At 36.1% G+C, this 71,809-nt stretch overlaps 5 protein-coding genes, 2 long non-coding RNA genes and 2 pseudogenes across 7 annotated transcripts; 5 read left to right on the forward strand and 4 right to left on the reverse strand.

The window, feature by feature from the left end:
• Positions 1 to 20,141: 20,141 nt before the first annotated feature.
• LOC132038397 (uncharacterized) lies at positions 20,142 to 20,894 on the reverse strand. Its single transcript, XM_059429072.1, has one exon. It carries the CDS (start codon positions 20,892 to 20,894, stop codon positions 20,142 to 20,144), a length of 753 nt encoding a protein of 250 aa, XP_059285055.1.
• An 11,617-nt stretch (positions 20,895 to 32,511) lies between these two features.
• On the forward strand, positions 32,512 to 36,730 carry LOC132036040 (uncharacterized; annotated as a pseudogene).
• On the forward strand, positions 32,598 to 50,867 carry LOC132036041 (uncharacterized). The gene is made up of 3 exons (XR_009409503.1): positions 32,598 to 33,206; positions 46,166 to 46,239; positions 48,386 to 50,867. It is a non-coding gene; the product is annotated as an uncharacterized LOC132036041 (long non-coding RNA).
• LOC132036042 (uncharacterized) lies at positions 33,500 to 46,657 on the reverse strand. The gene is made up of 2 exons (XR_009409504.1): positions 46,600 to 46,657; positions 33,500 to 33,637 (listed from the first exon to the last, which is right to left on the reverse strand). It is a non-coding gene; the product is annotated as an uncharacterized LOC132036042 (long non-coding RNA).
• Positions 44,714 to 46,053, forward strand: LOC132036039 (F-box protein At2g26160-like). The gene has a single exon (XM_059426262.1). The coding sequence runs from the start codon at positions 44,803 to 44,805 to the stop codon at positions 45,934 to 45,936; it is 1,134 nt and encodes a 377-aa protein (XP_059282245.1). The 5' UTR covers positions 44,714 to 44,802; the 3' UTR covers positions 45,937 to 46,053.
• A 1,769-nt stretch (positions 50,868 to 52,636) lies between the features above and the next one.
• LOC132036043 (uncharacterized) lies at positions 52,637 to 56,275 on the reverse strand. The gene is made up of 2 exons (XM_059426264.1): positions 55,812 to 56,275; positions 52,637 to 53,445 (listed from the first exon to the last, which is right to left on the reverse strand). Exons 1-2 carry the CDS (start codon positions 56,133 to 56,135, stop codon positions 53,269 to 53,271), a joined length of 501 nt encoding a protein of 166 aa, XP_059282247.1. The 5' UTR covers positions 56,136 to 56,275; the 3' UTR covers positions 52,637 to 53,268.
• An 8,463-nt stretch (positions 56,276 to 64,738) lies between these two features.
• On the forward strand, positions 64,739 to 68,733 carry LOC132036195 (uncharacterized). Its single transcript, XM_059426462.1, has 3 exons — positions 64,739 to 64,947; positions 67,633 to 67,712; positions 68,535 to 68,733. The coding sequence occupies exons 1-3, from the start codon at positions 64,840 to 64,842 to the stop codon at positions 68,602 to 68,604; spliced, it is 258 nt and encodes an 85-aa protein (XP_059282445.1). The 5' UTR covers positions 64,739 to 64,839; the 3' UTR covers positions 68,605 to 68,733.
• Positions 67,387 to 67,503, forward strand: LOC132038777 (U6atac minor spliceosomal RNA; annotated as a pseudogene).
• Positions 68,734 to 69,108: 375 nt separating the features above from the next.
• On the reverse strand, positions 69,109 to 71,639 carry LOC132036194 (septum-promoting GTP-binding protein 1-like). The gene is made up of 6 exons (XM_059426461.1): positions 71,170 to 71,639; positions 70,803 to 70,923; positions 70,420 to 70,516; positions 70,274 to 70,313; positions 70,092 to 70,175; positions 69,109 to 69,569 (listed from the first exon to the last, which is right to left on the reverse strand). The coding sequence occupies exons 1-6, from the start codon at positions 71,536 to 71,538 to the stop codon at positions 69,405 to 69,407; spliced, it is 876 nt and encodes a 291-aa protein (XP_059282444.1). The 5' UTR covers positions 71,539 to 71,639; the 3' UTR covers positions 69,109 to 69,404.
• Positions 71,640 to 71,809: the final 170 nt, after the last annotated feature.

The following is a 71,809-nucleotide window of genomic DNA, read 5'->3' on the forward strand; positions in this document are numbered from 1 at the left end:
GAAGTTGAATTTACAACTTTTACACTAACTGTGTGCTTCTATGAAAGCAGATAAAGTACAACTCGATAAACAACCAAATATAAGTTTTCTAGAATTAAGAATTATAAAATGTAAATTCTATTTGACAGCTTTTTCAATCGTCTTTTCGTACTCTGGACGCACACCTAGATTCTGAATATTCTTGTTAGCTCCTTGATCACTCAATATTTTGAAATCTCTCTTTGTAGGTGCGCAAACCTCCTTCTTCGTAAGACTCGGATATTTATAACATTGAGTGCATATTATGTCGACAAACACAAAACCCTCTTCGAGTAGGCCTATGAGATGTAATACGGTTTGTGTTGTATTTGGATTCTTGCCTTGTTGAGTCCGCTTCTTGTCCGTGTAGAAGTCTTACTAATCCCAACAAACATGGCAAGGAAATATGCATACTTGACTGCCAAGTCTTTACCAGAAAACTGCAAATCCTAGTTGATTTAGGGCTTGCACTGGAACTTATTGACGAACCTGTTTCTTCCACCTAGCTCGTCTCTGAATCTTTGCACTGTCTGAGATGAAGCATGTTCACAAACCTATTTCATCATCCCTTTCTTGTTCATTCCTGCGACTCTATCTTGAGCCTGCTTTTGTGATGGATGATGGAATGTGTTGACAGGCCTGTTTCATTGATCATGTGTTGTTCTTTGTCTGTCTTCTTCAATCCGATCTAGTAATTGCTTGGATAAATTATGTCTTCAGTCTTGTCTCACTCTGTGACTCTGATTATGTTCTTGCTTTGTGTTGAACATGTTTTCAGACTCGATTCATGTGCTTTATCTGCAACTTCTCTTTACTTGAACGATATATTTTTGAGTCTTCGGTTAATCACCTTCACCTTTCCTCCTCATGATCTCTGTCCTCTGATTCATTCATGCCTTGAACCTGATGACTCTTTGTGATAAAACATGTTTACTTTATTGTTCTATTCTTCAGTAAACTGTGTTGACACCCAATTTTGTCCCACTTTTCCTTCAATTAAGTCATCTACACTTTCTGATCGTTAATAATTTGGATGAGTTTTTTTTTTTTTTTTTTTTATCAACAAATTTACTTAACGTAGCACTATATTAATATTTTCAAATATTATTATTATTGCACGGTTATTTATTTTTAATAAGCAATTATATTATATATTTGAAAGTGGTTAATTCTAGTCCAAATTATTAAGATGAAGAAGTCCAAATAAATTAATTAAAGGAGGAAAAGGTCCAAGTTAGCAGCCCAAATATTCCAATAAGCCCAACCCAACGATACATACACAGTCTAGCCTTTTTCCAACTTTTCCAAAACCTAATTCCTAAAATAATCTGCTGCACCCTTCTCATGTCTTCCATTTTTGTGTAAGATCTCAACTTTCTCAACAATGACAGGCTTTGACCATTCCATTTTCGTCAAGTATCTATACAGTCAACACAAGAGGCCAAACAAGCGTTTTGAAATCTGATTTTTCTATACAGAGAGAATCAAAGAGCATTTCAACCCGTGACAACCCCTCAAACGACTCTTTCTGTCACATTTTTGGACCGCTCTTGAATGGTCGTTTTGAAATTCGAAACCTTAGCTTCAAGTCCCGCCTAAATCACGAACCTAAACCTTATTTTTCTACTCCTATAAATATCTCCTTAAGTACTCAGCCGAGGGGAGGTTTTTTTGAATATTTGGAACACCACCACACCAAATACAATATCTGCACATTTTTAACTCTAAGAGCCCTTTTCCCCCCCCTAAAGTTACTCTTTCAGTCTCGGTTGAACTTTAGCCGTGACAGAGATTTTCAGAACTCATTTGTGTCGAGGTTTGGATCTGTTCATAACGAGAGAGTAGATTCGAGGCCCCGATGTCCTAGTTCACTGCACCAACAAAAGGTCAGTGGTTCCTCTTATCATTTTTATTCCAGAATTTGAAACATGTTCGTGTTTAGTGTGTACTGTGAAAAAGTTATTAGTTTACTTTTGTTTTGATTTAGATGTCATAAACATAGATGTTATGTAGGTCTTTTGTTCTTCATGTTACTTTTGCTAAACCATCTTTTTGATATATCAGTTTGTTAAGAGAGCACGTTTCGGAATTTTATATCTTAAGTCAAAGTCCGGTTGTGCGATGTATGTGGAGAAATGTCTCGCCAATGCTTTCCGATAATGATACTAGATTTGCATCTCTACTTGTTACAATTATCATGTTTACATGAGTTACTATCTTTAAATAGTTTAGATGATATTTAGTACATTACTTAAAGTACCATTTCAATAATTGCTCCCTGTTTTGAGTTAGGAATCAGATTCGACGAAATGAAATTTAAATGTTTCAGCTATCGTGCCTATATATATCGTCTAAAAGAAGCCTTCTTTGTTTACTACTACCCCTGTAGGTCTCTTAATGGGAGTACTAAATTTGTTTTGAGTTCATATAAGATCTACTGTGAGTATGAATGTTTGTGTTGATTAGAGACTTTTAAAATTAAATAACAGTGTGATTTTTACTTTCTTTATTTTTGTTATGACCATCCTTAATCAGGAGGTCTCGAGTTCGAGCCCCCTTGGGTACGGAGTCACCCTTGTTAGGGAGTGGTTTGCCCCCCAATTTGAGACTACCCGGCACGAATCGGGATTAGTCGGGCCCCAATGCGGGTACTGGACATCGCATGGGAAACCAAAAAAAAAAAAAAAAAAAAAAACGAAAGGTATATGACCTCCTTCTAATCATTTGCCGTTTTATTTTTCTTGTTTCGCATGTACACCGGAGCTGTAGAGTTTCATTTTGAGACTCAACGACTCGACAACGCTTACGAAGTCCACACATCTACATGGAGTCCACACATCTACACGGATCTTTCTCGCCTCTCAAACATCAATTTACAGAAGGGATTTTGTCCTCCTATTAAAGCCGAACGTGGCTACTTAATCGTCCCATTTTTCTCTGCTTGCTTTGCTTGCTTGTGTTGGTGAATGACTTTTTATTTTCAATTATGTGCTTACTGTTAGAAGAGGTGGAGTTGCTATATAATGACTAATCCATAATTCTTCATTTAGAGTCTGTTAACACCTATTTTTAGAACCAGTAACTCAATAGTTTTAGGATAATGAACATGTGTAATATGTACTTTTTTGAGTAAACTTTGGTTTCAAAATCAAGATAATGTTTCTTTTAAGGAATAACAAGAGTGGCGGCATACCTTTTAATGTGAAACAACATTTTTGGCTCTAGCTCACTTTTTTTTTTACATTAACTGTTTTACACAATATTGCATTTGGATCTTTTTGCTTCACTTAAATCTGAAACTTTTTCTCCCTTTTTCAATTCTTGATTAGAAGTCATTTTGTTAAAGTGACTATTACTTCAATCAATCTAAGCAATTCAAATTAATACTCTTTTTTTTCAAAATTAATTTAGTTAATCACTTTCTTTTAATGCGCGCCTTTGAACGTACTTCTAGTTTCTACTTAACATTAGCCTTCTTAATTAAGCCCAAGTCCGGCCGGTTAGCCATTATTAATGGATCTTAAAGGATGCTTAATACCTTCCCTTTAGATTAATTGAACCCTTACCTAGAATTTTTAAGTTTAGTAGACCTTAAAATGGAGTTAACTTTAGATAATAACTTTAATTAACTTTAGGTGTCCTAATTCACCATAATAAATAGGTGGCGACTCCTTAACTTTACCCTGAAATTACCGGAATGTTGTGAACCATTTTGACTCCGGTTAAAATGGGGTATAACAAACTGCTCTGGGACTGAGTCATCTTCATCCCTTTTTCTCTGTATCTGTCTTTGTAATAGAGCATATATGTGACAGGTTCATTTCCTCTTTGATCTACTCATTGCACTTGTCTTTTGCATTGACACACATGTGTTGATCATCTGTGTTCATGTGTCTGCATTTGTCTCTGCTGCTTCTTTGCAATGGAACATGTTTGAGGACTGGTTCTAACCATCTTGTGCTGCATATCACTGTGTTTGAAACATCTTTTGAAGCTCAATCATTTGTCTAGCTTTGTTCAAATACTTTTTCTGGACCATGTTTCTTTGCATTGTAAGTTCACTTTGTCAATCATCCAAACTTCACACATGGCTTATGCCAACAATAACCCAATACCTAGACTAGTGAAAGGTAACAAACACCTTATAAAATTAATCGAGATGTCCTCAAGCTGATCTGAACATCACGTTTGTCAAAAGAATTTTTGAATGTTGTGGCTCAAATTGAGAGTCATGCAACGACTGGTACGACCCAATTGTGTGTTTTAAATCACGGATCACATGAAGAAAACCATAGCCGTCATAGCTTCTGGTCATGTTACCATTCATTGCTTTCCAATGGAACAGTTCTGTTTCCTTTCCATACTCTCACGTGAAATTAACTTTCAATTCTTTGAAAAGAAAAATCTCATTGTTTGTTGATGATTGGTATAGGTGTATTAATGGTTCATATCGATTGACTATATGCTCCACACAAAAATTAATCTAATGGTAGTACCAAACATCAAAACATCTTAACCAAAATCAAGAACAGTGGACAAATATAAGTCACGAATTGCTTCTTACTCCATGGCTTCACTCCAGACAGCTAGCTAGCCTTGAGAGACAATTTTGGAGATAAAATCAACTTGAGCCAGACGAGCAACATACACGGTGATGCCTTGCATGATATAAAAAGTTGACATAAAAACATTAACGAAACAACAGTGCTTATTTCCCGTGTACACAACTTTACCGCACCTAAAAACCTTCCTCGATTAAACAAGATTAGCTAGGTTAGCATAGCCCTTCATTAGACTTTCAAGCTTTCATTTGGGATGTCATCTAGCTACTAAGTAGTGGAGTTGTAGGAAACCAGAAAGACTATACTGTGATTAGTTTAAGGAGTTCTTTACCAAAATATTTTGGCGGGCAATTGGCGCGAATGCCCTTCAAATGCGCTGGTCTTTAATTTTTGCCCCCGTAATGCGTGGTCTTTAATATTTGCCCTTTTAAGCTAAAAGATAATAAGAAAAAGACTTTACTACCCCTACCCATAACATATAAAAATCGAAAGTACGTAACGAACCCCAAACATCCAATTAAACCTATCCATCATTTCAACAACAAACCTTTCAATCGTTCCATCGTTCCAACATTTCACCGGAGAAATCTCCATTGATTTTTCTTCTACAACATCGAAAAAGATAAAATACATAATATATAGCGTTTCAATTGAATGTAATTCAACTTAATTTGATGCTTTATTAAGTTTAGATTTGTTAATATTTGAAAATAACAACAAATCATCTTCTATGAACTAAACAAGCTGATATGCAGTTGAGATTCACATTGCGAATCATAATTTTACTCAACAACATAGAATTGATCAAATTTATTGCTTTGTTCGATTTTGATTAGTTTATACGTTCCATTTGATTAGTATACAATGCTCAATGACTTAGACTTGAAATTATAGTAACTTCGGTTGACAAAAAATAATCGGGCAAAGTTACGAACAAGTATGCCGAGGAGACAAAAGTTTACTTTACAAAAGAACAAAGTATCTTGTTAGAGGCAACTTTCATTTTCATAAGTAAAATAAAAAAAATACACAAGTGTTAAGAATTGACAAGTATGCCGGAGGAGCAAAGTTTACATTAGAAAAGAACAAAGTATCTTGTTAGAGGCAAACTTTCATTTTTATGAGCAAAACAAAAATTTATGCAAGTGTTAAGAACTAGAAAAGTATGCCGGAGGAGGCAAAAGTTTACTTTACAGAAGAACAAAGTATGCTGTTAGAGGCAACTTTTATTTTCATAAGTAAAATAAAAAAAATACACAAGTGTTAAGAATTAGACAAGTATGCGGAGGAGGCGTGTTTACATTAGAAAAGAACAAAGTATTTGTTAGAGGCAAACTTTCATTTTTATGAGCAAAACAAAAAATTTACGCAAGTGTTAAGAACTAGAAAAGTATGCTTAGAGGAGGCGAAGTTTACTTTACAAAAGAACAAAGTATCTTTGTTAAAGGCAACTTTCATTTTCATAAGTAAAATAAAAAAAATACACAAGTGTTAAGAATTAGACAAGTATGCCGGAGGAGGCAGAAGTTTACATTAGAAAAGAACAAAGTATGCTGTTAGAGGCAAACTTTCATTTTTATGAGCAAAACAAAAATTTACGCAAGTGTTAAGAACTAGAAAAATATGCCGGAGGAGGCAAAAGTTTACTTTACAAAAGAACAAAGTATGCTGTTAGAGGCAACTTTCATTTTCATAAGTAAAATAAAGAAAATACACAAGTGTTAAGAATTAGACAAGTATGCTTGGAGGAGCGTGAAGTTTACATTAGAAAAGAACAAAGTATGCTGTTAGAGGCAAACTTTCATTTTTATGAGCAAAACAAAAAACTACGCAAGTGTTAAGAACTAGAAAAGTATGCCGGAGGAGGCAGAAGTTTACTTTACAGAAGAACAAAGTATGCTGTTAAAGGCAACTTTCATTTTCATAAGTAAAATAAAAAAAAATACACAAGTGTTAAGAATTAGACAATTATGCCTATGAAAGTTTACATTAGAAAAGAACAAAGTATGCTTATTAGAGGCAAACTTTCATTTTTATGAGCAAAACAAAAATTTACGCAAGTGTTAAGAACTAGAAAAATATGCCGGAGGAGGCAGAAGTTTACTTTACAAAAGAACAAAGTATGCTGTTAGAGGCAACTTTCATTTTCATAAGTAAAATAAAAAAAATACACAAGTGTTAAGAATTAGACAAGTATGCCGGAGGAGGCAGAAGTTTACATTAGAAAAGAACAAAGTATGCTGTTAGAGGCAAACTTTCATTTTTATGAGCAAAACAAAAATTTACGCAAGTGTTAAGAACTAGAAAAATATGCCGGAGGAGGCAAAAGTTTACTTTACAAAAGAACAAAGTATGCTGTTAGAGGCAACTTTCATTTTCATAAGTAAAATAAAGAAAATACACAAGTGTTAAGAATTAGACAAGTATGCCGGAGGAGGCAGAAGTTTACATTAGAAAAGAACAAAGTATGCTGTTAGAGGCAAACTTTCATTTTTATGAGCAAAACAAAAAATTACGCAAGTGTTAAGAACTAGAAAAGTATGCGGAGGAGGCGTGTTTACTTTTGCAGAAGAACAAAGTATGCTGTTAAAGGCAACTTTCATTTTCATAAGTAAAATAAAAAAAAATACACAAGTGTTAAGAATTAGACAATTATGCCGGAGGAGGCAGAAGTTTACATTAGAAAAGAACAAAGTATGCTGTTAGAGGCAAACTTTCATTTTTATGAGCAAAACAAAAATTTACGCAAGTGTTAAGAACTAGAAAAATATGCCGGAGGAGGCAGAAGTTTACTTTACAAAAGAACAAAGTATGCTGTTAGAGGCAACTTTCATTTTCATAAGCAAAATAAAAAAACATACAAGTGTTAAGAACTAGAAAAGTAAGCCAGAGGAGGCAGAAGTTTACTTTACAAAAGAACAAAGTATGCTGTTAGAGGCAACTTTAGTTTTCATAAGCAAAACAAAAATTTACGCAAGTGTTAAGAACTAGAAAAATATCTTAGGAGAGGCAAAAGTTTACTTTACAAAAGAACAAAGTATCTTTGTTAGAGGCAACTTTCATTTTCATAAGTAAAATAAAGAAAATACACAAGTGTTAAGAATTAGACAAGTATGCCGGAGGAGGCGTGTTTACATTAGAAAAGAACAAAGTATGTTTGTTAGAGGCAAACTTTCATTTTTATGAGCAAAACAAAAAATTACGCAAGTGTTAAGAACTAGAAAAGTATGCTTAGGAGGAGTTTTTTACTTTACGGAAGAACAAAGTATGTTTATTAAAGGCAACTTTCATTTTCATAAGTAAAATAAAAAAAATACACAAGTGTTAAGAATTAGACAATTATGCCTGAGGAGGCGAAGTTTACATTAGAAAAGAACAAAGTAGTCTTGTTAGAGGCAAACTTTCATTTTTATGAGCAAAACAAAAATTTACGCAAGTGTTAAGAACTAGAAAATATGCCGGAGGAGGGTAAGTTTTACTTTACAAAAGAACAAAGTATGCTGTTAGAGGCAACTTTCATTTTCATAAGTAAAATAAAAAAAAATACACAAGTGTTAAGAATTAGACAAGTATGCCGGAGGAGCAGAAGTTTACATTAGAAAAGAACAAAGTATGTCGTTAGAGGCAAACTTTCATTTTTATGAGCAAAACAAATTTACGCAAGTGTTAAGAACTAGAAAAGTATGCGGGAGGAGCGAAGTTTAAGCTTTACAAAAGAACAAAGTATCTTATTAAAGGCAACTTTCATTTTCATAAGTAAAATAAAAAAAAATACACAAGTGTTAAGAATTAGACAAGTATGCGGAGGAGGCGAAGTTTACATTAGAAAAGAACAAAGTATGTTGTTAGAGGCAAACTTTCATTTTTATGAGCAAAACAAAAATTTACGCAAGTGTTAAGAACTAGAAAATATGCCGGAGGAGGCAGTAAGTTTACTTTACAAAGAACAAAGTATGCCGTTAGAGGCAACTTTCATTTTCATAAGTAAAATAAAAAAATACACAAGTGTTAAGAATTAGACAAGTATGCCGGAGGTAGGCAAGTTTACATTAGAAAAGAACAAAGTATGTTTGATGAGGCAAATTTTCATTTTTATGAGCAAAACAAAAATTTACGCAAGTGTTAAGAACTAGAAAAGTATGCCGAGGAGGCGGTTCACTTTACAAAAGAACAAAGTATCTTTGAGGCAACTTAAACATTTTCATAAAGAAAATAAAAAAAATGCACAAGTGTTAAGAATTAGACAAGTCCTACGGAGGGGTAGAAGTTCACTTTACAAAATTACAAAGTATGCCGTGAGAGGCAACTTTCATTTTTCATAACCAAAACAAAATATTATTAACAAAACAACACCAATAACACATAAGATTGCATAAAAATCAAAATTATTAACAAGACAATACCAAAAAATCAAGACACACATAAATTAACTTAATTCATGAAGTTATGTCGAACAAGCATAACTTTATGCCGGAACCGGCATAGCTTCGGCCAAAAATCATAAACTCTCCGGACCCGCATATGTTGCCTCGGACAAAACATTCTTCAAAAAAATCAGCCTTATTAAACAAAAACAAGACAACAACATAAAAGGCATTCGCAGTGCAAAACTTCAAAGATTCAACAAAGAGAAAACCAAAACGCATACCAAAATCGTTAAATATATTACGACATTCATAATACGATATTCAAAAAATCAAAATATATACATGGGAACAAAACTAAAGTTGAAAAAAATCGTAGAGAGAGACACTATAACAAAACACTATAATTTTAAATAAAAAAGGATCAATTAAATATAAAAAATGACGAAGACAAAGATATCAATTCAACAAACAACAATTTAACATAAAAACAAATATTGAAACGAGCAAAAGATCCAAATTCGTACCTAAGTTTTAGAACAGATGAGATAGACACAAAAAAGAGGAGGAAAGAAGCAAAAAAAAGAAAAGAAAAGAGCAAATGACGAAATAGAAAGAGTTTTAATGGGGTAAGGGTAATTTCGTCAAAAAACTCTTTCATTAAACAAGGCAAGAAAAAAATTAAAGAAGACATAAATGAGGGGCAAAATATAAAGACCAGCCCAAAAGAAGGGCACTCCGTGCAAAAAATTGTATTTTGGCATTACTCAAAGGTATATGATTCAGCAAAATAGCTTAGCCCAAGAAAACCTCCCCTGGATCTTAATATACTGAAGTTCTTTCAAGTGCTAAACATGTGATGTTAATCTGATTGAAAGCACTTCATCCAAGCGGGAAAAGCAGAGATTCTCTCATTGACAGGACCAGATAAACATAAATTGAATAAAGAAAAAGTATCTACTGGGTTCTGTTGGTGATATTACAATTAAAATTGAAAAAATAAAATGAAGAAATAAAAATATCTTCGGCTGAGGCGCGGATATCTCGCTCTCTTTAAGGAGATTGAGCTCCATTAAAGAAATCTACTCGGTCCAAAGGAAGAATCTTTTCCGACTTGTCCCCTTCAGGATACGGCGTGTTCGATCGTCGTATAACTCAACAAACTCTGGACAAGATGTTGAGTCCAAAGCGCTCCCAAAAAGAAGAACACCTTCCTTCAACTAATAAACTCTCTTTGATTTTCTTCACTTTTTAAGAACTCTCCAAAGTATATATTTTTCTCTACTCTACACAAGTTAAGGATGGATAACTATTTAGAGGTGAATAATGTTATCCTTATAATAATGGATGAAAGGTATGGTTTAGTGGGATATTAAACTTATAATTATGTAGAGAATATGGGTGAGTAATGATTAGGAGTTACAAGGAATAATGACCACATTATGGTCACTTTATGCCACCAAAAACGTAAGAAACTAAGACCAATTCTGCCTCTTTGTGGCTGCCTAACGGACAAGGAGTTACAAGGCATTATTGCCATTAACTGATGATATTTAAAGGGGAAACTTAAGGCCATAATCTGCCTTATGAACGTGGGAGAAGAATTGGACAATCTGGCAATTTAAATATTGATATGTAATATTAAAATGCTCAAAACACTTACAGGTTCATTTCTAATTAAGTCCAACATTTCCCATCATAGCACCAAGAATTATAAGACTTTCCACCAAGTGGTACACAGAAATCATGCAAGACCTGAGCTGAAGGAGTTGGGTTCATTTCAGCATCACTGTCATCAATAATCAGCTTCTGTGGTACCAACTAGAGTCTAGATAGCTCCTTGGGAGAACAAGAAAAGAACATAAATCATGCATGTCAAAAGGTATTTCCTTCGTCCATTCAGACCAATAAACTACGCAGTGCAACTTCCGATACATTAAACATTCCAGACTTCCAATCTAACTCCTCTGCATTCACTCAAAAGGATCGGAAGCCAATTATATTATTACTAAAAACTGTTTATTAGCTAGAACTTTCTCCAAGTAACACTGGCAAATATTCCTTTTTTTTTTTTTTTTTGGTTTCTGTCAACTACTAAAGCATGCAAATCAACCGTTGAGCGACCAGTCTATCCAATCGAAATACTTTGTAATACATTGTAATAGTCTTCTAGACAACTGAATTGGAATACTCTTTCTGCTGTATAGTACTTTGCTAGACATTCTAGCTAGAGAATTACTAAAGATTATCTATTGTTCCATCTTAATCAAATAATTCTTTGAAGATGCAACTGTTGAAAACTACCACTGAGAACAAGGAGGAAATTATATCAAGATCTAAAACTAACAATGCCGTCACTTGTGAAACTACAACTCATTCTATGAGCGAAACTCAAGCACAAGCATCGGAACTTAACATCAGCAGGGGAACAAAAAAAAAAAAAAAAAAAAGAACCAAGAACAAAATTTGATAAGGTTTCTTGGTATCAAAGCTAAAAGAAACAAACTCTTCAATTCTAGCTTCTGAGTTGAAAGATTAAGCCCTCTTCTTCCTGCTTATAACATATCTTTTTCCAATGCTTACACTCTTGCCAGACTGAGGTAGTAGGCCACGTAAAATTGCTAAAATAGCAAATCCTAGAAATGGATAGTACACCGTTAGCAACTTGTCTGATGCTTTCTGGGAACCCGTCATTTCACTTAGTATCGCCACCTGAAATTCGCAAAATTAATTAGAAAAGCAAACCATAAGCAGATGCAACTCCACTTGAGTTAATTCTATCTCAAGTTGGGAACTTCTGCATCAATAATATGACCTTTTACCCTCATCCAGAATCAAATGTATTTAATTAGAGAAGATGTACGAATAAATGAAAGCATAACCCAACAAGAGGTTCACTGTTCTGAAACTAAAACAATTGCAACAGGACATGTCAAATCCTCCAACTGGAAAATCGTTTATGTTATACCCTATTTTAACCGGAGTCAAAATAGTTTATAACGTTTCGGGTAATTCCGGGGTTATTTAGAGTTAAGGGAGTCGCCACCTAATTATTTACGGTGAATTAGGGCACCTAAAGTTTATTAAAATCATTTATTTAAAGTCAACTCTATTCTAAAGTCTACGAAATCAAAATTCTAGGTACGGGTTCAACTAATCTAGAGGGAGGGTATTAGGCATCCTCTAAATTCCATTAATAATGGTTAATCCCACCGGACTCAAATTTAATTAGGCTAAGTGTAAGTATAATATTAGAGAAAAGAAAATAGCTTTGTAAGTATTGCTAAAGTTATAGATAGACATGTGAGAATGCCATTAAAATAGGACTTGTAGAATTAGTAATTTGTATAAAAGTTTAGTTAAATAAACTAAAAAAAACGCTTATGTGTAACGTTTTATAAGTATTTGAGGAGAATAAATTGTGCCGACTAATAAATTAAAAAAAGAGTTACCGTAAGATTAGTATCTTTAGAAATTTTAAAGTTTCACTATATCAAAATATGATGAAATCGTCAAAAATCGGAGAGAGGATTTTAATGTTTAAAAGAATGATTATTTTAAAAATATTTTGAGATCAACATGATTTGTTTGGAAGATATAGTTATTATTAGCCCTTAAATAGAATTCCCCTGGAAACTCTTAAAAAAAAAAACTTCATAAAATAATGTTAAGTTATAATTTAAAGTAAATGGATAGTTGAAATCGGATTTAATTCTCGATCGGATGACTCAATCCTGTTTAGACTTGTAAAAGAGCAATTAATAGAAACTTTGAAATAGACCAAATTATTAAACCGTGAAAGCAAATTCAAAACTCTAATTATCCATTATATAGCGTCCCACTATTCTATTAGAATTCATCTAGGCTAAGAAAGACAAAATAAGATAAATGTTAGGCAAGTAAGCAAACACACAAAGATAAAGTAAAGAAACAATGTGTTAAATAGGTTTGGGGCATTCGATATGCCGTGTGATCTCTTTTAAATTGGGCTTCGGCCCAACAATCTTTTTTTGGTAACCTTCGAATGGATTGGACACGAGAAGAATATCTTGTTAGGCTTTTGCCCAACACCGAATAAAGGAGGAAGAGTCCTGTAACTCGTGCGCCGAGGTAAATGCGCAAAAATGAAAAGGAAAAGAATTAGTACATAATCAATAAATAGGGCTAGACATGCATAATATAAATTCAAAAGAAGGGACAGATCAGTGATGTACGTACTATGTATATCTGAATATATTCCTTTGTTAAAACAGCGGATTTAATTAATCGAAACCATCAGTGGATTTAGAGCAAATCAGCGATGTTTAGTTAATTGAACAATCGATAATCCTTGTTAAAAACATTAGACCGATCCTAGTAATTCAAACCACATAAGACTTACATTAACTCCTTCGACATTACCAAACCAGATTGGAAATGAACTAAATCTAACAAATGACCATAGGTAGAGGAAAGGCGGATATCGAATCAGATAGGCAAGCTTTGATTTTTTTAATGTATCGAAGTATAAACAATCAAGAGAAATGGATTTATACTTTGCATACGTGTTGCGCTAATAGTTAAAACCAACTCCTCAACTTACAAAAAGAAACAAGGAATGCTAATCATTGGTACTAGACTTTCAACAAGCCAACCGAATTATAATTCGAACAAAATATGAAATGGTGAGGGAATGCTCATGTTCCACTGCCAAAGACACGAATCCTAGGACGGAGAGAAGCAGTGATCTTTATAAGGTTTTGTCCTATAATATTATAAGTTCAAATGAATATTCCCTTGATCCCTTAAATAAACTACAGTTAGCTAAACAACAAGTTATTATCGAACATTATAGTTCAATTACTTTGTAGAGGGGCATTTTAACCAACATGAACAATTTCGGGCATAAAACGATTAAATTCGATCAAACAAGATAGGATCGTGACATTTCTTTTTGGACATACTAGTAAGTCATAGATACGAACTAAAACACTAAATACTTCTAAAAGACACTAACTAGTCTATAGGTTAGGTTCAGCCGTAATGTGCACATATGGTCAAGCATGAGTCAAGGTAGAATAACCAAGCATGATCAAATGAAAACTTATGGGATGGTTCCGGATGAATAAGATTGAAAGTGATGATCGGAGGCAAAGCACACGGATCAAGCATTCTAGTAACATATAACGTGCGATGTAGAGCGTATTTCTTTATATCGAGAGGCGAGAAGAGGAGGAGAACAATTGCGAACCACAAAGCACACATAAACATCAAGTCAAGTGAGTTGAATTAACATGAGATTGATTCGAGGAGTATACTGATTTTAAACACAAAGTCATCTCGACATAGAACTAGCTGATGGCTAAACTAATCGAACAGGCCTCATTAGTGCGAACATGCCAAACTAGAAACCAAACACCTTCACTAACCAACCAAACTTGAACTTACACGAACCTCTAAATACTAACAGAACTAAAATTAAACTAAATTAAAATAAGACGTACATATATAGATGCGATCAGCTATTAAACTGCACAACCCGAACCAAATTAAGACATGAGCATACAAACATTATTAAAATCGAAATTAAACTAACTAAAACATGAAGGTGCATAATTCCGCTAAATTACTAAACTGAAATCCAACCAACTGAAACAAACATGTGTGAATATATAGCTACTTCTTAATCTACTAAAACTGAAATTAAACTACTTAACGAAGGATTGTTTACCTTCTTCGAGTGCAGTGAACTAGGCTCGAACCTCGGATCTACACTCGAACAGATTCAAATCCCAGATCGAAACGGACCCGAAAGTTTATGTATGAGAAAATGTTCAAGAAACAGATAAAGTAATTTTCAAATAGTATAAAACTTTAGGGGGTAAGCTCAGGATCAGAAAAAAAAATCTCTCCCTCGGCTAAGGCCATAAGATCGTATTTATAGGGAGTAAGGGCTAGGGTTAGGGTTCTAATGAGCGAGAATTCGAATTATTTTCAAGTCGTTTGAATTGAACGTTGGGATTTTGGCCGAAAATCAGAAAAGCAGAGATGAGCAGAGATTTACTCGAACTCGGCTAAAAGGAGGAAACTAAATTAAAGTACAAGTTGCCTTGCCTATTTGTGTTGATACGGTCGGTGAGGAATGATTCACCATCTTATGATTTTGATATATGAGAGTCAAACCTTTTCCAAAATGGGGATAAAGCCAAGCTTGGCATCGCCGTTTGATGCGCACGGGGAGAGAGAGAGAGAGAGGGTGAGGCAGAGAGCATTGCACGAAAATGGGGTGGCAGGGTCTGCCATGGTTGAAAGTGGTTTGGGGTGTTAGCTAGAAATGGAAGAGGGAGGGGAACGAAGAGAGAGTGGAGGAGAGAGAACAGAAGTGCGGCTGGTTGAGGGATTAAGGCTCTTTTGGTGTTGATGATGAATAAGTGAAGTGGGCCGGGTTGGGTGTGATAAGGTGTTGGGGTGAAAATTGAGTTGGGCTGGCCGAATTATGTGGAGTAGTGGGCTGATTGTAGTGAATTTAATATGTGGGCTGGGTGGAATCCGAATTTGGCTGAAATTGTGGTCATTCCTTCTTCATTTTAATTATTCTTGGGCTTTTAACTTAATATCTAGTACAACATATATTATGTGAAGGTAAATAGTAATTAGTATGTAGAAATTAAAGGATTTAATAAAGTAAGATTAATTTAACGAGTACAAATCCCAAAAATGAAACGATGACGAACTATTTAAAATTTGTGATAAAGTAATGAAAGTAACGAGGTTAATAGTAATAAAAATAGTATTGAAAACAAAGTATTTAGCTCGTTAAAAGCCCAAGAAAAAAAATTGAAATAACGGAGGGACAAAATTGGGTGTCAACAGATGTCCCTCTTCGACCGGAGACGATGTAAGAGTTTTCGGGCGAAGAAGTTGACGTAGTAGCCAATTTTGTTTCGACCAACAAATATGAACTCGGAAGAACTTGAGAAAATACGGGTTAGGAGAATTGGTGGAAAATATTACGGGGGCAGAAGGAATTATGGCCGAACCCATTTCGAGTTGCCTACATGTCTCGGGTTTCGTGAGAATCAAATTGTATGTGGTTCGAAAGAAGCGGGTCAATACTGACGCTACGCTTTTTGCCCCAGTGTTGAAGATTGTGACAGGAGTTGATTGAGTAAAGTTTTAGCGGTGGATATGAAAGAAAGATTAACCTACGTATCACGCGTTTGTGGACGTAGGCGGAGTCGAGTTCGAGAGTAGATTCGTGACCTTTGCTTGTGAGTTTGATATTCCTCTTTAGCAAATTTGCCCCAGTTCACTGCGTAAGATAAAGTTTCACGTTGTGCTGTGTCTCTGTAGATTGTATTTTCTGTCAAAACTGAAATTCATGTCAAAATTAGTAATAAAGTCTGGGGTAAAGTTGAAACTGTAAAACTTATAAAGAATGTAAAAAAAAAAATAATAAATATGAGTGTAAAAATGAGGGTGAAGCCGTGTGGCTTGTAATGAGGCAGTGTGGCCAAATGTTGTCTCTGGTTGGCTTGTAATGAGGCAGTGTGGCCAAATGTTGTCTCTGGTTGTCTTCAGGGACTTAAATGAATGTGTGATGTGTATGCCGGGATGTAATAATATCTCTAGTTGTATTTGGAGACTTCAATGACAATAATAAAGCCTCCGGCTGTCTTCTGGGACTCGATGATAAATGATGTCTGTGAATTTTAAGGTAAAGTCATTAAAGTAGGTAAAGTGGATGATAAAGTAAAGTAATAAAGTAGAGAGTAAAGTAAGTGTGCAGCCGTTTGGCTTATGCAGATGAGGCCGTGTAGCCATGTGATGTCTCCGGTTGTCTTCGGGGACTTGATGAAGATTCCCGTAAAGTCCGGGTAAAGTCGTAAAGTAGCATGATGTCTCCGGTTGTCTTCGGAGGCTTAATGATAATTCGGGGTTAAAGTTGGTAGTGAATGATAAAGTAGAGAGTAAAGTCATAGTGTAGACACACGGCTTATGCATATGAATGATAGCCGCCCCGGTTATCTTCGGAGACTTGATGAAAATTCCCGTAAAGTCCGGGGTAAAGTCGTAAAGTGGATGATGTCTCCGGTAGTCTTCGGAGAGTTAATGATAATTCTTGTAAAGTTCAGGATAAAGTCGTTAAAGTTGGTAAAGTAAATGATAATAATGTAGATTCCTGTAAAGTTCAGGATAAAGTCATTAAAAATTGGTAAAGTAAATGATAAAGTAGAGAGGGGAAAGTAATAGTGTAGCCGTTTGGCTACTGATGTTGATGAGATCGTGATGAGCCCAATTAATGACGTCTTCGATGTAATCTGGATTTAACTCGTCTTCGATCTCGACAACCTACAAAAACAGGTATATTTGTTAATAAAGTCATAAAGTTATAGTGATAAAAATTAAATTAAAGATAGAGTCGGAAATAAAGCCATTTGGCTTTTAAGGCGAGGCTTCTTGGCCATGATTGATGGGCTTGACTGTTGGTCTCGCGCGTTTTAATTCCTGCACTCAAAGAAAAAATTCTTAGTTTGGGAGGGGAAAGTTGATTCGTGTCGACTCGAAGCTTGACGTTGTTGGCGCTCCATTCGTCTTGTTTGTTTGGATCTTGTGATCTCCGTTCAAGCCTCGGTAGATGAATAGTAGTGAAACAATTGAAAGAAAGTGTTTCATTTGAAAAATATATATGTAAGTGTATGTATGTAAATATATGTATGTAAGTTGTAAAATATTTCTGCCAACTTCAGATTGTGACACTTCTGAAACAATCGAAAAGTCATTTGTCTATACTATTTCCTGTCTGGTAGCCTTAATCCCATCGATGTCCGACTCTTCCCCTGTCTAATCTTTCAAAATATGCCCCAGTTTTGTCCTCGCGGGAGTATACTAAACTTATGTTGTGGTGTGACCGAACCTTATATAGGTTGCCTACGTATCCCGCCAAAGGAATCAGGTCAGAACGTAGTTCGTAAGGTACGTAGATATGGTTTGAAATTTTCTGATAAAGGGACCGTACCCGATATGGATTGCCTACGTATCCCACCAAGGGAATCAGGTCGGCGTAGTTCTGTTACGTAAATGGTAAAAGTTTGTTGGCTTTCTACCTAAATATGTTTGACCTGTATGTTGATAGTCTACGAATCCCGCCGAGGGAATCAGGCCATTTGTAGTTCTCCTTGTATAAGGATTTTTGGATTTTCTGTTATAATGCAACCGAACCCTATGTGGGCTGCCTACGTATCCCACCACGGGAATCAGGTCAGCGTAGTTCGTAAGGAAAGGTTGCAAACTAGATTGTCTAACCTAATGTCGTCCTTTGATTTCTTCTAGCTTTCATGCTTGTGTCGCTATCCATTGGCTATTTAAATTTCTTCCAAGCGGCATCTTGTCTTGTCCTCTAATTTCTTTGTTATTCTCTCGAGACGTATGTTGTCTATTTGTTTATGTCACAGTCATAGAGTTGGCAGATTTTATAAATAAAGTAGAAAATAACAATAATGGATGATTGAGGAAAAATCGAAAATGCATTCATAGTTTTTGCAATTTAAGCTCTCAAAAGATGAGGCAAAGCAACAAAAGTTTTGGGGGCACGATTTAGCCTCAATTTTAAGATCGTGCTATCACAAAATGTTTACTGCATGTTCATCTACCAAGACTCCAGGCGAACTAGGGACGGAGTACAAGTCCAATTCTTCAGAGTCTCTCCTGGTTCGGCACCCTGAAGGGTCGGTGTCTCGATGTTGTGAGTAGTTGTAGCAGCAATCTTCACTGGTACTCGTTTTTGGATTGTTCCCACGGGAGCAGCAAAAGTTGATGACTTGTCCTTTTCAATTAGCATAATGACTCCTTTCGAATCTCTATCCTCTTCAACAGTTACCATGTTCACGTTGGCATTCTCATGAGTAGGTAAAGGATTGTTGTCTACGTTAGGCCGAGCTCCAGTGAGCTGGATCGCTCCTTCTTTAATCAGGGCTTCGATTTTGTTTTTGAGCCCGTAGCAATCCTCAGTGTCGTGCCCAGCAACTCCAGAATGGTATGCACAACGTTTGGAACCATCAAACCATCTTGGAATGGGATCAGGAATTTTTCCTTCAATCGGTTGTATCACACTGCTTTCATTCTTTCAAACAACTGAGCCAAGGGTTCAGCGAATCGAGTGTAATTATGGGTATTTTTAACGTCATGGTTTGGACGGACTTTAGGTGTAGTATGGGGTCGATTTTGGTAAGTGGGAGCTTGAACATATTGGTATGGACGTGGGTTTTGATGTGGAGGTGCTCGGGGTTGGTAGTAGTTTGCTTGGGCGTTGTAGACAGGGTAAGGAGACAGTGGAGTTTGGTAAGGTTCGGTGTATTGGTAAGGGTAGAAAGGTTGTTGTGGATAGTTAAAGTATGTGATGGCTTGGCCTGGCTTATGTCCTTGGATATTCATGACTGCAGCAGCATCTTCTTTCTTCTTTTTAAGCCCACTGATAGAACCAGATTGAATGGCTTTGTTTACAGCTTGCAAAGCCGTAAGATCCTGAATTTTCCCGGATTTGATTCCTTCTTCCAGGGCTTCTCCCATTCTGACAACTTCTGTGAATTTCTGTCCCATCATGCCTATCATTTTATCATAGTATATGCCAGCCTGGCATTCAATGAAGGTAGCAGTCATTTCTCTGTCACTCATTAGGGGTTGAACCCGGGCTGCTTCTGACCTCCAGTGTAGCGCATACTCACGGAATGACTCAGTTGACTTTTTGATTAACTTGGTCATGTAGACTTTGTCTGGTGTGATATCAGTGTTGAAACTAAATCGGTCCATAAAGTCTTGGGCCATATCGCTCCAACCACGCCATTTTCGGACGTCCTGTTGTGTGTACCAAGTAAGAGCTTCACCAGATAAGCTTCTTATGAATAGCTTCATCCTTATATTCTGGTCTCTACCTACTCCAACCAATTTATCACAATAAGCCCTTAAATGTGTATGAGGGTTGCCTGTCCCATTGAAAGTATCAAATTTCGGCGGTTTGTAGCCTACGGGCAAATCAACGTCAGGCTGAACACACAAGTCTTCGTATTCTACACTCTTAGTTCCTCTGGAAACTTGAAGGTTTCTCATTGTCTCTTTGAGACTGTGGATCTCCTTTAATAACATATCGTCCGCCCTTGCTTTTGCATCCTTTTCCATTTCCTCGTATTGATCTACCTCGGGTTGGAACTTTGACCGTTCTTTAGTTTGGTATAGGCTTGTGTTTCCGCCGCATATACAGAGGAACATATTGCGTGTTAGGAGTGGCAAAATGTGCCCCTTGTATATGCTGAGTTGGATAAGTTTGGACAATGGGAGTGTTTTGGACTGGAGGTGGTGTGTTATAAGCGGTGTTTGTAGGTAGTTGGTTTAGTGGGTTTAGAGGAGTAGTTGTAGGTGGTGGATTAGTGTTGACGGATAAAGGAACATAAGGAGTGTGAACTAGTGATTGACTTGGTGGGTTGACGGGTGGTGGATTAGTGTTGGTGGATAAAGGAACATAAGGAGTGTGAACTAGCGATTGACTTGGTGGGTTGACGGGTGGTGGATTAGGAGTAGTATAGGTAGTGTAGGTGGGTGGTTGACTTTGTGGAGGAGTATAGACGGATGATGGATTTGGTGGATTTGCGGGGGTGGTTGGAGGAAAATTGTTGTTGGTAGGTACATTATTTTGTGGAGGGAAATGTTCAGGAACTGGAGATTCAAGTGATGGAAAACGAGATGGGTTTGGTGCGACATTTCTAGGTTCAGGAGGTGGACTTTGGAGTGTGATGGACAAATTGGTCAAGTCCCTAACCCGATTTAGTTCGCCACGTAGGTCCTCAATCTCTTGAGTCAGGCGGGCGATATGTTCATCATGTTGAATAGTAGTTCTATGTTCGGAAGTCTCGGGAGGATCACTAGGGATCACGACATTTTCCAAACCAGTTGAAATAGATGCGGCTGGATCAGACATAGTAGTTTTCCTTCCTTGAACAACCCAACTACGTCGAGGTAATGTTGACGTCTTTGATCTTGTGAAGTAAGGATGGTCGGCCAGTTCGAATGTCAACACGAATCAACTCTCTTTTGTTGGAGTAATAAAGAAAATAAAAAGAGAGAAACATAAAAATGCAAATGATGTTAGTCTCATATCAAAATAGGTAAGCCATGATCACATAGAGTCAAATAAGTCATGTAGTAAATAATCATCAAATAAAGGCAAATAAGTTGTCAAGCAACATGTAAACAACAATAACGTGTCCTAATATGCATGTGACCTCTTTGTGCCAGAGGTAGGCCTAACGTTTGTTTGAAGGGTAAAATGTGCCATAATACGTCATCCCATTGCTCTTGACTAATTAAACAAATTCTATTTCCCAAAAATAAAGTACAAATGTAATGTAATATTTATTACATATCAAATGAATACAACATAAAGTACTTCCTAATCTAAGTAAAGTAAATACAATTTGTCATGTCTAAATTTCTAGCTCCATTTTGTGATGTCCTTGGTTCTTGTCAATTGTTGATCACAGACGTACGCCAATGTAAAATCCATACCTGTCATAGAAACATTAGTCCTTCCCTTCCTCCTAAAGTTTAATTAGTTAGAGCAAATGATCAATATGTAGGCACAATTATCCTTCAAACATGCACATAAAGTATGATTAGTGTCACTTGGGGTCGTGGACCCGCTCGGACGTTTGGGTAAAGTCATCTAATGGGCTTAATACACCAAGGGTATTAAACCTCCTAGGTCATGAAATGTATGATCCTAATAAAGGTGTTGGTTTAGCTCTACTCTAGGTTGACTAAGAGTGGTTCAATAGACGTAAGGTTCTCGAGCGGACAACTCGAGTGAGAAGGCTACGCGGTCACACGAAAAATCCGGACACCCCGCGCATATGCCAACTCTCCTAAAATTTGGGATTTTGAAAGAAATTTGCGGGTGCGCAAAACACACCTCGCGTGTACGTGTGATAGTGTGAATTTTCAGATGTGGAGAAAAGTGATACGGGATGACAATTTATATCAAACAGTAACACTTAAATAATTTATATCAAACAAACAATTAATAGCATGTAAAAATAGTTAACAACAAATAGAGTAATTAAAACAAGCACACAAAGACTATTTAAACTAAGTCCGTTATGGTTAGAACCTAAGTATATTCACCAGTAGAGTCACCAAGCTGTTATACCCTATTTTAACCGGAGTCAAAATAGTTTATAACGTTTCGGGTAATTCCGGGGTTATTTAGAGTTAAGGGAGTCGCCACCTAATTATTTACGGTGAATTAGGGCACCTAAAGTTTATTAAAGTCATTTATTTAAAGTCAACTTTATTCTAAAGTCTACGAAACTAAAATTCTAGGTACGGGTTCAACTAATCTAGAGGGAAGGTATTAGGCATCCTCTAAATTCCATTAATAATGGTTAATCCGACCGGACTCAAATTTAATTAGGCTAAGTGTAAGTATAATATTATAGAAAAGAAAATAGCTTTGCAAGTATTGCTAAAGTTATAGATAGACATGTGAGAATGCCATTAAAATAGGACTTGTAGAATTAGCAATTTGTATAAAAGTTTAGTTAAATAAACTAAAAAAAACGCGGGATTTGTAACGTTTTATAAGTATTTGACGAGAATAAATTGTGCCGACTAATAAATTAAAAAAAAGAGTTACCGTAAGATTAGTATCAGTAAAATTTTAAAGTTTCACTATATCAAAATATGACGAAATCGTCAGAAATCGGAGAGAGGATTTTAATGTTTAAAAGAATGATTATTTTAAAAATATTTTGAGATCAACATGATTTGTTTGGAAGATATAGTTATTATTAGGCCTTAAATAGAATTCCCCTGGAAACTCTTAAAAAAAAAACTTTATAAAATAATGTTAAGTTATAATTTAAAGTAAATGGATAGTTGAAATCGGATTTAATTCTCGATCGGATGACTCAATCCTGTTTAGACTTGTAAAAGAGCAATTAATAGAAACTTTGAACTGACGAAATAGACCAAATTATTAAACCGTGAAAGCAAATTCAAAACTCTAATTATCCATTATTACTAGACTGTCCCACTGATTCTATTAGAATTCATCTAGGCTAAGAAAGACAAAATAAGATAAATGTTAGGCAAGTAAGCAAACACACAAAGATAAAGTAAAGAAACAGACGTGTTAAATAGGTTTGGCTCATTCGATATGCCGTGTGATCTGCTGATGCTATTGGGCTTCGGCCCAACAATCTTTTTTTGGTACTGCTTCGAATGGATTGGACACGAGAAGAATATCTTGTTAGGCTTTTAGCCCAACACCGAATGCGGAGGAGGAAGAGTCCTTCGAACTCGTGCACGGAGGTCATGCTCAAAAATGAAAAGGAAAAGAATTAGTACATAATCAATAAATAGGGCTAGACATGCATAATATAAATTCAAAAGAAGGGACAGATCAGTGATGTACGTACTATGTATATACCGAATATATTCCTTTGTTAAAACAAAATGGATTTAATTAATCGAAACCATCGGATTTAGAGCAAATCGGCCGATGTTTAGTTAATTGAACAATCGATAATCCTTGTTAAAAACATTAGACCGATCCTAGTAATTCAAACCACATAAGACTTACATTAACTCCTTCGACATTACCAAACCAGATTGGAAATGAACTAAATCTAACAAATGACCATAGGTAGAGGAAAGGCGGATATCGAATCAGATAGGCAAGCTTTGATTTTTTTAATGTATCGAAGTATAAACAATCAAGAGAAATGGATTCATACTTTGCATACGTGTTGCGCTAATAGTTAAAACCAACTCCTGGACTTACAAAAAGAAACTCAGTCATGCTAATCTGTTACTAGACTTTCAACAAGCCAACCAGAATTATAATTCGAACAAAATATGAAATGGTGAGGGAATGCTCATGTTCCCTACCAAAGACAGGTCCTAGGACAGAGAAGCAGGGATCTTTATAAGGTTTTGTCCTATAATATTATAAGTTCAAATGAATATTCCCTTAATCCCTTAAATAAACTACAGTTAGCTAAACAACAAGTTATTATCGAACATTATAGTTCAATTACTTTGTAGAGGGAGTAACAGATAATATTTTAACCAACAGCCATGAACAATTTCAGGCATAAAACAGCCAAAGATTCGATCAAACAAGATAGGACTGTGACATTTCTTTTTGGACATACTAGTAAGCTGAAGATACGAAACTAAAACACTAAATACTTCTAAAAGACACTAACTAGTCTATAGGTTAGGTTCAGGCTGTAATGTGCACATATGGTCAAGCATGAGTCAAGGTAGAATAAACAAGCATGATTTGTGACAGGTAAACTGGGGGCATGGTTCCAGATGAATAAGATTGAAGGTGATCATCAGAGGCAAAGCACACACAAGATTAAGCATTCTAGTAACATATAAGCAAAGGTATGCAGAAGGCTTTTTTTTCGGAAGAGAAGAGAGGAGAACAAATGCGAACCACAAAGCAAGCGAAACACACATAAACATCAAGTCAAGTGAGTTGAATTAACATGAGATTGATTCGAGAAGTATATTGATTTTAAACACAAAGTCATCTCGACATAGAACTAGCTGATGGCTAAACTAATCGAACAGGCCTCATTAGTGCGAACATGCCAAACTAGAAACCAAACACCTTCGGCTTAACCAACCAAACTTGAACTTACACGAACCTCTAAATACTAACAGAACTAAAATTAAACTAAATTAAAATAAGACGTACATATATAGATGCTATCGTATTAAAAGCTCGCACAACCCGAACCAAATTAAGACATGAGCATACAAACATTATTAAAAATCGAAATTAAACTAACTAAAACATGAAGGTGCATAATTCCGCTAAATTACTAAACTGAAATCCAACCAACTGAAACAAACATGTGTGAATATATAGCTACTTCTTAATCTACTAAAACTGAAATTAAACTACTTAACGAAGGATTGTTTACCTTCTTCGAGTGCAGTGAACTAGGTCGGAACCTCGGATCTACACTCGAACAGATTCAAATCCCAGATCGAAACGGACCCGAAAGTTTATGTATGAGAAAATGTTCAAGAAACAGATAAAGTAATTTTCAAATCGTATAAAACTTTCGGGGGTAAGCTCAGGATCAGAAAAAAAAATCTCTCCCTCGGCTAAGGACATAAGATCGTATTTATAGGGAGTAAGGGCTAGGGTTAGGGTTCTAATGAGCGGGAATTCGAATTATTTTCAAGTCGTTTGAATTGAACGTTGGGATTTTAAAATCGAAAAAGCGAGAGATGAGCAGAGATTTACTCGAACTCGGCTAAAAGGAATCGAAACTAAATTAAAGTACAAGTTGCCTTGCCTATTTGTGTTGATACAGCGGTGAGGAATGATTCACCATCTTATGATTTTGATATATGAGAGTCAAACCTTTTCAAAATGGGGATAAAGCCAAGCTTGGCTCTGCCATTGACAGAGCCATTCACGGGGAGAGAGAGAGAGATGAGAGAGGGGTGAGGCGCAGAGAGCATTGCACGAAAATGGGGTGGCAGGGTCTGCCATGGTTGAAAGTGGTTTGGGGTGTTAGCTAGAAATGGAAGAGGGAGGGGAACGAAGAGAGAGTGGAGGAGAGAGAGAAGTGCGGGCCGGTCGAGGATTGTGGCTTTTTGGTGTTGATGATGAATAAGTGAAGTGGGCCGGGTTGGGTGTGATAAGGTGTTGGGGTGAAAATTGAGTTGGGCTGGCCGAATTATGTGGAGTAGTGGGCTGATTGTAGTGAATTTAATATGTGGGCTGGGTGGAATCCGAATTTGGCTGAAATTGTGGTCATTCCTTCTTCATTTTAATTATTCTTGGGCTTTTAACTTAATATCTAGTACAACATATATTATGTGAAGGTAAATAGTAATTAGTATGTAGAAATTAAAGGATTTAATAAAGTAAGATTAATTTAACGAGTACAAATCCCAAAAATGAGACGATGACGAACTATTTAAAATTTGTGATAAAGTAATGAAAGTAATGAGGTTAATAGTAATAAAAATAGTAGTGAAAACAAAGTATTTAGCTCGTTAAAAGCCCAAGGAAATAAATTGGAATAACGGAGGGACAAAATTGGGTGTCTGTTGACACCCAATTTTGTCCCGTCTTTCCTCCAAAATAACGATTTACGCTTCTAGCATTCTTGGGCAAATTTAATTATTTATACTTTACTTCAATTATTAGCTTTTATTAATACCGGGGTTTCTTTATTCTATTGCAGTCACTGGCCGTTATTATTATTATTATTATTATTATTATTATTATTATCACCGGTATTATGATAATTCGCATTTTTATTATTTCAAAGATTTTACCATCTTATGCTCAAGCATTGCATTTATTTTCGCACAGTTAAATACTAGTGTTTATTTACTATTGACTTTCAAAATATTATTGCACAGCTATTACGACGCCAAATAATTTTTATTTTTATCTGATTACTAATAAATACGTACTTTTATATCAGATAATGTTTTAACACGCGTTAGCATATAATTAATTAAAACAGGTCTTTATTTAGAATTAGAAGCCCATTGTCACCTAAAATAATGCCCTACCCGTTAATAACCAGCCCAATATCATTAGCCCATATTTTAATTTCATCAACCCACTATTCAGCTACCCAAACCAGCCCCTGCTCTGAATTCTCTAGCCCATTATTTTAACCCATAACCCGGTCCACTACCCACTACCCGGACCCGACCCGTTCAAAACAAAGGAAACCACTAGGGTTTCCACTCCCTTTATCTGACGCACACCCCTTCATCTCTCTCTCTCTCCTCTCTCTTTCCCTTTCTCTCTCTTCCTCGCCATTTTTAGCAAACCCTATCTTCTCTTTAGCCATGGACAGTTTGCCCACTCCCTTTCCACGCAAAACTTGTTCGTTTCGAACCCTATCAGATGGCCCCCCCTTTTTTTCTTTTCTCTCTCTCTCGCTTTGGCGATTTTAGCAAATTCGCAGTTCTTTTGTGATAACGGCCATTCATGGCCATTTCGAGGAAGAAATTAATACCCTCGTCCCTCCCCGTCAGTGTTTCAACCGTTGACGAGTTCAGATTTTTGTCTGCTTCCTTCCCCTCTGCTTCGATCTGAATCCTTTTAATGGGTTTCGTCCCTTTGTGAAGGTAAAAAAATCTGTCCTTTTTGATGTTTTTTCGGGTACGGGTTTTAAATGGATTTTTGTCCATTCCTCTTTTCTGATTTTGTGTATGAAATGCCCATAAAGATCTGAATATTCGATTTACAATCCGGCCCAATGTTCGAACCCTAGGAAAACCCTAGACGTTTCCTATAAAGGATGGCTTATGAATTCATTTGAGGGGGTCCTGGAGGAGCCGCCCAAAAAAAATTCTCTAAAACAGAGGTTCTTTAATCGCTAAAATTCCCTAATAAAAAAAAAGAGTTCTTCAACTGCAAAAATCCCCTTACAAAGACATAGTTTTTTTTAGTCGTCGGAATCCTCTAAAAAGAGAGGTTTTGAATCGCAGGAATTCCCTAAGAATCAAAGTTCTTGAATCGCCAAATTTCCCTTGAAGATACAAGTCTTTAATTGTTAGAGTTCCCCTTTAAAAATATCGGCTTTTAATTTTCTCGATATTGTCACAAAATATTAAATCCTGTTCTGTTTTTGCTGTGAGTGTTCGTTTGAATCCGAGCACACGCAATTCGAATTTCGAGGTGTTTCGAGGTATATCGGAAGCTCGAGCCCCACTTCGCTGCACCCAAGAAAGGTAATCTACTCTTCGTTTTATCATTTTAGCAATTATACGTTCTTAATTTGCGTTTTGTGTGATCTGCTTATGGTTTGTTTAGTTGGCTATGTGTTTGTTTAGATCTTTAATTGTTTAGCTGTGCTCTAGGTGTATGTTCTCATATTTGTTATTTTATTTCAAGTATATGTATATTCGGCTTAGATTAATTTTAGCCCCCTAAAGTATGTTAACCCCTGTTTAGCTCGGGTTTAGATCAGCTTAATTGGTTGGTGCAATTAGTTGGTCAATTATGGCAATCTGCAAACAGGATGTATTTATTTAGCCCTGTTCAATTTATTTTGAGAAAGTTCCTGGCTGTTAATTTTTCAAGATAAGGCTTAGTGTTGCTAGTTGATAGGTATATGTCAGGTGTCTGTTCGAATCTGCTTATTCGTTCCAATCTTCCTTTTACGAAAATGTGTTTACTCAGCCTATTGTGATTGCTTGTTAAGAAAATGGTATGACTACCTGCTTAGAGATGGTAAGTTGGGTGTTAACATGGGTTGTTTGTTTTATCTAGGCCTCAACATAACAAAAATGATTTCTCTGTGGTGGTTTGCTTGAGTCCAAAAATTGTTCTTAAAATGTGTTGCTGTTAGGTTTGCTATTGTAGTATCCCAAGTCTCAACAGCAAGTGTGTTGTTCTTAAAATGCTTTGCCATTCGGTTTGCTGTTGTGGTATCACAAGTCTCAGAATGGTTCTTTCTTTAGAAAGGGATTAGAAGGATTTTCGACTTAACTTCAGCATTTGTGAACCCGCAAGTTTTGAGTCATCATATTTTTATCTGATCTTTATCATATTCAAGTTGTGTAATGTGCTTCCATATCCCTTCGTTCATGAAATCCCTTGGAACTTGTGCAACATCGGGAAGACGAGGCGAAAGCTTTCCAATATTAACCTTCTATACATCCTTATGAATGTGTATATATGAGATATACATTAAATATACACAGTATATACATAGTCTACTGATTTATTTTGAGTTTATATTTTTACATGTTTAACATTATTCATTGATTATATACTAATTCTTTTCCTTTTATTTTATGCATGACCATCGCATACGAGTCCGAGGGACTCGTCTTCCGCATTCGATGTTGGGCCAAGGCCCAACGAAATATCATTTCTCCGTGTCCAGCCATCCACAAGAGTACAAGATTTACGCTAGGCCGAGGCCCAACAAGAAAAGAAAGGGTGTCGTTAGCAACCTTAAAATGGGTTGAGCCTATGCCCGATTGCAGCAACCTTTTTTAAAAAAAAAAAAAAATGGGTTGAGCCATTTAAATTACCTACTCCTCTATTTATTTTGTGCAACTAACTCTTTGCTTGTTTTGGTTTCTTAGTTTAAATAAATCCTAATGAATTAGCAGGTAGTTTAGTAATGGGTAGTTAGTTTAAGGAAGACTAACAATTAGTGCCATAAATTTTATTCTCTTCTTTTCATGTCAAAACTATTTATAAGGTCTAATATTTATTTCATTCGGAATAATTAATTGGCAAATAGCATGACTATATATTTTAAGTAAAAGGAATCATATTTTATCCTTACTATCTTAATTGCAAAACATCATTAATACGCAACTATGAATTCAAGTATATTTTATAAATCACTCTCCAAGTTTGAATCAATCACGCATATTTTTAGCCAAGTTAATAAAAATAACTTCCTTTTGAATCTTACTTATAATAGGCCTAGAGTTTTTCTACATTGATATATTCATATAACATAATTTAGCCAAAGTTCAAAATTGCTAAATCTCTTCTTAAAACTATTATTCATAGGCAAATTATTTTATTTTCCACAAAATTTTATTTCTGAATAGCATTACTATATTTTTCATTTAAGGCCTTAGCAATATCTTTAAGTTCTATTTAGTCTTTAAAATTTTCTTTTACGCAAGTTATTATATTTTCTACAAGTATTATTTTAAATAGCATTGTTATACTTTCATTTAAATTTTTAACATTTATAAGCATTATTTCAAAAGCATTTAAAGTTTTTCCTTCATGCAGATTACTATATTTTCTACGAGTTAGTTTAAATGGCATATTTATACTTTCCCTAAAACCTCGGAACATTTATAAGTCATTTTCTTAAAATTTAAGCATTGCCTTTAACCTTAATTAATTAATCTAAGTTTGGCCGGTAAACCGTAGTTAACGGATCCTAGAGGATGCCTAACCCCTTCCCTTCAGGACAATTAGAACCCTTACCTAGAATTAAAATTTAAGCAGACCCTTAATGGAGGTTTAGTTAGCTTTACCTTAGTTAATAATTAGGTGCCCTAATTCACCTTAAAATTAATTAGGTGGCGACTCCTTAAAATAAAACAAATAGGAATCTCCAATATGTTGTACTCGAATTTAACCCGGTCTAAATGGGGTATAACAGTGTCAACAGTTTACACATTGAAATGAGTTGATAAACAAAAGGAGCATCTATCCTGGGCTAGACAATATGATCCTTAAACAATTTCAACATAAATATTCAATTGTCATATAATGCACAATTGTGAAGGCTAGTTTCTTGAAATTGAATTCAATATTTGAAAACAATTTGGGCGGGCGGGGGGCTCTAAGGAACTATGCATTGGCCCCTCTATTTCAGTGAAAGTGTCAGATTTAGAAGACCAGAATACAGTTTAACACCCTCAAGTGACGATACAATCCATAGCAAGATGGCAGGAGTTAAAAAGACGACAAATTCTGCAAGACAAGAGTATAACACAACTGATGCCTCAACAACTAGAAGTGCTAGACAAGTTATTCTTGTGCTAGAAAGACTCTTCCCTATTGCATTATGTTCACACGTTGGTTGTTGCTCTTGAATTTATCTAATGTTCATTATTTTGCTCCAGAATTTCCAATGTTCATAATATTACCTTCACTTTGTTGTTAATCCCCACAGCAGGCCCCGAAAAATAAAAATAAAGGGGAGTAAAAACTGGAAAAAAAGAGTTATAAAAAATACTGGAAACAAGGAAAAATAGGAAGCACGAGTAAATTCCAGACCAATTGGTTTCTATGTATAATACTACAAAACAGTAAAACTAGCTAAGACATATGGATATATATTCTATGGATAAATCATTTTTCTTTTTCCAGAGATACTAACTTGATTGGAGACAAGGTGGCCATGAATCATGATACCAACTGGAGAAAGAAAATTTTAAAAGAAAAACAAATAAAGAACTTAACATTGCAGATCGAAACGGAAACTGGAGTGGTAAAATAGAGTTAGTTCCACCCATACATCCTTCACATTAAGTTCTTGAAATAATTAACCATAATTATTTTTTCATATCGGAGAAGTGGCTGCTGTTCTACCCTATGGCGGGATAGATAAATGTTTGGACTTTTGCGATTATTATTGGGGGAGATGGAGCATTAAATTGAGGTTTATTGGGACCAATGCTACGAGTTTCTAGAATAGAATGAGATTTTCGTAAAGTTGATCATTATGAACCTTACGACGAATTTGATTGACAGGTTTAATGGTAACGAGAAGGGGATTCATTAGCTCAGTGAAATGACAGAAACCATAAAGCTTATTCAACAAGCCCTCGAAGGAATCCCAGGAAGGCTTACAAAAAATTAGAAATCCAACATTAGAACAGATTAAAAAATCCTGAATGGAATGCTCTTGAACCCGTTTATGAGTAAAAAAATCTTCTCCAACTTTTGAATTGTCAAAACAAGAACTTTATGTGAGAGTTGAAGCCCCAATAACCATAAAGGCATAATACATAAATAAGCCCTCAAACTTGGTCTCAACTGACAGGTATGCGCTCCAACTTTGTTTGTGCACAAGTAGGCACCTCAACCTGTCTCCACTTCATCAGTTGAATACTCCAACTTACACAATGATCATCTAGACACCTCCAAAATTTATGTGCCACATCGGTGTCGTGTTAGCATTTATATTTAACGTTTTCAACTTTAATACAAGTTGAGGTGCCTAGGCAAAACTTTTTCTTCTCACCACCCCCAAAAACAAAAAATTACTAAGATATACATATTCTATAAGAACATTAGAAAAGAAAAAGTTATTTTAATGGAAAAACAATTCTACTATCAAATAATATATATCACACAATGTATAAAAATATCGGTTCACATTATGTGCTTATTATTCTTCTCTTTGAAATGTACTATGCTGTGTAGACAAAAGAAAATATTAATCTTCTGAAATATGTACAAGGACAAACTAATTTTCAAAGACAAATAACTTTTGAATCGCACATACTATTTTTGAGATAAGAGTCAAAAACTCACCCTAACTATCACTTTTTTTTTTTTTTTGAGTTTCATAGCGAAACTATTATAAAGTTGAAAAAACTACCTAAACTATCACAATCTAGTTTGTAAAACACACCTGAATTAAATGTGTGAACTCACTCTCCAAAGGACAAGTGAAGCTGAAAGTTTCCCAAAAAATTTGTCCACATGGCATAAGTAATGCTATGGTGGCACTTCTCTTACATCAGATTATGTACCGGTGGCACCTTCTCTTACATCAGATTATGCACATGACAGAATTGTTAATGCCGTCTAATCTGCCAGCCCTTCTCTTACATCAGATTATGTACTGGTGGTTTCCTATAGTGCATTAGAATGCCTTTTAGCTTTCTGGCGACCTGGTGACCTCAAGTGGACTTGTATTGACTATGGTAATAATGTTTTTCAGGTCTCCAATATGATTTACAATAAGGGCCGATTTTATGCCGCGGATATTGACTCTTGCCAAGTCTAGGTTTTTGACGTTCTGGGGCTGAGGCCTTCCATCATTCTTCAACCCATTATAGAGCCACATCTGCTTCGTTCGCTGCAAGATGGTATATTTCGAGAGAGTGATTGGTTCTACCTAGTCGAGGTATGCGGTGCACTATTACTTGTTTGCCGATTTTTTGATGAAAGGGCTGCGTTTGAGACCGTTAAATTTAAAGTCTACAAGTTAGATGTAATCAAAGGTGAACTGATCGAGGAGCCGGGGAGGAGATTAACACCTTGGGAGATCCAACAATTTTTTTGGGTCTTGGTGGTGGAGCAAGTTCCGTCGACTCCTCTAAGTTTACCGGAGTCAAGGCTAATCACATATACTTTACTGATCAGTTGTATTACCAAAAAAGGCTCGTCACGGGGGAAGATGGTGGTGGAAGGGATATGGGGGCTTACAATCTTGAAGACTGAAAAATTGAATCTTTTTATCCTGGTTTGTCAATAAGCCCGATTTCTCCACCTGCTTGGGTCACACCTTCACTCTTGTAATAATGTGGTGATTGCACTCACCTCCAGTTGTTGTCTCCTTTTCAGTTTGGTGATTAATTATTAAGTGTTCCAGAATTGTATGTTTGAAGTTACCTTGGATATAATATTATCCTATGGATGGTGTTTGAATTGCAGCCTTTAATCAATTCTAGTAGTGCACCGGGTTGCCCTTTTAATTTGATTGCCCTCCCACATTCGAGCATGTCGGTTTAGGTGTTTGTTGTATGCTTTTATCCATCTACGTCAAACTTTATAATTAAGAGAAATTCATGACCTGGTTCATCAGTTTAGTAGCTTATATCGTTAACGATTTCCTCCTCAATCTCAATGACAAACAGATTTTCCAGAATGCTTCCATCAGATCATCAACAATGTCCACCTTGATCTCATGGTTACCCAGATTTTCAGTGCGCAGCATCCTTATGCTTCCGCAAATGCTCAACATAAATTTCTCCGACTCCTATATTCACATCATTTGCAGTAAACAGACCTTACCCTGTTCTGGGAAATCAACGGAGGCTGATAGAACGTTAAAATGATGCTTTCCTCTGGTGTAATATATTTCATGATGACATCTGAAATTTATTCAAAGATATCTTCTGGTTGTCTGTGTACATGTGATTTGCCATTGTACTCCAAATGAACTTTAGGCTTGGCATGATTACAGCAGAAGAATATAGTTAGTAGAGTAATATTACACAATGAATGTTAGAAAGAATGTTCTTGTGGTTGTTGAGCCATTTTTTCTTAACTCAAAATCTGTATTTCTCTTTTTAATTTTTCTAACATTCATTGTGTAAAACACACTAGAACTTTTGTAATATATTTCATGACGACATCTGAAATTTGTTCAAATGAACCTCAGTCTCGGTATGATTACACAAAGAACATGTTCTTGTTTAAGTTCTGCTCAGCATAAGTTGCTGCTTTTCTTTTCTGTCACCTCGCTGGCTCTTTTATTGCATCGATATGGTTTTCGTTGCCTCACCGGCTTGCTTTGTATTTGGTACTTGCTGCCATCTTTATGGTTTGTGGGTTCTCCTCTTGGTTGAAGTTCTCTTTATCTGGTGATCGCTTCACCGTTGATGCTGTTACCATTGCTTATTTCTGGTGTTAAAATGGCTGTATATCACAAACTTTACTGCTTTATACTGGTAAATATGGCAGCTAGAAGTGCATTTATTTAGCTAGGCATAATACATAAACAAGCCTTCAAACTTGGCCTCAGCTGGTAAGTATCCCCTCCTACTTAGCGTGTGCACAAGTAGGCACCTCAACTTGGCTCCACTTTTATCAGCTGAACACTCCAACTTACAAAATGATCATCTAGACACCTCCAAACTTATGTGCCATGTCAGTGCCACGTCAGCATTTGTGTTTATGTGTTCAACTTTATACAAGTTGAGGTGCCTACTTATGCACACCCAAAGTTAGAGGGCATACTTGTCAGCTGAGGCCAAGTTTGAGGGCCTGTTTATGTATTATGCCATTTGGCTATGGTACATTCAGTGAAAGATTTGAATTGTTAACCTTCAAATCTGTGGTATTTATTGAACAATATCATCTGTATAATGCAGGCAATGGCTGCAGATTTCTTTTAAATTCTATGTTTGAATTTTTCTGTAACAGTAAACAAATGGGGAAAAAGGGGGAGAAACATTTTAGTTGAACAAAACCAATGGAATATTTGATGTTGGAGATCCTAGCTGATGAAGTGAAGCAGGGAAATAAATCAACTAATCAGTTTAAGGTCATTTCATTCAATCGTGTTTCGGATGCCATTAATCAACAACTAGGAATGGACTGTTCAGCTAAACAGGTGGAGAATCATCTTAAAACACTACGTAGCACATGGAATACCGTACAAACTCTACTAAACAAAAGTAGTCATGGATGGGATGACAACTTGAAGATGATTACTGCGAGTCTCAGAGTATGGAGAGCCATATTCAGGTATGCTGATTTTTTAATCCTATGTGTTGGTTTTGGCTGACTGCTGCATTTATCTGGTGATAAGAGCTGAATTTTGTTTATTGTCAACCAATGAAGAGGAAAGGAGAATTTTGAGGAAGCTACTTACTCCATACATCTTAAGAATTTATTGTCAACCAATGAAGAGGAAAGGAGAATTTTGAGGAAGCTACTTACTCCATACATCTTAAGACTTGAACTAGAAAAAGTTGCATTTCTGTATAAAAGCATCGTGACAGGAGAAAAGGGGAGAGTTTATGTTTTTGGTAAATTGAGAAGTAAACAAGTATTATATGACTACGTTGTTTGAGGCTTGAAATTCAGATACACGTGTTTTAGTCTAGAAATGTTGTCTTTCTAAACTGGTTTCTTCTGATGGTTTTGTAGGATAAATGTAATTTAGTATCTATGTACTTTCTGTGATATTAATGCATGTGAATGCTGGTACATTATCGAGTCGAGCGCATAAACAGCCAGGCAGTTCTTATAAGGAAGAAACAACTTGGAAGATATATAATGTTCAGAGGACAAAAAGTTATTAGAAGCAGAACCTGAAAAAAGATTTAAGATCATTACGGGGTTTGAAATTTGATCTGCAGTTGATTGTTGGACTTGAATCGTTTACCAGTTTTGCTAGAATTCTTTGTGGCTTCTGCTAAATCAAACTAGAACTTCATTGAGCTTAGAATTTGATTCTTTGTGTACTTTGTCACAGTAGAGAGGGTTATGCAGTTGTGACTGTCCAGAACTGCTGCTGATTTCGTTTATGCTACTGGTTTAGCAGAAAAAAAGAGTGGAATCTGGTGTTTTTTGGTTGTTGATTTTATGGGACTGTGACTGATTTAGATACTTTTGTGCTGCAATTGAAGTGTGATAAGACTGAGCCTACAAAAAGTCCTAGGATTTGTCTAGTTTGTAATTTTTGTAAATCTCCTTAGTTTTCAAACTATTGTTGTCCAGTTTTACCTGTCTTTAGAATCTGTCCAGTTTCGTGCTATTTCTTTTTTGCTTTTCTCTTCTTTTTGTTTTTTTAATTGTGAATTGTTTGGCTCAAGTCAATTTGATTTTTTATTTTTTTTTATTTTTTATATATATATATATCATTGCACTATAGGCGCAGCTTACTCATGATAAGTTCATCAACAAGAAGATTGATATGTTTGAAGAAATGTCTCTTGTGAGTGGGAATGATCGAGCTAGGGGTGATTGTGCTAAGTCATTTGATGATATAAGCTTGGATTGTAGTTCGGAGAAAAGCCATGATATTGACATTGAAGGACCATCCAAGGAAAAAGATGTAGTTTGTGAAACTTCTCAAGTCAAGGCAAGTCGGAAAAAAAAAAATCGTTCTTCTGATGCGCAAGATGCGGTCGGTGTATATCAACAAAGCATGGAGAAGTGGCAGCAGCAATCAGTAAGATTGCTCATAGTCGACTAGATGTGACAAGGTTGTATGAAGAAATTATGGCAATGGAAGGTTATGAGGAAGAGTTCTTAGATGACGCTTTTGATTATTTGGTGCAAAGTGACACTCTAGCTAAGGTATTCATGGCAAAAATCAAAATCTCCTCAAGGTGTGGCTGGAACGATTGAGGCGACAACTGTAGAATACACAAATTGGTTGAAAGAACGTAGCTAGATAGGCTTTGAAAACAATTGTTATTCTGGCATTTTTATTTTGTAACTTCAAATTCCAATTTGGTTTTTAATGTTTTATAACTATTTCTGATTTTGTTTGTTTGATGAAAGATGGGTTTATTTCAGAACAGTTGTTGTGTGTAATATTAGTCTCATTCTAAGATGAGCTATGTTCTTTTTTTGGATTCTATCAAAGGAGAAATGTCAGAGAGAATAGTCACCTGGTCATATGGTGTGTATAAACTAAACTTTTCAGAAAGGCTCAACATTTTGGTTGTTAAAGGAACTTGCTTGCCTTTTTTTCTTTTTTTTCTTTTTTTGGGTGCAATGTGAAAATGTCTAGACTATTTCGAAATGCAGTGGCTTGAATAGGTGATGTATTGTGTCTACTCATAGTGCAATTGATGGACATGCAATGAAAATTGACATATTTTGGTTCCTTTTCTATGCTTTGCAGTACATGAAAATTTTTGTGGTCATTTTAATGTCGTTTGTTTGAGGAAATATAGGAATATTAGTATGTGAATTCTTATTTTCCATTCACCAACGAACTTGAGAAAATAAGTAAGAAATTCACTAGTTTTCCAAGAATACATTTTCCTCCATACTGGACACATCCTAAGAATGAAGTTAGTCAAAATGTGATTTTTTTTTTTTTTTGCCTCCATCGATTTATTAAATTATTCAAATATACCCCTATATTATTGGAAAAGGGTCAAATATACCCCTTGTTATACTTTGGGTCCAAATATACCCTGTCATTATACTATTGGTTCAAATATACCCCTCCTCCATTAAGTTTGTCCAAGGTGGATATTCAATCCTGCGTGGCACTAGATATTCAATACGTGGCACTAACATTTGATGATTCACTTTGGAACTCTAAAATCTCTTCAAAAGTCTCTCGACCAAATCAATGAATTTTACTTTAAGCTTTCTCAAGCCTTAGAGTGTGATATTAAGCACAATCAATATAATCTCAAGTAACTTTTCTATCTCTAGCTCAAGTTTAATGATAGGCTTTAAAGCCCCAAATTCTAGTTAATTAATCTTTCTCAACTTCAATCTTCCTCTCTTGAGCTCAAATCGAAGTACATGGGCGGGTCTTAGGGTTAGATAATCCCTTAAGAAACATTAAAGAACAACATTAATTAAAACAATATTAACTCACTTCATTAGCAATAAAAATCATTCAATACATAAGCAAAACAAAAGTTTCATCCAACACTTTAATCATAGAATATTTCCATAAACAAAATTCAAGTGAAGAAAATAAATACTACACACTTAGATATTCATTACAAAGCAAGGAATCAAAAAAATGGAGAAAAGTTTAAAAAAGTTCTCAACCCAATTCTTCAAATCTTCAACCCCAAAGTGTGGAGCAAAACCCTAGCCTCCAAGACTTGTGTTTTTGTGCCAAAGATGATAATAAAATCTCTCAAGTGTTGCTTTTATAGTTCCCAAAAATTTCCCAATAAAATATGACCAAAATTTTCCCATATTTTCAGATTTGCAGATCTGACCCGTTTTTGCACATTTAGCCACTTTTTTAGTTTTCTTCAATTTGGCCTCTTTTGACTTGTTTTCACTTGGTTCCTTTTCCGATCATTTCTAAATCACATAAACCTGTAAAATAGAAGTAAACGACATTAAAAATGCACTACTTTATCAATCAAACATAGCAAAAATCTACGATTAAAGAAGAGATAAATTGGTAAAATACCAACTTATCAGCTACCTGGTCACATGGTGTGTATTAACTGCTCCCTCCATTTTATAATAAGTGGTGTTTTTAGCTTATGGACACTCTTAAGAAATTTCTCACTTCTAGAAAATTAGGAGTGTTTTTACTAACTGACTCCTAATCAAATTCTACCTCTTTCTAAGTTATCTCTTTCTAGAAAAGCTACTTAATGATTCTTGATTTTGTAAATAAGGGTGAGTTTGGAAGAATAAGATCAATTCCTTCTTGAAATTTTAAAGCACCACTTATTTTGAAATAAAATGAAAAGCCTTGAGCATCTAACTAGGCCCGAAGGTCATCTATCTCGTGTTGGGCTCGGAGGAAACCTTCATTCACAAGCATAAACTCTGGAAAAAAATAGAATAAACAAGGGTAAGAAATCGCCGAACGATGGAAGTTACGAAGGACAAGTTTAAACTTGTTAGAAAGGTTAGGTAAGAATGCTTATCCGGTTGCCGGCATGCATACTCTTGTTTAAAAGACATTGCCACGAGAGTCGCTCCATATTCTCTTTGTCCAAATCTGAAATGAGAGGTCTTAGATAGCTGGAAAAATCCACGGGGCGAGATAAAAAGCTGCAGTCCTCATGAACGGTAACTATGGTTAACCTGGTCCTGTTCGGCTCTACACTTGGAGCCGAAAAAACATCTATAAGTCTAGATATCGAACCTGATTCAGTGGACCAGCTAGCAATCCTCGTTGCTCGTGGAATAGAGAGGTGGCCAAACCCGGAGGCTTCCACCGTTGCAGGAGGAGTATTGGCAAACATGTTATTGAGATTCTCATGTTCCGAAGAAGGAGCAGGAGGAGAAGTTGGAGATGTATCGGCCCTCGATGGTATCTCGGCCGTAGTTGCTGGTTCACCACTTGGGGGCAGGTCAGTAGCTGTTGTTGTTTCGACCCTTTGAGCCGTCTTGGCCCCTAAAGTTGAGCCGACCCTTCTAGGCCTTTTTACCAAGGGCAACACCTCGGGTGAAGTGCCACCTGTAATGTCAATAAAATTAACAGACCATAGTGGAATCGAAGCTTTGATATATTCGGCTACGGTGGCGGGGGGGGGGGGGGGGGGGGGGGGGCTGACCTCCCACCTCCGATTGGGGTCGAAGATCGGGCCGCGGTATTTTTCTCGGGGACCTGCATCGAAGCTAACTCTATCCCAGTAGCAGCAGCAACGGAAGGCCCCAATACGATATTTGCGATCCAAACGTCATCCTCGGCTTCATCCCTCAGGCCTCGAACATCAGACGAGCTTGCAGCGTCTTTTGACCTTTTCTTCCTCTTCTGACCCTTAGACATAGTTTTTTCCTTTTCTTTTCAGCCACGGCGATAAGCCGTGCTGATCCTGACATATCAAAATTCGAGCTAGGTGTTGCAGGCTCGTCCAACGGTGCGGGCCGTGGGGTTGCAGAACCTTTGCCCAAACCTGGATGTTGAAGGGTTAAATCGGAGTAAAATGAAATGAAAAAGAATGATAAAAATTAGGGGAAAGAAGAGGATACCGTGGTTCTGAGCTATCCATCGATCACGAGACAAAACTCCCTACGTCCGCTCATCATGCAGATGCTGGTCGATGATTTTTTGATCCACTCGGTGAATCCAGTAATTGCATTCGGAATCCATGCTTCCGCTGTAACAATGAAAAAAAGGTTAGAAAAAATGCTCGAAGAAACGTAAAGGAGAAAAGCAAACAAAACTTACGCTTGTCATTCCACTTTTCGGGGAAAGGCATATATTCGACCGGTATAATGTCCTTAGTCCTAACCTAGACAAAACGCTTGTGCCAACCCCTAGCCCTGTTCTCGTTAACACTGGAAAGAATGGCATTTTTGCCTCGTTTGGAGACTTTTATAACGCCTCCGCGAAAGATCCTCGAGCAATATAATCGGATAAAATGGGCCAAAGTAAAATCGATTTTCGCATTATTAGCCAAAAGGCTAAGGCAGGCCACGATCCTCCAAATATTCGGGCCTATTTGAGCAAGGCATACTTTATACGTCCGGCACATATCAAGAATAACCAGATCTATTGGAGGGGTGAGCCTAAGATAGAAAAGATACGTATAAACGTATAAAAACCCTTCTTTGAAGTTGGTGACCGACTCATCATCACCGGGAGCAAAAATATCTATGGGACGATTATCCCAGCCGCATTCAGCCCTGACTCGGGGAAGGTGCTCCTCTTTGATCGACGAGGGGTAACATCTCACATCGAAACCCCGGTCGGAAGTCTGTACGGCTTTTTCAACGGCGAATTCATGGTTAAAATTGTACTTTGAAGGTATTATGTCTTTGGCCGTCGAATGGAGTGGCTTGTGTTTTGTCCCCGGGATTAGCAACAGGCTAGATAAGCGGAGAAGAAACCGATGGAACATTCTGGGAAGTAGAGTTAGGGCCCATTGCCATTTCTTGGGTTTGGATGATGAAGATATGAAGATCTGGATGAAGATATGAAGTTCTGGGTTGAAGATATGAAGATTTGAAGGTTGAAAATATGAATATGTGAAGATTTAGGGATGAATGGATGGAGTTAAGAGAGGTTCAAGAAGATTTTCTAGAAAATGAAGAAGATTTTCGGAGCTCGGATGAAATTTCTTAAACAACTCTTCAAAAACATGGAATTTCGGAGCAAATAAAATCAAGAACAGAGCAAAGTGAGTAATATGATCAAGGAACAAAGGGTGAAAAAGGTGAAAAGTAAAGAAATGAGATCACTGTAACTCCTTGTATAAAGAAAATTTCATGGCAATTACCGGAGTCATCCAATCAAGAGAGGACACGTGTCCGGAGTATGAAGAGACGTGACCCTGAAGCGGTTATGGAGCTAACCAACTGAAAGGTGACACATGCCCGAAGTCAGAGGGACGTGACATGAAAGGACGCTTTGTTTTCCGCTTGTTTTCAAACTAAAAAGTATAGGCTTACTGGAGAAGTCACCGAGGCAGTTGTTCCACTTCCCGTCTCTTCGGTAAAACTTTGATCCGGAAAGTGTGGGGACTATTAGTATACGGTAAAAACCGATACAACTTGTATCCGGTGAAAATCGGGTAAAGTTTAGAGTCGTCTCATATGAGATCGAGGAAGAGTATGGTTGTCACAACCGATATGAATGAAAACCAAGGGGTCATGAGTACATTTAACTTAGCGTCAAAATCGAGAGTTTTCTAATGAGCCCGGTAAACCCTAGCCTAAAAAAAACACACTCAATATAGGTTCGGAGAATCAATTATGGGGCAGGCCACGCATCACATTATCGTTCCGCCATTTGCGCTGACAAAAGTACGAGTGTCAGACCGTACGGACGCAGCTTTATCCATTTTAGGGTTTTTCTAGAACGGCTTTTTCTTTCATAGTACTAGGGCCCGTTTGTTGTTAGCTATAAATAGAGGACCACCCCTTCCCTTTTTAGGTTAGCTTTTCATCATTCTACACATTTTGTAATCAGAAACTTGACAATGAAATCTTCTTAAGTATTTTGGCTCGGTTAAAGGGTGCATCTTCCAAACCGGACCAGTTTGCAGAACTTGCTAACTTGACTTTCTTAGTTTTCTTTGCTATTATTCATTAATATATTGCTATTTACTTGCTACCACCTTATACTATAAATTAATCTAACCACATATCCTACCAACCCTTTACAAATTTAATTGTTATCCATTTTTTAGGGTAAACAAAGTGTCAGCAACACGAGTAGTGTTTGGAAACTATTTACAGTTTAGTCGGTAATGTTTTGATGTTAAGCGATTGATTTAAAGTATTTACCTTTAGATACCCATTACATTAAATGTCCACAAACCAATTACCCGAAATACCTATTAAGCTTAGATCATGCATGCACGTCATTGTATTTTTTATCAATTTAAACTTAATTAATTTAATTCTTTAAATTAACGCGTTGTTGATGTTAAAACAGAGTCATTTAAGGAATGAATTGATTTCATTCCATGTTTTGAAGAATGGGGGGAAACTGTAGGGACGGGTAATTAAAATGGCTCAAATGGTAGGGGATGAAAGGAAATCTGTATGGGTATATTCGGGTAATTTGATTGGATTGAGTGGGTATGGTGTATAAATTTTTCATTTAACAAGACTATGTTATGTTATAGCAAACAAGGTGTAGGGGACATATTTTTTCACGAACCCAAAGAGTTAAGGAGGTTAATTGAAATTTACAAAATTGATGATAAAATAAAAAATGTTAACGAGATTGAATAGTAAATGTAGAATTTAATACTGGCAAAATTAATTAGATTAAGGGTGTGTTCGGTATGAAGGAAAACATTTTCCGTAAAAATGTTTTTCAATTTTCTCATGTTCGTTTGGTCAAAATTCTTTACAAAAATAAATTCCTTAAAAATGAAAAAAATGACTTCCCTAATCAAAATAAGAAAAACAAGTCCATAATTGAACAACCCTCAAACCCTGCAAATTGCCCTAAATAAATGGACAAAAAAGAAAAAGTTTTATAACAAAGCCACTACATCAGAATAGGGAATGCATCCAGCTATCAAGTTGATGCCTTTATTATAGGGAAAAAAGTCAAATGGAAAAGATGCAAATTTAGCTTTAACTTTGCGATTTTAGATCAAATATATCACTCATTAAAAAAATAGTGCATATATATTCCTGTCATAATAGAAATGGTGCAAATATACCCTTTTCCCTGACAGAATTTAAAAAAAAATAATCATTTACCTTATTTTTTTTATTTAAAAAATGCCACGTAGGTTTAGAAAAATAAGTCTACCCATTTTTTTAAAGCCACGTGGTAATTTTTACTGGTGGGTCAGGTCTGGTTCATTTAAAAAAATGAGTAGACTTATTTTTTCCTTAAAGCCAAGACGATAATTTTTTTTTTAAACGAACTAGACAACCCACTAGTAAAAAGATTGCCTTGTGGTTTTAAAAAAATACATCTACTAAAAAAATTAGTGGACTTATTTTTTTTTAAAGGAAAAGAGTCAAATTTGCCTTCAATATGTGAAAATGATCAAATATACCCTCCGTTGTAATATTGGCACAAAAATACCCTTGTTGTTAGTGAAATGGCTTAAATATACTCCTCATCCATTAGGATTGTCCAAGACTCTCAATCCCATGCGACACTAGGATTGTTGAAATTATTATGTTGGCAAAATACATCAAATCACACTTAAACTATACCCAAAATGTCGAGTTCACACTCAAATTATACATGCGACCTATTACATACCTGAACATCTTAAAAGTGAATTTAATAACACCATAGAAGCTGACGTGGCACTGATGTGGCGGCAAGTGTGTAACACCTCCCCTTTGTGCAACTGTTTGTATGTGTATTAGGCCGTTATTAAATTCACTTTTAAAATATTTAGGTGTGTAATAGATCGTCTATATAGTTTGAGTGTGAACTAGACATTTTGGGTATAGTTTGAGTGTGCTTTGATGTATTTTGCCAATACTGTTCAGTGGAAGTTAAATTGTGTGCACTCTTTAGAGCTAATTTAGATAGAAAATTATGTGGTATATCTTTTCCACAGAAAGTAAATGATTACGTTAGTCATAAAGACAACTGCATCAAGTTTCAAAGAAAGACAGAGAAAGAAAAAAGGGGAATGGTCAACTAGCCTACAATCACAAATTTGGGTTATAACATTTATTAAGGGGTTTAAGTTATAGAAAATTATTGAAAAGTGGGTTAATGGTGGCAATGGTGGTGGAGGGGGAGGAGGTGCTAGCGGAGGGAGGGGTAAAATGAGTTGAGCGGTGAAGTGACATGTCATATGGCGTCCACCTCATCAAAGCTAGTGCCATATGAGGATTCGGTGTCCACCTTGAACAATTCTAACGGAGGAGGGATATATTTGAACAATTTCACTAACAACAGGAGTATATTTGTGCCGATATTACAACAGAGGGTATATTGGATCCTTTTCACACAGTAGAAGAACAAATTTGATCCTTTTCTTTTTTTGATATTTTATTAATTAAAAAATAAGCTAAATAATTTTTTAAAAAGGTTATGTCAGCGAAATGATATATTTGCATTATTATGTAATGACAGGGATAATAAACACCACTTTTTTAACGAGAGATATATATGCTCCAAATCGCAAGATTTAGGAGTATATTTATACTTTTGCCCAAAGTCAAATATAATCTACTGTATTTTTATTAGTTAACTTTATTCTCAGGCTAAATAAGCCACGGTCGTCTTCAAACTAAACCCTTATACCCTATTTGAATGGAAAATCCAAATCTTCCTAAATTAAGTGTCAAGTTTGAAGACGATGGGGATGCATTTAGCCACAATGGGTAGCCAAGATAAACTTAGGTAATAAGACAAAATAGAGGGTATATTTGGCCTTTTACCCTTTAGTATTATATTTTGGTAGTTAGGTACGAAGTTGACGGGAAGCTACTTTACATCACTGGCTACTTTGTATCTACTTGTTCATTAACCCTAAATCCAGAACCTATGGTGAACTGGGCAGAACTGCCGCGCGATCTCATCGGTCGGATTGCAAAGCGGGTTAAGGTGATGGAAGATTTCATTACCTTCCGTGCTGTTTGTACCTCTTGGCGAGCTGCTGCTTCCAAGGATCTCTTTGATGTGCTTTCGCCCCAAGTGCCGCTGCTTATGTTGGCTGACAAAGATGATGACTATCGAGAATTCTACTCTCTTTCCAAGAAGAAAGTTTCACGCATATTTCTACCTGAAGCGAGAGGACGAGACTGTTTTCCAACAGAGGGATGGCTCTTTACCGTGTCAAATACGGGGGAAATGAACTTGTTGCATCCTTTCTCCCGTACCCAAATTCAACTTCCTCCAGAAGAATCCTTATTGGATTTATGTATTCCTGATCCAAACCACGAAGACGAAATACCCTATTACAGAATTGTCAACGCTGTCTTATCTGCCAGCCCTTCTCACACATCAGATTATGCACTGGTGGTTTCCTACCGTGCATTAGAATGCCTTTTAGCTTTTTGGCGACCTGGTGACCTCAAGTGGACTTGTATTGTCTATGGTAATAATGTTTTTCGGGTCACCAGTATGATTTACAATAATGGCCGATTTTATGCCGCGGATGTTCACTCTTGCGAAGTCTGGGTTTTTGACATTCTGGGGCTGAGGCCTTCCATCATTCTTCAACCCATTATAGAGCTACATCTGCTTCCTTCGCTGCAAGGTGGTATATTTCGAGAGAGTAGTTGGTTCTACCTAGTCGAGGTATGCGGTGCACTATTACTTGTTTCCCGATTTATTGATGAAAGGGCTACGTTTGAGACCGTTAAATTTAAAGTCTACAAGTTAGATGTAATCAAAGGTGAACTGATGGAAGAGGAGATTAACACCTTGGGAGATTCAACAATTTTTTTGGGACTTGGTGGTGCGGCAAGTTCCGTCGACTCCTCTAAGTTTACTGGAGTCAAGGCTAATCACATATACTTTACTGATCAGTTTTATTACCAAAAAAGGCTCGTCGGTGGTGGTGGAAGGGATATGGGGGCTTACAATCTTGAAGATGGAAAAATTGAATCTTTTTATCCTGGTTTGTCAATAAGCCCGATTTCTCCACCAGCTTGGGTCACACCCTCACTCTTGTAATAATGTGGTGATTGCACTCACCTCAAGTTGTTGTCTCCTTTTCACTTTAATGATTGATTATTAAGTGTTTCAGAATTGTATGTTTGAAGTTACCTTGGATATAGTAATATTTTCCTATGGATGGTGTTTGAATTGTAGTATTTAATCAATTCTAGTTGCGCTTTCTCGGAGTGCAAATATTATTAACTCTCAATTTGATCACCCACCCACATTTCAGCATGCCGTTTAGTTGTTTGTCGTGTGCTTTTGTGTATGTACTTCGAACATTATAATTAAGAGAAATACATGGCCTGGTTCATAAGTGTAGTAACTTATATCATTAACGATTTCCTACTCAATCTCAATGACAAACAGCTTTTCAAAGAATGCGGCCATTAGATCATCAATAATGTCCACCTTGATCTCACGGTTACCCAGATTTTCAGTGCGCAGCATCCTTATGCTTCCGCAAATGCTCAACATAAATTTCTCCTACTCCTATATTCCCATCATTTGCAGTAAGCAGACCTTGCCCTGTTTTGGGAAATCAACGGGGGCTGATAGAACATTAAAAATGATGCTTTATTCTGGTGTAATATATTGCATGATGACATCTGGAATTTGTTCAAAGATATCTTTTGGCTGTATGTGTACATGCGATTTGTCATTGTACTCCAAATGAACTTTAGGCTAGGTATGATTACAGCGGGAGAATATATTCTTGTGGTTAGTAGAGTAATATTACACAACGAATGTTAGAAAGAATGTTCTTGTGGTTGTTGAGCCATTTTTTCTTAACTCAAAATCTCTTTTTCTCGTTTTAATTTTTCTAACATTTATTGTGTAAAACACACTAGAACTTTTGTAATATATTTCATGATGACATGTGAAATTTGTTCAAATGAACCTCAGTCTCGGATTACACAAAGAATATGTTCTTGTATAAGCTCTGCTTAGCATAAGTTAATGCTTTTCTTTTCTGTCACCTTGCTGGCTCTTTTATTGCATCGATATGGTTTTTCGTTGCCTTGCCAGCTTGCTTTGTATTTGGCACTTGCTGCCATCTTCATGGTTTGTGGGTTCTCCTCTAGGTTGAAGTTCTCTTTATCTGGTGATCGCTTCACCGTTGGTGCTGTTACCATTGCTATTTTCTGGTGTTAAAATGGCTATATATCATAAGCTTACGGTTTTATACTAGTAAATATGGCAGCTAGAAGTGCATTTATTTAGCTATGGTACATTCAGTGAAAGATTGAACTGTTAGCCTTCAAATCTGTGGTATTTATTGAATAATATCATCTGTATAATGCAGGCAATTTCTGCAGATTTCTTTTAAATTCTATGTTTGAATTTTTCTGTAACAGTAAACAAATGGAGAAAAAGGGAGAGAAACAATTTAGGCGGATAAAACCAATGGAATATTTGATGATGGAGATCCTAGCTGATGAGGTGAAGCAAGGAAATAAATCAACTTTCCGTGCTGTTTGCCAAGTGGGTTAAAGTGATAGAAGATTTCATTACTTTCTGTGCTGTTTGTACCTCTTGGCGATCTGCTGCTTCCAAGGATCTCTTTGATGTGCTTTCGCCCAAAGTTCCGCTGCTTATGTTGGCTGACAAAGATGATGATTAACAAGAATTTTACTCTCATTCCAAGTGGAAAGTTTCGTGCATATTTCTACCAAAAGCGAGAGGGCGAGATTGTTTTCCAACAGAGGGATGGCTCTGTACCGTGTCAAGTATGGGGGAAATAAACTTGTTGCATCCTTTCTCCCGTACCCAAATTCAACTTCCTCCACATGAATCCTCATTGGATTTATGTATTCCTGATGAAGACGACGAAGAACAAAAATTCCGTTACAGAATTGTTAATGCTGTCTTATCTGCCAGCCCTTCTCTTACATCAGATTATGTACTGGTGATTTCCTATAGTGCATTAGAATGCCTTTTAGCTTTCTGGCGACCTGCTGACCTCAAGCGGACGTGTATTGACTATGGTAGTACTTTACTGATCAGTTCTATTACCAAAAAAGGCTCGTCACGGGGGAAGGTGGTGGTGGAAGGGATATGGGGGCTTACAATCTTGAAGATGGAAAAATTGAATCTTTTTATCCTGGTTTGTCAATAAGCCCAATTTCTCCACCAGCTTGGGTCACACCCTCACTCTTGTAATAGTGTGGTGATTGCACTCACCTCAAGTTGTTGACTCCTTTTCACTTTGATGATTGATTATTAAGTGTTTCAGAATTGTATGTTTGAAGTTACCTTGGATATAGTAATATTTTCCTATGGATGGTGTTTGAATTGTAGTATTTAATCAATTCTAGTTGCGCTTTCTCGGAGTGCAAATATTATTAACTCTCAATTTGATCACCCACCCACATTTCAGCATGCCGTTTTAGTTGTTTGTCGTGTGCTTGTGTATGTACTTCAAACATTAAAATTAAGAGAAATACATGGCTCGGTTCATAAGTGTAGTAACTTATATCATTAACGATTTCCTACTCAATCTCAATGACAAACAGATTTTCCAGAATGCGGCCATCAGATCGTCAATAATGTCCGCCTTGATCTCACGGTTACCCAGATTTTCAGTGCGCAGCAACCTTATGCTTCCACAAATGCTCAACATAAATTTCTCCGACTCCTATATTCACATCATTTGCAGTAAGCAGACCTTACCCTGTTTTGGCAAATCAACGGAGGTTGATAGAACATTAAAATGATGCTTTCCTCTGGTGTAATAAATTTCATGATGACATCTGAAATTTATGCAAAGATATCTTCTGGTTGTCTATGTACATCTGATTTGCCATTGTACTCCAAATGAACTTTAGTCTAGGTATGATTACAGCAGGAGAATATATTCTTGTGGTTAGTAGAGTAATATTACACAACGAATGTTAGAAAGAATATTCTTGTGGTTGTTGAGCCATTTTTTCTTAACTCAAAATCTCTTTTTCTCGTTTTAATTTTTCTAACATTTATTGTTTAAAACACACTAGAACTTTTGTAATATATTTCATGATGACATGTGAAATTTGTTCAAATGAACCTCAGTCTCGGATTACACAAAGAATATGTTCTTGTATAAGCTCTGCTTAGCATAAGTTAATGCTTTTCTTTTCTGTCACCTTGCTGGCTCTTTTATTGCATCGATATGGTTTTTTGTTGCCTCGCCAACTTGCTTTGTATTTGGCACTTGCTGCCATCTTCATGGTTTGTGGGTTCTCCTCTAGGTTGAAGTTCTCTTTATCTGGTGATCGCTTCACCGTTGGTGCTGTTACCATTGCTATTTTCTGGTGTTAAAATGGCTGTATATCATAAGCTTACTGCTTTATACTAGTAAATATGGCAGCTAGAAGTGCATTTATTTAGCTATGGTACATTCAGTGAAAGATTGAACTGTTAGCCTTCAAATCTGTGGTAGTTATTGAATAATATCATCTGTATAATGCAGGCAATGGCTGCAGATTTCTTTTAAATTCTATGTTTGAATTTTTCTGTAACAGTAAACAAATGGAGAAAAAGGGAGAGAAACAATTTAGGCGGATAAAACCAATGGAATATTTGATGATGGAGATCCTAGCTGATGAAGTGAAGGAAGGAAATAAATCAACTTTCCGTGCTGTTTGCCAAGCGGCTTAAAGTGATAGAAGATTTCATTACTTTCTGTGCTGTTTGTACCTCTTGGCGATCTGCTGCTTCCAAGGATTTCTTTGATGTGCTTTCGCCCAAAGTTCCGCTGCTTATGTTGGCTGACAAAGATGATGATTATCGAGAATTTTACTCTCATTCCAAGAAGAAAGTTTCGCGCATATTTCTACCAGAAGCGAGAGAGCGAGAGTGTTTTCTAACAGAGGGATGGCTCTGTACCGTGTCAAATACGGGGGAAATGAACTTGTTGCATCCTTTCTCCCGTACCCAAATTCAACTTCTTCCAGAAGAATCCTTATTGGATTTATGTATTCCTGATGAAAACCACGAAGAAGAAAAATTCTGTTACAGAATTGTTAACGCCGTCTTATCTGCCAGCCCTTCTCACACATCAGATTATGCACTGGTGGTTTCCCATCGCGCATTAGAAATTTAGAATGCCTTTTAGCTGTTTGGCGACCTGGTGACCTCAAGTGGACTTGTATTGTCTATGGTAATAATGTTTTTCAGGTCTCCAATATGATTTACAATAATGGCTGATTTTATGCCGCGGATGTTTACTCTTGCCAAGTCTGGGTTTTTGACATTCTGGGGCTGAGTCCTTCCATCATTCTTCAACCCATTATAGAGCCACATCTGCTTCGTTCGCTGCAAGATGGTATATTTCGAGAGAGTGGTTGGTTCTACCTAGTCGAGGTATGCGGTGCACTATTACTTGTTTCCCGATTTTTTGATAAAAGGGCTGCGTCTGAGACCGTTAAATTTAAAGTCTACAAGTTAGATGTAATCAAAGGTGAACTGATGGAGGAGGGGATTAACACCTTGGGAGATTCAACAATTTTTTTGGGTCTTGGTGGTGCAGCAAGTTCCGTCGACTCCTCTAAGTTTACTGGAGTCAAGGCTAATCACATATACTTTACTGATCAGTTGTATTACCAAAAAAGGCTCGTCACGGGGGAAGGTGGTGGTGGAAGGGATATGGGGGCTTACAATCTTGAAGACGGAAAAATTGAATCTTTTTATCCTGGTTTGTCAATAAGCCCTATATCTCCACCAGCTTGGGTCACACCTTCACTCTTGTAATAATGTGGTGATTGCACTGACCTGCAGTTGTTGTCTCCTTTTCAGTTTGGTGATTAATTATTAAGAGTTTCAGAATTGTATGTTTGAAGTTACCTTGGATATAATATTCTCCTATGGATGGTGTTTGAATTGTAGTATTTAATCAATTCTAGTTGTGCTTTCTCGGAGTGCAAATATTATTAACTCTTCAATTTGATTACCCACCCACACTTCAGTATGCCGTTTTAGTTGTTTGTCGTGTGCTTTTGTGTATGTACTTCGAACATTATAATTAAGAGAAATACATGGCCTGGTTCGTAAGTGTAATAACTTATATCATTAACGATTTCCTACTCAATCTCAATGACAAACAGATTTTCAAAGAATGCGGCCATCAGATCATCAATAATGTCCACCTTGATCTCACGGTTACCCAGATTTTCAGTGCGCAGAATCCTTATGCTTCCGCAAATGCTCAACATAAATTTCTCCTACTCCTATATTCCCATCATTTGCAGTAAGCAGACCTTACCCTGTTTGGGGAAATCAACGGGGGCTGATAGAAAATTAAAAATGATGCTTTACGTTGGTGTAATTTATTGCATGATGACATCTGAAATTTGTTCAAAGATATCTTTTGGTTGTCTGTGTACATGCGATTTGTCATTGTTTTTGGGAATAAACCCGCCACAGAAATAATATTCACGGTATTAACAGCGGAATAATAAAGTAGCACCGTGATACGATTAATCAACAAGAATAAAAAGAGCGATAATGGCACCAAGATTTTTACGTGGAAACCCAAAAGGGAAAAAATCACGGGCCGAGAGAAGCAACTGATATCACTATAGCAAGGATTTTACACTTTATAGATCTGAGTAAAATACTCCAAAGACCACTATACACTCAAAAGAAATAACTCTCTTTTAAGATTTTCCCATCTCATTACAATATCGCTCACACTCTCTATTTTTCCTCACAGACAATTTCTAACCTTGTCTGTGATGCCTCACGCTTTCTCTCTTTTCGTTGGTGTGTTGAATGAGAAGCCTGAAGGCTTCTATTTATAGGAAAAGTTGGCTCCCTCTTAACCAATCAAATTGAAGGAAACAATTGCAAATGTCGCGACATAGTCTTCAAGTGCAAGATGTCGTGACACAGCCTTCAATTGCAAGATGTCGTGACATAGTCTTCAAGAAGCCAACTTGTTACAGACAAAACTCATGTCCAGACTTCACTTTTCCTCTTCATCAATTGAATGGGTGTGGACCTCATCAATTGTACTCCAAATGAACTTTAGGCTTGGTATGATTACACTAAGAGAATATGTTCTTGTGGTTAGTAGAGTAACATTTCACACTGAATGTTAGAAAGAATGTTCTTGTGGTTATTGAGCCATTTTTTCCTAACTCAAAATCTCTTTTTCTCTTTTTAATTTTCTAACATTCATTGTGTAAAACACACCAGAACTTTTGTAATATAGAACCACGGTCTCGGTATGATTCCACAAAGAATATTTTCTTGTATAATGTTAGTAGTGTAACATTACACAGTGAATGTTAGAATGTCCTTGTGGGTGTTGAGCCATTTTTTCTCAACTCAAAATCTCTTTTTCTCAAATCACATGTTCCAAACTGTGGAAATTATCCTCTGCAATAGTTCTAATGTAATTTTGTCATTTTCTTCGAACCATTTTTTCTCTCAATGCTGCTGATGTTATCACATAGAATCGCAGTTGTCTGTCATTGATTGTTTAATGAGAAGGGCAATAACAACCATTTCCAATGAAATTACACATTTGTCCCACAAAGACGATTAGCACTACATCAGAAGCACACTGGAAGTTTCTTCTGCGGAATAGCGTAAAGGAGTAAAAGGAAAGCTACTAGCGTTACTTAAGTAGAAACACTAATGTTTTTTGATTTCCCCAAAATACTCATCTCAATGACTAGTGCTTGTTGCTTTTTCAAGATAATCTGATCTATTTAAAACTCTAGTCCCAAGAAGAAAGCAACGCATCGAAAGTAGTGAAATAACCAAAAGAGCAGTCATTGTTTCATTCTAATTGGCAGCGCTAGATAAGCCGACAAAATAATTATCAACTGGGTTCATTCTAATCAAATCCAACATTCCCTGTCACAGCACAAAAAGGACGCTCCACCTAGTAGTAGTACGCGGAAATCGTGCAAGAGCTCTGAGCTCAAGGAATTGGGTTCATTTCAGCTTCACTGTCATCAATAAGCAGCTTCTGTGGTACCAAACTCGTCAGCATTTACTCAAATGGATCAGAAGTCACAAGTATGAGTTTTTTAATGACTGCACGAAGAGCAGAAATATTCACTGGTATCCGATACGTTAAACATTCCAGTCAAACTCCTCAGCATTCACTCAAAAGGATCAGCAGAATATTATTACTACTACAAAACTGTCTGTCTATTAGTAGTTAAAATGGAACTACAACCCATTTTGTGATTGTTCTACGCGAAAACTCATGCACAAGCATCAGAACTTAATATCAGCTGGGGGAAACCAAAAGAGAACCGAAGAACACAAATTGATAGGGTTTCTAGCCTCTAAGTTGAAAGACCAATGCAAAAAGAAATATGAACTCTTCACTTATAGCTTCTGAGTTGAAGATTAAGCCCTCTTCTTTCTGCTTATAGCAGATCTTTTTCCAATGCTCACAGACTTGCCAGAATGAGGTAGTAGGCCACGTAAAATTGCTAAAACAGCAAATGCTAGAAATGGATAGTACACCATCAGCAACTTGTCTGATGCTCTCTGGGAACCCTTCATTTCACTTAGTATCGCCACCTGAAATTTGCAACGTTATTAGAAATACAACCATAAGCAGATGCAACTCCACTTGACTGTTATCTCAATTTGGGAACTGCTGCATCTCTAATATGACCTTTTACCCTCATCCAGAATCAAATGTTTTTAATTCATCCAGAATCAAATGTTTTTAACTAGAGAAGATGCACAAAGTTTTCCAATTTTCCCATGTTTGGTTGGTCAAAATCTATGGAAAACATTTTCTCTAGGAAAACAAGTTCCTTAAAAGTGAGGTACATGACTTCCCCATTAGAAGTAGGGAAAACAAGTTCCACAAATGGCATCCCACATTGATTGACTCTTCCCCACCCTTCACCGCAGTCCATCCCCACCACCCCACCTCCAACTCCCATAGTGTTTGCCTAAATTAGGCACAAATGCTTTTGGGACAAATTATTTCTGCTTACGTACCCACACAAGAAAATAAGTAAAAAAACCACTTATTTTCTAGAAAAACATTTTCCAAGAGACCATCTCCGTTCGTACCAAACATAACCTAAATGAAAGCATAACCAGACAACAGGTTCGCTGTTCAGAAACTAAAACAATTGCAACGGGACATGTCAAATCCTCCAACTGGGAACTCGGTTGCACATTGAAATGAGTTTATAACAGAAAGAGTATCTATCATGGGCTTCTGGCCTAGTCAATGTGATCCTTAAATAATTTCAATATAAGTGTTCCATTATCACTTAATGCACAATTATGAAGGCTAATTTCTTTATTTTGAATTCAATATTTGAAAAGGAATTTGGTTGGTTGCTTGGTTGGTGGTGCGGCCGGGTGGGCAGTAAGGAACTATGCATTGGCCCCTCTACTTCAGTGGAAGTGTCAGTTCTAGAAGACAGAAAACAGTTTAACACCCTCAAGTGACGATACAATGCACAGCAAGATGGCAGGAGGTTAAAGGACAATGATTTCTGCAAGACAAGAGTAAAACACAACTGATTACTGAACAACCAGAGGTGCTAGATAAGTTGTTCTTGTGCTTCTGGGACTCTTCTCTATTGCATTACGTTCACGTTTGTTGTTGCTCTTGAATTTTTCCAATGTTCTTTATGTTACCTTATTTTGCTCCTGAGTTTCCAATGTTCGTTATATTACCTTCACTTCGTTGCTAATCAACACCCACCCAAAAACATTTAAAAAAAAAAAAGGGAAACCAGGAACAACAGGAAGCTTGAGTAAGATTGACAGACCAATTGGTTTGGATGTGTCTGACGCAAAACTAGCTAAGATGTATGCATATATTTGAGAAATTCAAATGTGAGCTTAAATTCATCAGAAACCCTTTTATGGTGATTCTTCGAGTAAATTGCATTTCTAGAATGGCAATTTACAGTTAAACAAAATTGCAGCAAAAGATTGATTATGCTATGTCTTTATACAGTCAACACTGTTTGACGCGTTTGTTACTTAAGTATCAAGATAAAAGGCCATGGTAAGACCTGAGTAATATGATCAAGTTATGTAATACTATACTACAAAAATATAATGTTCGAAATTGTGTTTCTAAAGATGAACATACTGGAACACATTATAGCTCTTAATTTGGCTAACCAATACTCGAAGCTCTTGAATATCTGTAACTAAATTCTGATAATAAGGTTTTAATCTATCCAGCATAAAGTATACAACAACAACAACAAAAACATTCCCAGTGTATTCCCACAAGTATATCCAGCATGAAGTATATATACGAGAAGAAAGTTAAGAGCTTAACATTATTAAAACCCCTTCCCTCTAAGAAAATTCTTCTTAAAGAACATACAAGTTTGTGCTGCATATAACTAGGACCATGTTCTGCATTGAGGTGTCTAACTGATCTTGTAATCATCAAAACTTTGAGAAATCTAAATATAGTTCCAACTTCCAAGAATACATCCTTCACAATAATTTCTCGAAATATTTCCAATAACCATAAAGGATCCAAAAGCTACTATCTTTATCTTCGGGTTAAGGGCAATACTCGTACCACTAATATTCCGATATAGTAGAGTTTTCCAATGAATTTGATCTTATGCCGGGGAAAAAATGAACAAATAAAAGCAAAAAGGCAGAACTTTTTCTTCTCTCACCCCCAAAAATTTATTTTTAAAAAAAATCATATCACCCATAATGCATCTGTTTCATCCCCTAATGTTGTTAAATTCCATGTAATTAAATCCAAGTCCACTAATTAATGAAACATCAAAACCACCTAACATAGACAATTTGAAGCTAGCACAACAATCTACAATCTTCAATTAAAAGAGACATGTAAAAGCATAACAATTAGATTAGAAAAAAGAAAAAAAAGAACCAACAAATAAACTTAACAATTAGAAATTAGACAAATATATTACCATTGCAGTGAGAGTGGAAACACCATAGAGCAAACAGGTAGTATTAATCCAAGATTTTCCAGCTACAATAGCATAAAGACTAGTAACACATAGTGGCCACGCAACGAGAAGTTCCAACCAAATTAAGCCAACAAAGAAATGGGGTTTCTCAGAAACTAAATAATCGCCATATTCTTGAGTATACCAGCTTTTTAAGTCAACCAAAAATGGTGGAAACATGTGTTTAGGAAAAACAGATTGGCCATCAAATAGTGGTATAATAATGGTTAGGAAGAAAAAGTAGATGAATAGAAGAAAGTCTAATAGCTTAACAAAAGCACCCATTTTTATTTTTATTTTTTGTCTTTGTTTCTCTGTGAAAGGAACCTACAGTTATGTTGATTATGGAAATGATGTTTTAGATTGAAATCTTACCCACTAGTTCATGTCAATTAAAAGGGGATCTAAATGAAGATCCAGAAACATTTCTTTATCTATTTTTTTTTATTTTTTTTTCAATGAAGTGTTCGATCCAAAGTCTTCTGGACTTCTAGATTTACAAATTGAACACGTAATTGATACTCCTCTGTTCCAATTTATATGAACATTTTCGGAATAGGAGGATCAAACTTTATAACTTTAATCATAAATTTTGATATAGATTTTTCAAATTTATAAAAAATAATTTTATATAGTTATAAACTAAATAAAAAGTAGTATAAGCCATGATAATTTCTAATTCAAATAATTTAGAGAGAATGTAAGTAAAATGTGGTAATAAAATCATCTCGTAAACTCTTCAGATAGTAATAGGTTCACATAAATTAAAACATAAAGAGTATTATATTTTGAACTATCCAATTAATTAAAATACGTATTTGCATGAGATCTATTTGAAAAGTAAGGCTTCCTAATATAAATTTCTCTATTTTCAATGCTTGAATTTGAGACCTCTCTAATTTAAAGAGAGAGTAATTTTATACAAGTACTAAAATTCATTTATTGATGAATTAGTTGTATAAGAGTTGTAACGCAAAACTTGATTGTAACATGAATTAATAATACCAGAAATGTTATGTGGAGAATTAATAATATGTGATTGTTTAAATAATGCACAAATTATATACAGTGAACAAAGAATATGAAAATTATTTTTTAGAATCGTCTATTGTAAGTATATTTTTGTTTTTAGATGCTCTTGTTCACGTATTGTCGATACATACTATTTAATCTACTTTCTGTTCCATATTAGAACAATTTACATTCCGGCTGTCCCAATTTATAGAAAGGTGTCTGACTGGATAAGAAGGTTTAAAAAAATGACTTTTGAAATTTATGTTCTACTATAGCGCTATAGATATTTATGTGACTATAAATCGTCTTATTAAAATTATGGGCATTTTAAAGTCATATTGTTACAAATATAAAAATATGTTATTCTTTTTTGGACAATTCATGTGGCTCCTTAATTTTTCCATAAATCTTTTAAATACTTTGAATTAGTACTATTTATTGTGATTTATTATACTTTATACGTAATTTTCAAATATGTAAATCTTATTTAAAAAGCTTAGGATTTCATACCCGAATTCAAACTTGAAATTTTACTGTTTGCCCTCAAAATTCGAATTGTGACACGAAAATCGTGAGAAAGAGATCTAGAGCCTGTTTGGATGGGCTTAAAAAAGCGCGAATTGCCTTTCTTTTGGGGTGGTCTTTAAATTTTGCCCCTCATATTTGTAATCTTTAAATTTTGCCCTTCGGCTAAAACCCATGGGTTCCAGGTTCGAACCCCCACTCAGTCAAAAATTTCAAAAAAAATTCGCAAGGCAGAGTTTAAATTTCGTTATGCCCCCACCGGCAGAATTTTAGTTATGTTTAACCAAAAGTCTGCCGATGAGGGCAGACTTTACCTTGAGGCATATATTTTTTTTTTCAAGGTAAACTTTTAGTTATGCCTTAACTAAAAGTCTGCCCCATAAGACATAACTAAAGTATGCCCCATAAAGCGGAACTTTTCCTTAAAGCATAACTAAAAGTCTGCCTTATAAGGCAAAGTCTATGTCTTAAGGAAAAATTATGCCTTATGGGGCATACTTTTAGTTATGCCTTAACTAAAAGTCTACCCCATAAGGCACAATTAGGAAAAGACTTTTAGTTAAGGCTTAACTAAATTTCTGTCCAAGTTTATGTCGGACCCGGCATACACTTGTTAAGGAATAACCAAAGTTATGCCGGACCGGCATACTTATGCCAAATACGCCCATAAGGCATGAGTATGTCGGGTCCAGCATAACTTTGGTTATTGCTTAACAAGTGTATGCCGGGTCCGGAATACACACGACCCAAACCTTGCCTTGCGATTTTTTTTTTTTAATTTATGCTTGAGTAGGGACCCAGAACCGCATGATTTCTGCGCGAAGCTCAGGGTTGCGACGCGAAGGGCAAAAATTAAAGACCAGCAATATGAGGGGCAAAATTTAAAGACCACAAATATGAGGGTCAAAATTTAAACACCACCCCAAAAGAAGGGCAATCCGCACAATAAAATGTAAAAAAGCAACTTATAAGCGTAGCCCAACTTTTTTTTTTTTTTTGGTTAAGCCAAACGGGTCAACTTATTTTTTTTTTAACTTATTTTAAACATAAAATGACTTACAAGTTAGCCAGAAACACTTAGAAAAGCTAAACAGCAACTTCTAAGCTAAGCCAAACGGGCTCCCAGTAGTACAGGGGCATTTAATTATTGGAGACTCTTTAGTTTTTTATTTTAGGAGAGGTGACTCAAGTTTTAATTATTAGGTAGAGGTGACAATTTTCTATTAGTGATTAAGGGGTTTTGAAGTTGCCCAAAAGTTTCTATTTTGACACTTTGACCCTCAAATTTATTTTTAACACTTTGCACTCAAGTTTTATTTTTAACACTTTGACCCACTTCCGCCCAGACCCCGCCCCCGCGCCCATGCCCCCCACGCCCCTCCCATACCCCCCGCTCCCCACCCCACCCCCCCCGGCCAAATTTTATTTTTATTTTCTTTATTTTTTTTCACCCTCCTCCTCCCAACCCCATAACCCCCACCCCCCAAAAAATAATTAATTTTTTTTTATTTTCTTTATTTATTTTTTCACCCCCCCCCCTCCTCCTCCTCGCAACCCTCCCCCCACCCCCACCCTCCAAAAAAAATTTAAAATTTTTTGATTTTCTTTATTTGTTTTTTCACCCCCCCCCCTCCTCCTCCTCCTCGCAACCCTCCCCACCCCTCACCACCCCCCAAAAAAAATTTTAAAAGAAGTTTTGATTTTTTCTTACCGGCCTCCACTCCTCCTCCTCCCTCCCCCACCAAAAAAAATTAAAAAGTTTTGATTTTTTTTTGTTTTTTCACCAGCCCCCGCTCCTCCTCCCACCCCTCACTACCCCCACCCACAAAAAAAAAATTAATTTTTTTAATTTATTTTTTCACACCCCTCGTCCTCCTCCTCCTCGCAACCCTCCCCCCACCCCTCACCAAACCCCCCCCCCCCTCCCGCCCCTAAAAAATTTTTTTAAAAAGTTTTGATTTTTTCTTACCAGCCTCCACTCCTCTTCCCATCCCTCCCCCCACCCCAAAAAAAAATTGATTTTTTTTTTAATTTTTTCACCAGCCCCCCTCCTTCTCCCACCCCTCACTACCCCCCCCCCCCCCCAAATTGTTTTTTTTAAAAAAGTTTTGAAAAGTTTTTCTTTTTATTTTTTTGCACGCACCACCCCCCACCCTTCCAAAAAAAGATGTTTGTTTAAAAAAAAAAGTTTTGAAAAGTTTTTTTTTTTTGCACCACGTCCGTCCCCCACTCAAAAAGAATATTGAAAAGAAGTTTTGATTTTTCTTTTGGGGTTTAGGAAAAGTTTGGATAAAATTCATGTTGTTGTTTAGTATGTTTGTAGTGAAATAGATGGTTTTTCAGTTGTTGTCCTGGTATGGTTCAGGGTTTAGGAAAAGATATCCAATAGATGGTTTTTTTGTTCTTGTCTTGGTATTTATCTGGTTCTGTTTATAGAAGATATCCAACGGATTTATAGTTGTTGCAACAAGTTCTACACTTGTGGCAACAAGTAGACAATCTGTTCCAACAACTACAAATCTGTTGGACATAGCTTCAGTTATTTGGTTCCTTTGTAGAAAATATCCAACAGATTTATAGTTGTTGTCCAAGCCGAAATGCTCCATAGTTGTTAATTGCACTGTGTTGTAATAATAGTTAGTTGTTGGAACTTTATGACATTTTAATGTTATTCTTTTTTAGAATGGTAATTTACATTCTTGATGCTTGTGAACTTGGTTTATATGATATGTTGATCGTGTTCAAATCACAAATGTGTGTATTGTCGTTAATAAATTCTTTGAGCAGTTTTCAACAAGTAATGAATGCTAGTAACAATTGACTTGTAACTTGTTGGGTTTTATCCAACAAGTAACAGGACTTGTTGCAACAACTAGTAACTTGTGTTTTATCCAATTGCAAAGATTTCCAGCAAATAAGCAATCTGTTGCAACAACTGACGAGCCTTGTTGCAGCAACTAAGTTACATGTTGGGGGTTTTCCAACAAGTGGAGTGACTTGTTGCATAAAGTGGGTAACTTGTTGTGGTTTATTCAACAAGAGTAAGGACTTGTTCAACAACTATGTCATTTGTTGCAACAGATACTACAGTTGTTGCAACAGATATTACACTTATTACAACAGATATTACAGTTGTTGCAACGGATGCTAATTGATTCACCCATATTTAGTGATCAACAAAGAGAATCAATGATATTTAGTGATAAACAAAGGAAATCAATAATAAGTAGTGATCAATATATAATACTTAATTAATTTGATGGTAATTTGAGTCAGGAATATGCACTAAATCCAATGATCATGAGAGTGAATTGATGTGAACTACTTGATTCACCCATATTTAGTGATAAGCAAATGAAATCAATGATATTTAGTGATCAATATATAATACTTAATCAATTTGATAGTATTTTGAGTCAGGAAAGATGATCTACTAAGTCAGTATGCACTAAATCGAATGATTATTATAGTGAATTGATGTGAACTTCTTGATTCACTCATATTTAGTGATAAACAAAGGAAATCAACTATATTTAGTGATCAATGTATAATACTTAATCAATTTGATGTATTTTGAGTCAGGAAAGATGATCTACTAAGTCAGTATACACTAAATCGAGTGATCATTGGAGTGAATTGATGTGAACTACTTGATTCACCCATATTTAGTGATAAACAAATGAAATCAACGATATTTAGTGATCAATATATAATACTTAATCAATTTGATAGTATTTTGAGTCAGAAAAGATGATCTACTAAGTCAGTATGCACTAAATCGAGTGATTATTAGAGTGAATTGATGTGAACTACTTGATTCGCTCATATTTAGTGTTAAACAAATGAAATCAACAATATTTAGTGATGAATATATATATATATATAGATATCTACTAACATCCTTAATGGATTAGATAGTAATTTCATATATTAGATGGGCAATTCTAAGTGTATTCTTAGAACAGATACTACAGTTGTTGCAACAAATACTAAACTTGCTACAACAGATACTATAGTTGTTACAAAGGATACTACAGTTGTTCCAACAGATACTACAGTTGTTCAACGATACTACACTTCTTTAAATAGATACTATACTTGTCACAACGCAACAAATACTACTTGGTTCACCCATATTTAGTGATCAATAAAGGGAATCAGCCATATTTAGTGATAAACAATGGAAATCAACCATATTTAGTGATAAACAATGGAAATCAACCATATTTATTGATCAATATATATACTTAAGCACTTTGATGGTGTTTTGGGTTAGGATAGATGATTAACTAAGTCCAATATACACTAAACGGAGTGATCATTAGAGTGAATTGATGTGAACTACTTGATTCACCTATCTTTAGTGATAAAGAATGGAAATCAACCATAGTTATTAATCAATATATATACTTAAGCAATTTGATGGTGTTTTGGGTCAGGATAGATGATCAACTAAGTCCAATACGCACTAAAAGGATAATCATTGGAGTGAATTGATGTGAACTACTTGATTCGCCCATATTTAGTGATAAACAATGGAAATCAACCATATTTAGTGATCAATATATATAATTAAGCAATTTGATGGTGTTTTGGGTCAGGATAGATGATCAACTAAGTTCAATACGCACTAAATGGAGTGATCATTAGAGTGAATTAGTGTGAACTACTTGATTCACCCATATTTAGTGATAAAAGTGGAAATCAACTATATATATATATATATATATATATATATATATATATATATATATATATATATATATATATATCTAAAATCATTAGTAATTTGTTGCAACTTCTTGCACAACTGTATGATCTGTTGCAACAGATTAGTAACTTGTTTAAACAACTTAGTTATTTGTTGGAACGAATTAGTAACTTGTTGAAACAGATTAGTAATTTGTTGCAACTTCTTCCACAACTGTACTATCTGTTGCAACAGATTAGTAACTTGTTTAAACAGACTAGTTACTTATTGGAACAGATTAGTAACTTGTTGAAACAAATTAGTAATTTGTTGCAACTTCTTCAACAACTGTATGATCTGAGGATTGATTGTCAGTTTGGCTGCCAATTTGACTATATCTTTCCTCAATATTTGATGATTCATAAATAAATTGTCTACTTGTTGCAACAAGTGTAGAACTTGTTGCAACAATTGCAAATCTGTTGGATATCCTCTACAAACAGAACCAAATAATCGAAGCTATGTCCAATGATTTGTAGTTGTTGCAACAGATTGTCTACTTGTTGCAACAAGTGTAGAACTTGTTGCAACAACTACAAATCTGTTGCATATCTTCTATAAAAAGAACCAAATAACTGCAGTTATGTCCAACAAATTTGTAGTTGTTGCAACAGATTGTCTACTTGTTGCAACAAGTGTAGAACTTGTTGCAACAACTACAAATCTATTGGATATCTTCTACAAACAAAACCAAATAACTGAAGCTATGTCAATGATTTGTAGTTGTTACCTGATTGTCTATTTGTTACAACAAGTGTAGAACTTGTTGCAACAATAACAAATCTGTTAGCTACAAACAGAAGCAAATAGCTGAAGCTACGTCCAACAGATTAGTGAGTCGTTGCAACAGATTGTCTACTTGTTGCAAAAAGTGTAAAACTTGTTGCAATAACTACAAATCTGATGGTTATCTTCTACAAACAGAACCAGATAAATACCAGGACAAGAACAAAAAATTATCTGTTGGATATATTTTCCTAAACCCTGAACCATACCAGGACAACAACAGAAAAATCATTTATTTCACTACAAACACAACAACAACAACCTGGATTTTATCCAAACTTTTCCTAAACCAAAAAAAAAAAATAATCAAAACTTCCATTTAAGATTTTTAAGGAGTGGGGGGGGGGGGGGGGGTTGCAAAAAACCAAAAATAAAAACTTTTCAAAACTTTTTTTTAAAACAAAATTAATTTTTTTGGGTGGGTGAGGGAAGTAAGAAACCAAAAAAATAATTCAAAACTTCTTTTCAAGAAAAATCATTTTGTGGGGGGGGGGGGGGGGGGGGGAGAGAGGTGGTGCAAAAAAAATAAAATTCTTCAAAACTTTTTTTCAAAACAATTTTTTTTTTTTTTTTTGGAAGGGTGAGGGGTGCAAAAAAACAAAAAGAAAAACTTTTCAAAATTTAAAAAAATATATTTTTTGGCCGGGGGGGTGGGGGGTGGGGGTTGGGGGGAGGAGGAGGAGGGGGGTGAAAAAACAAATAAAGAAAATCAATTTTAAAAAAAAAATCAAAATTAAAAAAAAAAGAAAATAAAAAATTTATTTAAAAAAAATGGGGGGAGGAGGAGGAGGGGAGAGGGGGGGGAGGGTTGGGAGGAGGAGGAGGGGGAGGGGGTGAAAAAACAAATAAAGAAAATCAAAATTAAAAAAAAATAATTAGGGGGGAAGGGGTGGGAGGAGGAGAAGTGGGGGGGTGGGTAAAAAAAATTAATTTTTTTAATTTTTTTTTTTGAAGCGGGAGGGGGAGGGTTGGGAGGAGGAGGATAAAAAACAAATAAAGAAATCAAAACTTTTAAAAAAAAAAAAAAATTAAATTAAGGGGGAGGGGGGGGGGTGAGAGGAGGAGAGAGGAGAGAGCGAGGGTGCAAAAGAAAAGAAAATAATTTTTTGGTGGGGGGTGGGGGGAGGGGTGGGAGGGAGGAGGGGGATGGGGGGGTGAAAAAACGCAAATAAAAAATTCAAAACTTAAAAAAAAAAAAATGGGGGGGGGGGGGGCGGAAAAAGAAAATAAAATAAATTAAAAAAATTTCAATTTTTTTTTTGGTGGGGAGGGGGGAAGGGGTGCGAGGAGGAGGGGTAGGCGATGAAAAAGCAAATAAAAAATTCAAAACTTAAAAAAAAAAAAATTGGAGGGGGGACGGGGGTGTGGGGGAGGGGGGGAGGGGTGGGATGAGGAGAAGGGGGCGGCTGGTGAAAAAGAAAATAAAATAAATTCAAAAAAATTCAAAAAAAAAATCTTTTTTGGTTGCGGGCGAGGGGGGGGGGGGGGTTGGGAGGAGGAGGGGTGGCTGGTCAAAAAGGAAATAAAAAATTCAAGACTTTGAAAAAAAAAAATTTGGGGGGTGTGGGGCGAGACAGGGATGGAAGGAGGAGAAGGGGGTTGGTGGGTTTTTTGAATTAAGTTGGGGTCTTTTTATATTTTATAAAAGATTAAGAAATTTGAAAAAATATATTTTGGACCTCAATTTTTTTAATCCCAAATTTAATTAAATTTTACTTTCAAGTGGTCCCCATGAGTCACCTATACTAATTTCACAACTAAAAGGTCACCTATAGCTAATTCTTCCTACTTTCCTTTGGTGGTGAAGACCCGAATCCGACCCGAATAACTGAATTGAAGAGAAAAATGAAAACACAAAGCAGAGTCTCCTAAAAACTATCCAAGGTTGGGCGAGAGGAGATTAGAGAAGGGAAGATGAGTTCACCAGTGCCTCGAAGAGAGAGTCCATGGGGTATGCCTGAAGGTGATACCAGGCAACCTAAGGCCCACAGATGTAACGACCGCGTTGAGGATGTTGTTCAGGTCTCAATTCCTCTTTTAACCCCTTCCCACTCACTATTTTTATTAAATTATTATTATTATTGAGTCTGTGGTTGGTTGTGTTCCATTTCTTAGATTTAATACTGATTCGTGAATCGTTGTGGGTATTCTGGTGGATGTTATGTTAGCACTTCACTCTAATTGACTAGTAATTGGTTGCCTTTTAGATTCTAAAAGCACACAATATTAACTTGGATTTGTGGTAACTCTGGATTTTGAACACTAACTTGGGTATTCCAAAATCAGGGATGGACCGTACTCAAACCTTAAAATATAATCAAGTGGTAAGGATTGTCCAAGATCATATAAGGAGTATACCATGCATATACTTACCAATTTTGGGATACTTTTTTTTTGGTAACTAAGGAACCCGCAGCCACTACCCTTTGGGTGCGCTCTAGGTAAACCCCGCTCCTAGTGCAATAGCTCGCAACTCACACACGGGAGATGTAAACCGCACTAGGGTTGTTGGTGAGTGGAATCGATCCCAGGTCTCCCATGTGGGAAACCACTCGCTGAACCAACTCAGCCACCTTGCGGGTACCAATTTTGGGATACTAACAGTGTTCATCATGATGTGCTGAAAGACGAGGCCAACTAAGAACCGTTTACCTTCACTTTCTAACTATAAAAACGGTGATGCAAAACCTAGATGCAAATGTGATGGTTCACTAGTTTACAAGCAAGTAAAGGAAGAGGAATCCTGGATATGTTTCGTGGCTTTAACATTAAAGTGCTTCTGGGCTTGAGCACCTTTATTGCAATATGATGGTTCAGAGAGGAAAAGAAGTGAGGAAAGGATGAACTATGGAACTTGTACAGTTCAGGAGTTGTTCTTTGGAACGAGAATAAATCCGGAAACTGACCTAGAATTCTTTGGCATCAGCCCCTTACCAAGTTCAAGAAACAACAGAACTTTCACCAAAAATTCATAGATGTCAACTTCTACTTCCTTTTTTTGTTTGCTTTAATGAATGCTTAGCTGCTTAGGTATTTCAGATATCACTGATTTTCCTACTGTAAAGTTTACTTCCAAATAATGAGAAAGCTACAGATTGTGTACTTCTACAGCAAGTGGTCCAACTAAAAATAAATATTGAGACTTGAAGAGTCCATAGTAATGGGCTTGATTCACCACAAACCATCGAACTACTAGAAGAAACTCGACTCTGGAATAAGTCTCATCTGTTCCAGCTCAGTTTTAAAAAAAAAAGTCTCATCTGTTCCAGCTTATAGACCAAATTATAGTTGCATCTAAAAAGAGAAACAAAACCATTAAACAGTTGCACCATAGCTCATAGAACTAAAAAATTGGGCTGGAAGGGAGGAGCTGTAAGTTCAGTATACAGTCTATATCTAGGTTAAAATGGTGTGTGATGACCAATTTTTGAGCTGCTTTCTAATATTTTGAATAAAAAGGGAAGCCCGGTGCACTAAGCTCCCGCTATGCGCGGGGTCCGGGGAAGGGCCAGACCACAAGGGTCTATTGTACGCAGCCTTACCTTGCATTTCTGCAAGAGGTTGTTTCCATGGCTCGAACCCGTGACTTTCTGGTCACATGGCAGCAATTTTACCAGTTACGCCAAGGCTCCCATTTACCAGTTAGCCATCATTTGAATATAATTGAAAAACAGCCAACTTTTAATGCGGGAATAAAATTTGTACAAAAATGTCCCTAGATTAAAAAAACACAGAAAAACTCCACCATAGTGTGCTGGAGTTCGGAAACTTCCTTAATGTGAAACTCCAGCACAGTGGAATGGAGTTTCAAACTTTTATACCAAATCTGTGAATTCCCTGTATGTGAAACTCCATACAGTGTCATGGAGTTCGAACTTTTACAAGTGAAACTCCAGCACACTGTGTTGGAGTTCTGCAATTAAAACCTACTTTGACGTTGCTGCCCTCATTCAATGGCTTCGAACTTATCCTGTTTTCGCTGATGCAATTCTTTCAGTTTCATCAGCAGTATAAGTAATTCTCATATCGAGTAAGAGAACTTCCATTCTGCTGTTTAACTATATGTTAGAAATTAGTTGTGGAAATACCTGCCTATTCTAATGTAATGATGTTTAGACTCAAAAGATGGCCAGCTTCTTATTAAGTTTATAGTTTTCTTCGAGCACGCTGCTGGTGTAGTAGTTCATATTGGCTCATAAAAAAGGTTCCATGTTTGTCACTTTTATGTCTTCAAATTACGTTGTTGTAGTAGATATTGTAGTATATAGATCAAGAAGCTTAGTATATAGATCTCCTTTGTCAAATAGATGATGGACTTCAATTCTGGCTAAGGCAATGGGTGAAATTCAGGTTATTTGAATTTGCAGTAGTTCGAATATCGAGCATTATACGCGTCTAAATGTTGATTAGTGGTCTGTAAAGTGGCTATTTGTCCATTTTTTCCCCTGTATCTACTATCTAGTGTTCGTAGGAAAGAGAGATGTTTGCATTTTCCTCGACAAGGATGGGAATATCCTTCGAGCTTTACCAAGTTACCAGATCAGTCCATCTATTCATTGGTTACATTTGCCTATGTTTCCAGAATCAGATACTCAACTCTTTTGAATGTCTCAGTTCACCGCTGGCCATTGTACATCATGTACACCATACGCATTTTATGCTTGTTTATCTTTCTTTTTCAGCTGAATTATTTATAATACTATGCAGGCGTGTTTTGAAGGTAATCCATTTAAAACGATACCGGGGCCTTTCAAGCTATTCTGGCGGTGTATGCGTTCTAAGCCTGGGTAAGCTTCAAGTATATGTTCCGTGGATCAGCTGTGAAATAATTGACATTGAAATAATTTGTATCTAACACATAGCTTTATAGCAAACCATCTTCTAATAGATTGCAGTTCAAATAAAATGATTGATAAAGACATCTCTTGTTACTCAAGTCATATATTGCCTTACATTTTCTTTTGATTTATCTATATGAGGTCTTGGAATAAAGTTGAACATCTTAAACAATTAGTCTTTATAGAACGTTCAAATTTTGTTATTTCTATCTAAAAATATACTCCTGAAGATTACTAATACATTTACAAATAGGCTAAAGCTTCTATCTACAGAAGTCGCGAAAACATTAAAATTTGGAGCCAGCCCGAGCATCTAGTTTTGAAAATGATGAACTAGTTGTTGGTTCCTGAACTTAGATTTTAAAGAGTGAACAACTCTAAACAGCAACAAACTTCAGTCCTGACATCTTTGAAAGTAATGAAGATGAATCGTGTGAAAGGAAGATTTTAATCGGGGGTTAAACTTGAATGGAGAAACTGTAAGAAGGTGAGCCCTGGGGGAATGCAGTAAACATTGAAGAATACTTTGAGGGTACGGATGTTAAGTATTTTGTGATTGAGGCTAAAGAGATAATTTCCAACGCTGAAATAAATGAACAAGCAGGAATCATATAAAAAAGAAACAAAGAAATACAGTTAGAAGGAAGTGCTAAATTTAACTGTAAGCAATAAATTTAAGTTCTCTTTATTGCTTTCAGTTGGTATAAGTTTCTGTTGCTATCGTGATAAAGAGAAGGCTTTCCTAACTTTGGATGCTACATGGTTGTGCAGGGAAGAGCCTACTGAGCCATTCTACTACTTGCAGTTGGATCCCCCCAAGAGAGAAGTGCACCTTGAGTAGAGCTTTGCTTTTGTATTTTCCTAAACCTGTAATAAGGTTGTTTATGAATCCTGTCGCTATGGCTTGTATTACTTGGCGAGTTCAAGTCGAATATTTCCCCAATGAAGAATGAAAGTTTATGTTCTATTATTCCCAGTTTTCGAATAAGGCTGAATATCTAATCGAAATGATGTTGATACATATAGAACTTCGAGATACTACACTGCTCTGTTTATTTCGAAGAAGGTACATTTGCATAATAGCGGGCCACAGGAGTGGCCAAGTAAGTAGAATTTGTGATTTTGTGCACCACCTCTGTCCTTTATTCTCTCTTTTTGTTGTGTTTATTTTGACTAATGCTTGTTTCTGCTCGTTATATATTCAACAATGACATGCCTTTAAGTTCAATATTTGTTCTACTCCAGTTTCTCTCTCCTGTTTTCTTAGCATGTTTAGTCACATCGACATCTGGGATTGGTCCATCAGAACTTCACTATAGGAAATAATGTGCTAGTGTTGCTCATATATGTTATCAATGTATTTGAATAGAAGGTAGCAAACTATATTCTAACAAATTTGCGAAACAAGCTATTGGAACGGCATTATTTACTGCAAGAATGAAACAAGAAGGAAAATTTGCGCCATTGTAGGATGTCATATGAAGGCAACCCGAATTTTCACTGGTTGTTGCAATACTAAACTAAGTCTAGTGACCGGTTGACTGAGAATCATTTCTTTTTCTGAGATTTTGTGAATTTTTTACATCTACAATCATAATCAATTCTCTGTTTTTTCTTTTTTTTCTTTTTTTGGTAGTAAGTCTAGAAGTCAATGATGGGTTCTCCAATGGTGAGGTTACGTTCCATCGTCCATGGTAAGTTGAAGAGCTTGGCTGTGATGAACTTGAAGATCTTGTTCACATTTATGTTGTATGTTGCACTTGAGAAGAATAAGGTTGCATTGAGTGCTTTTGCATATGCTCTTGCCTGTTCAAAGTCACATTGAAATGCTGTAAATATGAGTTGATCTAACCAAAGTATGGTTCAAATATATGCAAAAGTTCAGAGCAATTAAAGATACGCAGTAGGAAAGTTTCTCTATTTATGATCCAATAAATGGATGTGGATTTTGCTCAAACTATCAAATTTTCATCAATTTTAATTCCTTGTGTTACGTCGCCTATGGCTTTTCCTAGTTAATCTTGAACCCTACTCCCCCAGAAAACACACACAATACTTTCACAGGTCGGCTCGGTGCACGAGCATCTTGTGATCATGTAAGGATAAGCTGTTTTTCCTGACGCAAGCATCATTATTGATTACATTCTATCCTCATGCAAACATCATTAATTAATTTCATGGCTCAAACTCGTGACCACTTTGTCGTTACTTCAGAGCACCCCTTCACACACATTACTGATGATATAATAAAATTCCTGTTTTTAGTCATTATTACACTTTATGGTGGGGTGAGAGGGAGGGGGGAACATTAGAGAATGAGGCCGATACCTGATTTGCGATGGTCCATTGCAAATCTAATGGCAATTGCACGAAATCATCAAACTTTGTTCCTATCAATACTGGAATTGCCGTCTGAAAACAACAAATTTAACTCAGATTAATTACCCTACACTTTTAACATTTCATAATCAATAGAGAAACATGGAAAGGATGTTTTCTCCTGTCTCGACCTGATTCCATTGTCGTGCTTGTTGATACCAGCTAATGACACTATAAATGATCAACAAAACAATTTTAGACAGGACATAAAAAGTGAAAACAAAGGTTAAGAATCTGGCTTCTGTTTTCTTCAAATGAAGAAGCAAAAACATGATACCTCTTAAGTGTACGCCGACTTGTAAGATCAAACATGAATAACATTGCTACAGAGTCTTTACAAGCGGTTGGAATCTGAGTAGAGGCAGAAACATCACCTGCATTCTTATTATAATCATAAGTTACACAAATTCTGACGTCACATTTTAGTCAAATTCACATATTTGTAGATTTAAATCTCCCTAGTTTCCTCTACCTTTTTATGGGGGTGGTTGGATGCTGGCATATACAGATTCAGAATTTAAATTAGCTGGATTCAACCTTTTGAGTCTCTTAGCCAGAACACATTGTATTTTTAAATTGTTGATTCAGAATTTAACATTTATTTATTTTAATTTTTTTTTTGGCAATATTTTAGAAGTACTGAGTTCAATTGATATGTACCTTGGACTTCCCACATGCTATAGGAGATCCTTGCCCCTTTAACACACAAAATTTTATCCATTTGATTTAACCCTGTTGTTGAACAGCTTTCTTCTCCTGTCTCCTTTCCTACATACTTTGTCTTTAATCAACATGAAAGCCAAGACCAAGATTAGAAACAGAAATTACGAACATCCAATCAAAGATAAAAAATAGGATGGAATACTAAGTACTAGTACTCCCTGTGTCCTAGTTTATATGATGCACATTGATTAGACACGGAGCTTAAAGAAAATGGAAAAAGACTTTTGAAACTTGTTGGACTGGTGACGGTCTAAAAAGAAAAATGCATCACATAAATTAGAGCAAGAGTAGTACAAACACTAACCAAGAAACTTGTCTTGCCAATTTGGTTATCACCCAATATGCATATCTTCAAGGCAACCAGATCCTCCAAAGATTCATTGGAGTGATCACAACAACACGGCGCGGTTAAGCTCCCCGAAAAGCCACTGCCCGAAACTGCCCTGCCAGATGGCGAAGGCGGTATCGTGGTGGTGGTGGTGGTGGTGGAGGAAGAGGAATGGTCGCTTGACAATTTCCTGTACTTAATGGACTTATAGCCTATACAGCAACCAACAAGTTGGTTCCAAAATGACCTTACATACTTTTGAAGTACTAACACCTTGCAGATTATTTTCCTCTTTTTGTTTAGCTTAAACATTCTTCTATAACAAAGCAGTAAACGCTTCCTCATTTTGTTCTCTTTTTTGTTGAATAAATGAAAGTGAGAGAGATGGCCTTAAGAGGATCTTCTGCTTCTCAGGGCCATGAAAGTAAAATCAATACTCTTTTGCACATTCATATTTCTTTCTTTCCTTCTAAGTAATTAACTTTTTCTTCTCTATATTAATTATGGATAATGCACTTTTGGTCCCTAATTTTTGGTAAATTATGTTTTTGGTCCTTGTAATTTATTTCTCAACATATAAAACTTTCAATTAATTAAAATATGTGTTTTTGGTCCC

Source organism: Lycium ferocissimum, chromosome 11 (genome assembly GCF_029784015.1).
Source record: "Lycium ferocissimum isolate CSIRO_LF1 chromosome 11, AGI_CSIRO_Lferr_CH_V1, whole genome shotgun sequence".
In the NCBI taxonomy this organism is placed as follows: Eukaryota; Viridiplantae; Streptophyta; class Magnoliopsida; order Solanales; family Solanaceae; genus Lycium; species Lycium ferocissimum.

Coding starts and splice junctions, on each gene's coding strand:
- LOC132038397 (XM_059429072.1), bottom strand. CDS start 20,894: ATGTCTGATCCAGCCGCATCTATTTCAACTGGTTTGGAAAATGTCGTG.
- LOC132036043 (XM_059426264.1), bottom strand. CDS start 56,135: ATGGGTGCTTTTGTTAAGCTATTAGACTTTCTTCTATTCATCTACTTT. Junction 53,446..55,811: donor TTTCCACTCTCACTGCAATG/GTAATATATTTG, acceptor TGCAAATTTCAG/GTGGCGATACTAAGTGAAAT.
- LOC132036039 (XM_059426262.1), top strand. CDS start 44,803: ATGGTGAACTGGGCAGAACTGCCGCGCGATCTCATCGGTCGGATTGCA.
- LOC132036195 (XM_059426462.1), top strand. CDS start 64,840: ATGAGTTCACCAGTGCCTCGAAGAGAGAGTCCATGGGGTATGCCTGAA. Junction 64,948..67,632: donor GCGTTGAGGATGTTGTTCAG/GTCTCAATTCCT, acceptor AATACTATGCAG/GCGTGTTTTGAAGGTAATCC. Junction 67,713..68,534: donor TGTATGCGTTCTAAGCCTGG/GTAAGCTTCAAG, acceptor ATGGTTGTGCAG/GGAAGAGCCTACTGAGCCAT.
- LOC132036194 (XM_059426461.1), bottom strand. CDS start 71,538: ATGAGGAAGCGTTTACTGCTTTGTTATAGAAGAATGTTTAAGCTAAAC. Junction 70,314..70,419: donor AGTCGGCGTACACTTAAGAG/GTATCATGTTTT, acceptor GATCATTTATAG/TGTCATTAGCTGGTATCAAC. Junction 69,570..70,091: donor AATGGACCATCGCAAATCAG/GTATCGGCCTCA, acceptor GACTTTGAACAG/GCAAGAGCATATGCAAAAGC.